Genomic DNA, 72,089 nt, shown 5'->3' with positions numbered 1-72,089 from the left:
ATACACCCCATGCTGCCTGCTTCTGATAAAATAAACATCTTTGACATCTACCTAGTCAATATGCCACTTAGCCATGTTGTTGAAATTTAAATTCTGATTGGTGCATTGACCCAAAAATGAACCTAATCTTTTATTTAGGTGACAATCCATTGTTACCATTATGATAACTACGGCACTCCCATCATACATTACTTTGCACTCAAGCAGCACAATTGAAATAGAAAAAGAGAATTTCAGATAATATCAAAACCTGGGGCAGAGCTTGAGTTTCATTTTCTCACTGAGAGGAAGGAACAGTGTCATTCAAAATCAATGACAAGGAGAGGTATTGTGTTCAGTGGAATCTAAACTCACACAATGGCTTTTTTTTTCGGAGTGTCGAGAGGTCATTTTGTAAAATTAGTCATTCAACTCTAATCTTTTCAAGGTTTATAACAAGCTTTCCCCTAGAGCCTATGCTCTGACCTTCATCTGAGGGCTCTCACGGATCACTATTCCAGAATTAAAAGCAGCCGGCTGCACCTATCAGATAAGTGCTTATACGGATATCACTGGCGATCTGCACACTCCCCCTTTTTTTCTAGGATTTGTGGATAATCTCTGGAATATCCTTCACTGCAAGTACCCTGAAAACCTCACCCTACTGTCTCCATTGCTGTGCAAATGAGGAGGTTATGTATTTGTTGGACTGTTGGCTAACAGTATGGAACTTTAATCAAGGAAACTAGTAAAAGTCATATGCGTTATCTCACCGCTGGGCCAGGCGCGGTTATCTAAGCCCACCTCGCTCCTCGGGCTGCAACCATAAAACCATCTCAGAATTTTAGAGATACATTCGCAAGTACATAGAAGCAAAGCAGAAAATCCGATTTTTTAAAGCGCAAATTTGTTTTATCAGGGTCATCATGGTGTGAAGGATCATAAAAACTTGGCCCATCAGATGATGGTGGTCCTTGGTTAGAGGGTAGCATCTGAGGCCTTTTTAAAAAGGAATATTTATGCCAAGCAGACTGGGCACACCTTTCTGTTGTATTCAGCTCAAGGTCACATTTTAACTACACTAACCACGCTAATGAGAATTTTATCTGTGCCCTGTCAATGGTTCTGACATGCCTTTTCAGAGCGGAGGTGAAGTAATCATTGCATGTCTGCAGTGTCTGTAGCTGGCCTTAAAGCGTCCTCCTCAATCCTGAGTGCAGAGACATTAATTAAAAACGCTGAAAGGTGCCATTTTGTAAAAGTCAGGGCAGTTCTGGCAGTATGAAAGCATGACAGCCCTCACAGCTACAGGTGCCCACTGCTCTCCCACCTGCCTGCTTTTATTTAATGTGTGACATTTGGCTTTTCAAATCAGCTCAACTGGAGGGCAACTGTATCGTTCCTCACAGACTGGCTGCTAAGTGTTGCTTTAGCCTCTTTTGTCATCAGTGGCTCTGCTGTACTGTTTTTTTTATTTTTTTTATTGATTTTCTTATGAAGGTGGCTCAGGCTGAGGCAGGAGAAATGTGATTTCTGGGCTGGACCATGTGGGGGAGCAGTAGATCCGTGAATGTGCATTGGTGTTGGGGGTTGTGTGTGTGTGTGTGTGGGGGGGTATTTTAATATGCAGCTCCCTGCTATATATAACCCAAAGAACCTTGAGCCACTCTGAAATAGACATGCTCTGCTTCCTTCAACTGATGTAATGCGATCAGTTACAAGACTGGAGCTGTAGATCTCTATCGCCCCGTGCACCGTGCACTCGCCAGTGAACGGAGACAACCTATAACCCTGACTTAGTCTTTAAGTCCTGTGCAGGCTTTGTGCATGACTATATTTATGGCGTGAAGCCAGTGGTTTGCTTTCTTCCGCCCTGTCCAAAGTTCTTTTCAACTCTTTCATAGCACAGGCTGTGAAAAATACAATAAAAAAACACAATAAAATCCAGTCTTAAAGCTCAGTTCACACTAATGAAAGGGAACTAGTTCACATTCATAGGTCTCATGTAAAACGGATTCTTATAAAACTGATTCAAGTGCTGAATGCATCAATGCATTAGCATGCTGTGTGTCAGTGCAAGGTGTGCAAGAATCAGCACATCTGCCTGAATGAGAATTGCAGATATATTTATTGAGTGCATGAGTGCATTCATTGCACTATGGATCACACCAGGTTCTGACAGCTCTACGGCGCGCAAACAGCACTCACGCTCATATTCATCATTTGTAAAATGATTAGTTCAGTTGGGTTGCATAACTGCATAACTGAGTGAGACTCATAATCGTTCAACAGTTCAGCTATTTATTTCATAATTAGATGCAAATGACTGAATTTTTATGTATATGAATATGAATATCCTTTCATTTTCTATGGCATCCCAGAGACTATCCAGCTTCCTCTTATAAATGAAAAACTCCAGCTTTCAATGGTTGCATGATAACAGTTAGGGACTGCCTTGGCGTGCACTCCAATTCTGTTGTGCTTATTTAGTGGGCACTGTGGTGTGAAACAAGCTTTCGCACCGGTCAGAAGTATACCTCTGATGCCCAGCTCTCTTCCAGGTACCCCGATCTCCAATGACTGCTTCGGTGGGCTCTCCTTCAAGAAAACATATGGAAATGTGTACTTGATCACTTTTAATTTCTCTGCTTTTACCCATGGGAGTGGTTCCAGCCAAACACATTTAGGAAAACCAAATGGCACAAGGTTTAGTGGCTTCATTGTAATGAAATGTGTCAAATGTGATGTCACAGAAAGGAATGCATCATATACACAAGATGCACTACCAACATTAGTCGTATGGGCAGTGTGCACCATGATACATTATGTCACATTATCAGAAGAACAAAAGAAAAATTGACCATAGCCAAATGTTTTGAGGTCAGTGGCCTAGTCAGTGATCTGGTCAACTTCTTCACAAAAATAATATTGTGCATAAAATAATAAGCTAGTCTATGGGTATTCAGAAAAAATGTCACATTTTGCATGCATAAATATCTCAAAGGAAGTTTACATTTTTTTTTCCTTTGGGCATCCTTCTAACCTCTGAAAATGTGACACTTTTGAATGCAATTGGAGGATGGCTCCTGGTTTTGTGATTGTCTGCCTCATTGTTTCACAAATTAAGTGTTTACAGGAGATGGCTCCAGCTGAACACAACGTGCACAGGTAAGTATAGTGAACAATGTGGTTAGCGGAGCAATTGTGTGACTGTGTGCATAAAAAGCATTTTTTGGGGGGGGGGGGGGGGGGGGGACAAATGTAAATCAATGGTCAGAGTCAGAGGTTGGATGACCTTCCGCAGGATGGAATTAGCTCTGAAAACAAGCTCTGGGATATAGCAGTCATCGCCTACCTGTTCCTTCTGCCACACCAAAAGAGAATCACGTGGTGGAAGGCGTATCCCCGCCCTTCTCTCTCATCAGTGTCAGCGACTGGTGAGAAACAAGGGTGGCGGAGTAATGAGAGACATTAACAGCCATTTCAGATAAAAGGAGAACCACTCAGTGAGCATTTAAGATCTCTATCTCATCGAGAGAGAAACGTCGGCAGGGGGGGGCACGCAACTTGGCAGAGCGTTCCGGCTGACCTGGAGAGATCAGCGATAAAGGAACTAGCTTTGATCTGAGCCGAGGCCTCCCTGGGTTTAATCCCCAGCCCAGTGGCAGAACAAGTCCCTCTGCCAGACATCTTAACCTGAAGGCTGCCACTGCTGGCAAACTCAAACCATCAGTCTAACCATCAGCCATGGTTAGACTGATTTTGAGTTTACACCACAAATGACATCCTGCTTTGCAAAAAAAAAAAGTGCAGTTCTGGCTGACCTTGAGGAGACCAAATGCCTGTCCGTTTTAACCGTGATATCAAATGATCTCATTAAAGGGAAATGCCTCCCCCGCACACCTCGCTGGTGCACGAGGATGCATTATTGAATGGGAGAGGGGGCGACAGTAGGAAGGTAATGAGGTATTTAAAGTGATGCTGATGTTCCAAAATTCATTTCTTTTGCTGAGCTTTGACTTCACTCCCCTCATCATAAAGAAAGAAAAATGCTGCAGAGGAAACCTTTACCTTCCTTTCATTTCCTCCCCTTCCTCTCCATGACCATGGAGAAACCTTTTGAGCATTTGTGGAAGTGCTAATTTATGCAAAAGGAGATAGCTCACTTTAATTACCCTGTGCTTGCATCCAGCCTTTGTTAATGTGAGTTGGGGACCGAAGCTTCCTGGTTCACGGCGCATCAGTGGAGCTCTATCAGGCCTTCAGTCCTGTCTTAAAATAAATACATAAGGGGTCCGTGGATAAATCCCATATCTGCTTTCTGTACCTGGAATCTACTGCTGCCTGGGTGTGCTTATATAACCTAGACCAATCTATGTAATGAACAAAAAAATCCAAATTTCAATATTTATATTGGTGGTTGATGTTTTGATATCTGATATTACAGTTGATACATAATAATAAACAAATTATATTAATTAGTCATAGTCACAATAGCACACCATAATTTATGTAATAGGGGATCTCAAATAATATAATATTGTATGAGGCTGTAATTAAACTTTACTTCTGAACAGCCACAACAAGTGAACAAGTCAATTGAGTAACTCTGGTTGTCATGTATCAGTGGAATCTGACTGTGGTATACATTATGGAGCAAGTGATGTTATTGATGTACATGAGGTTTATATGTCTAAAGCCGAAAAAAGCATAATGCCTAGCATTAACAATGCTAGCAGCTCTTCTGGAGTGAATGTTGGCGATAGATGTCTAATCTAGTAGAAGATGGCATCAGGATGCAATATGGAGGCAAGCCAGTGGAATTTTTTTGCTGGGAATCCTTGGGTCCTATATATGTGTGGAATATAGTTTTTTGGCACCATGTCTTAATCTTAGTTTTAGTCTAGTGTTTGTGTCAAGATGTAAATTGAGTTTATGCTAGTCTCTGGACTCAAGGGGGAAGGATGCACAGAAGCAAGGCATCTTCATAAAAAGGGGTTTATTATAAAGAAACATAAACAAGGTACGAGGGCCGAAAAAGGAATACAAACTCAAACAAACCAACAACAACAACATTTATTTCTTATATAGCCCAAAACCACATACAGTATTTCTCAATGGGCTGTGACAGACCCTACATTTGACACCAATCTTCACACAAAGAAAAACAAAGAAAAAAAGGAAGAAACCTTGGGAAGGAGTGATACAGAGAAGGAACCCCTTCCAGGGTAGAGTGAGCCTGCAAATGGTGTCAGTGCAGGCGTGTGGAAGCATGGAAGTGCAGGCACAGCAGAAGGCGTGTGGTATGAAATTCAGGAACTGAAAAGCAAACACAAATGAGAAGGATTCCAGTGTCCACATCAATGTAGCCCGGTCCTTCAGCGGCTTTCTCTCTACTTATGGAGCCCTGACTGATCAGGCCGGATTGTGCTCCGCTGTGATCTGTCAGGGTTCCCCAATCAGGTGGATGTTGTCCTACTTTGAGCACCTAGTGGTCCCCAGGCGTCACACTTTGGAATCAACTAAAAATCTGAGCATTTTAGGTTAGTTGTGAAAGTGAAGTGATTGTTATTGTGAAACACTGTAGCACAACACATGGTGATACAATGAAATGTGTCCTCTGCTTTTAACCATCACCCTTTGAATGCAATGGGCAGCTATGAAAGGCGCCCCGGGGAGCAGTGTGTGGGGACGGTGCTTTGCTCAGTGGCACCTTGGCGGTTCAGGGATTCAAACCGACCACCTTCTGATTACCTTCTGATTCCAGTGTGTAAGTGACCAGATTCACTTGATGAAAAATTCTCACGTTCCATGAGTCCCATAAAGTGGAATTTGAGCTTCCTACAGGTAAGGTGGAGGTTCATGGTCACAATCAGCCACAATCTGTCCCCTGGATGGTAGTTGGGATGGTCCCAGCGCAGTTGGTACGCCTGTTCGTTCTGCCAGCAAGTTCTCATACCACAGGAACAGAGGCAACTAGTGGCCCAGGATGCATCAAATGTCATAAGCCCTGTGTACATGTTATACATAGAATTTTGGGTATTTTCAGGTCATGGCAACATGCCCGGTCCACAGGGTTAGTCTGAAAGTGTGCCCTGCATAAATGTTCAAACTCCTGGTTTGTGTGATTTGCCTCTCTATTAGTCTGTGGGTGGTAACCAGAGGTTAGGCTTACCTGCACTCCTAGCTGCTGAAAGAATGGCTTCCACATTCGTGATGTGAACTGGAGGCCATGGTCTGACAGGATGTCCTTGTGCAGACCAAAGCATTAAACATCATTTCCATTAAGATCTTGGTGACCTAGAGAGAGCTAGGCAAGGCAGGCAAAAAAAGTACTTGGACCATCGGAATGGGGGTGGCACAGGAATCTGGCAAACCTGGGTACCACTTGGTCCAATAGACGGACCAGCCTCATTGGCATCTCTGCTCTTCCAAACAGAAAGGTGTGGCCCCTGGCTCTTGTCCCTTCAATCACTCCACCTCAAGGCCGGAACCGCTGATCACCGGCTTCACTGCGCTGATTGAGCTGTTGCTGGATGGCACGTGGAGTGAGCATTGCAGGGGTTCGTGTTAGGGCAGGTTTCACAGGTGACATGGTGAGTGTGTGAATGCTACAAGAGTGGCACGAGCAATGGGGCTGTTGGAGGGGGCAGTGGCAGCGTTGGGGCGTCTTCCGCTACCTCACACCACCATTCTTCTGCCTCACTGTTGTCATCCTCCATCTCCCTCTGGTCTACCTTGTTGCTGCCCTCTGGTTCTCGGTCTTCCATCCACCGGCGAAACCCTCATGGCTTGCTGGAGCTGTGAGGCTGTGTGATTTCGATGCCAAAGGGTGATCGCCTCACCCACACAAAAGTGAGGAGGTGCAAACAATCGACATCTTAATTTATTTTATTAACTGAAAGGAGGAGAGGCACGATGGCCATAAACATAGAGAGAACCATGCTTTAGATGGCGTCAGCATTTTTTATTAAGGTTAATATAATTATTTTTGCATACCCTTGCCAAACTGACGAATAAAAGCATGGAAAAAAAATTAAATGACAGTGTTCTTCTTCTTCATATCAGGCTATGGTGTACTGTCACGTGTACTGTCAGTTCTGCTTGGCAAATGAATATATTATATGCCACATCATATCTTACTTGGGTTCCAGTGACATAGTCCCTTCTTCCAAGGTGGGTATGGACGGCAAATTGGGTTTCCTCTTGGGTAAATCAACAGACCATATGCATGTCCATCTCTCCGCTGCATAAGCTCAGTGTTACTTTTATTCTTCTCGACACAAACAGAACTTTGAGGCGGGCTTTCATTTGACTCGCAGGATGCGGCTAAATATGCAGGAGGAGAACGGTCTGACATTTCTGATATTTGATGCTGTCACGGAACAATGGCAAAGTACTGCCTTTTAATATTTTATCCTGCCAAACGACAAACATTTTGTACTCTTGATGGCGTCTGTTTCCTCTCCCTGGCAGCTTGAATCAGCACTGCTCCGGGTTCTAAATAGGCGGAGAACAGTCGGGACTAAGCAGGGCTGACAGACACTTTATGTTGCTTGTGCTGCGAATGTGTGGAGATATGACAGGCCTATCTGGGCTAACAGCATGGGTCTGTTTTACCAGAAAATATCCACCGTTTTAAGACACCGGCATTCATGTTTGGCTTGTCAGTTGTCACACGCTGCTAATGCAGCGCATGTCAGCACTAACCAATGTCGCTACTGGGCAAACACACATGCCAGTGGTGAAAATGGATGCTTAATGTTATACACACGTGCACATACAGCTGCTGAAGTTGAGTCTGAACGGGGAGTGTGAATGTGGAAGAGAGTTTTATTTCTTTTCCATGCTTCAGGTGTTCGGCTGCCTCGGTCACTGCTCGTCCTTGTCACTGAGCTGTTTGCCTATTGTTTAGGAGGGTGATGTCCCACTAGACACTTAAAATGTGTATGCACGGTGAGTGTGCGGGTGCAGAGAGTGCAAGGCGGTTAATGGCTTCGTTAGTGTACTGGTGTGTGTTTTAGTGTCTGAGCTGTGAGCACAGAGGATTCCTCTAGACAAACAGATGGCAGGGCTGCGTCATTTGTGTCGTTTGAGCCGTGGAACTACGCTCGAGCAGAGAAGCGAGGAGGGAAGATGGCTAGATAAATTCCCTGGGGAGGCGCAGCGCCACGTCTCCTGAATCGGAATGGGAGTAATGTAACGTGCTGCAGAGTCAAATTCTCTAACATATGGCTGCTAAATCAAGCTTTCACGAGCTCCACACAACCAACAGGTCCCTCACACATGGCCCATTTCAACTAAACCACATTTCTTTGATAGGACAATTCAAACCTCCATCTTCTTTATTTATGGTGACATCCAAAAAAAGGTACTTAAAAATAAACAATGTTTTATGTGCAAATACAATTACACAGAAAAGACATGCATGTGGTATGTACCTTTAGCTGGCTGTAGATTTGAGCGAATAGTGTGTGAGTCCCCATCCTGTTCCCAATGACCTAGCATGTCTGGATTTAGCGATTATACATAGCATGCCAAGGTGCAACTGAGGTGCCACTGAACAAAGCACGGTCCCCACACACTGCTCCCCGGGCGTCTTTCAAAGCTGCCCACTGCTCACTAAGGGTGATGGTTAAAAGCAGAGGACACATTTCATTGTGTCACCATGTGATGTGCTGCAGTGTTTCACAATGACAATCACTTCACTTTCAAATTGTGCTGGTTGATAGACACCAACCAAATTCCTTGTACTTGGATGTACAGGAATATTACTCTGAACACAGAGTAATAAAAAGGACTGAAGTGGAGTGGCATTGTGATGCAATGCTACAAGAATAGAAGTACAGGCAGATTACTTTTACATGCCTTGTTGGATTGAGGGGGAATGGTATTCAAATGATGATCAAAGTGTCACAAATTCCCTGTGTTCCAGGTTCCACCCTCGACAGAGGAGTGAAAGGAAGATGCAGTGAGCGCTCAGCCGCTCCTTTTATTTAAGTCATTGTCTTGATTTGATGATAGTTTGGTATTAGTCGTGCAAAGAACATGCACCCACAGACAATTTCCAGGTCAGTTTCATTCCCAGGCAATGTTGGGGAGTAACGGAATACATGTACCGGCGTTATGTATTTAGAATACAAAATATGAGTAACTGTATTTTGTTACAGTTACTGTTTAAATGAGTGATAATCAGAATACAGTTACTTTTTTAAAATAAATCTTTTCCTGTTTCATATGTTAGGCTATCCCCGTTCTATCTCCTTTCTAATTTTGGTTATTCCATGCTGTGTGGACCACGCATAACACAGGTATTCTGTCAAAACATGCTGCCTATCAGGTTGTGCTACCTAGCGGATCTGCACATGCGCTCTGTTTAAGCGTCCATAAAGCCATGCTACCCGTGAAATTGTAAATAAATATGATTTAATTCACTATTACACCATGATCTTTATACTCTTACAGTCCACATGGGCTGAGTGTGTAAGGTGACACGCCATCACCCGGTTTAACCTTGCCGCTGGGAGGGTTTGAGGAGGGCCGCGCGGAACAGAGACGGCTGTAAGGAACGTGCATTACTAATCAAAATGAAGGTCATTTTTCTTGTGCAAGGCTACTTTTTATTTTAACACATTACTTAATGGAATACGTTACAAATACATTACATGTATTCTGTAATCTGTAATGGAATACATTTTAAAAGTAACCTTTCCAACACTGTTCCCAGGTGGCTGAAGGAAAACAGGCAGTGTCTGTCACGCTTCACTCTGGATTTAGCCCTTTACCACTGTTGACAGGTCAGCCTGTCAGCAATTTATGTGCTCTGGTGAGAAAAATCTGCCCTTTCTACTAAACGTCTCTCCCCAAACACCAATGTGGATCAGTATCAGAAATAGTAGCACCTTTTTACACATTTATCTTTGAAAAAAGTATTACTATTATTTATTATATAAGTAATTAGTCCCATTACTTGTTAAATTAATAGATTGATTTCAGCACTCACTATACTAATGACAGTACCTCTTATTTTGGATTATATTCTTGTACTCCATCATTGTTGAGCTTTTTAAATGAAATAAATTCAAGCACTCTATACCATAAAGGAGAGACACAAATAGATCATTTAAAATGATAAATTTACTTTATTGGAACAATAAACCTGCAGCCAGTATTGAAAAATTATACATCAATAAATGAAAGTACAGTCCATGTGGTGGTCTAGTGGTTAAGGAAGCGGCCACATCCGAGCCGCCAATGTGCCACTGAGCAAAGCACCGTGCCCACACACTGCTCCCCGGGCGCCTGTCATGGTTGCCCACTGCTCACCAAGGGTGATGGTTAAAAGCAGTGATGGTTAAAATGACAAATGTTTCAAAATGACAATCACTTCACTTTCATGTTTCTCACATTTCTGTTCTACCCTGCTAGATGCTTTAATGAAAGTGAAGTTGTATTTTTTTCTTACATTTGAAAGAGTTGTGCTGTTGTACAAAATTTTCTTGGAGGTTACCTTAAACTAATGACAGTACCTTTTATTTTGGATTGTATTCTTGTACTCCATCATTGTTGAGCTTTTTAAATGAAATAAAATCAGCATTTCTCGCCACCCCAGTTTGGCTCAGGAGTCCTGGCACTCATGGCCTCAGTGCAGCTCCAGCTTTGCTGGAGAGGCCAGTCAGTTAGTCCGGACTCCGGGAAAAAACGATTTTATCGATTGCCTCCCTGTGTCCGTCCACAAACCCAACTGAAGCTGAAAGTGTGTTTCAGTGTGTGTGTGTGTGTGTGTGTGTGAGCATAAAGGATAGAGAGAGTTGCCTCCTCAGCCAAAAGATGTTGTAAATATTGTGAGTGATTCTTGATGATAGCCGCCAAGACCACAGCTCAATGCCAGCGTGTTTGTGGAGCAGTAGCAGTCGTAAGGGTGGATACATTTCACTATGGGGTCAGCAGGATGCTGTCGTGGTCAGTTATTCTGAAATATCCCCAGGACACGAGATCCTTGGTAATAGCTCCGCTGTTGTTGTACAATATCCTAAATGAATCTACTAAGAACAACCAGCACTCTCATTAAAAAACCAAAACTGTGAAGGGGTCATGAGATTTAAAAAGGCATTACAGAGTAACAATGTAGCATGTGATGTAAAATTATTACTTTAGAAATAAAAAAGTAGTGTAATATATCCAAAACCAAAGCAATATTACAGTAACTAATCCAACATTATTTTTTTTTACAGTTATTCTGATAAGCACATCCAGTAGATCAGGACAGTGCCATTTAAATGGCAGACTCTTCCACCCATCCCACCTCACTGCAAATCTGTCTTCACTTATTTGACTTTTTGTCATTTCCTCTCAGATGTCATTTCTGAAGTTTGTTTTATTCATGGAGCAGTATTATCATGTGGGTTTTGTCTGAATGCATTTTCAAGTTGGTTTTCATATCTTGTTGCTAATTACAATTGATTACAATTGAATTCACATGAACAAAAGTTAATAGAACAACCATTTGTGCTTTTAACATTTATTTTTCAGTGATGATTAGTAATAGGTTGTTGTCCTGTTTTATATTGCCATCATCATTTAAAAACCCATACAATGATGATGGTGGTGAAACCTCAATTTAACTAAGAAACTAGGATATCTGCTCTGTGTTTGAGTCTCTTACCAGAGTTGCTTCAACATAACTTTTTAATTTAATTTCACCTATCATCATCGGAGACCATGTAAAGGTCTCCCATGAAGATAGAAAAGATGATGGATGATTTTATGAATGGATCACAGTGAATTGTGGAACATGGAATATTAATGATTATTGAGCGCAGGACTTTCACATCTTTAGGATGAAAGTTTTATGTTATTGGGCCAGATGAGACGTGTCTGAAGCAGAAATACTTTCTTCAGCCTGCAAGAAAAGACAGTAACCCCCACCTGGAAGTGCGAGAGAGGTAACGCCAAGTGCACATTACAGGATTGGGCCTTACCAGGGTGACCATAGCTACAAACCACATGACATGCAGCCACAGACACTGACCCTAATACTCAGGACAGGTATAATCATTTTAGAACATTTGAATTTTGTCATGCCTTGGGAAAAACACCATGATGTCTTTTTCTGCTTGCTCTTAATATCCATGTGCTGTACACCATAGTTTTGTTTTTGTACAAAACAAACAGGAGCAAGCTTGATGAAATTGGCAATTGTAGTCATGCAAATACAATTTTAATCCATGTTTTGATGTTAAAGTCAATGTCTTCTGAGATATACCCTCCAAAAAATGACTTAAAAAAGGGCTGATGCTGATGGTACAGAATTAAAAAAACACTCTGGGCTTGGAGCCATGTATGGCGTAGAAAGAAATAAATAACATCCCTGACTTGCTGTGAAGAGTACATATTTATTCTGTAGACAACTGCAGCTTCATGGATGTTTGCCAGTGTGAAAACATTGGAGGTCAGTTTGTGTTGGGTTGATGAATTTTTTTATGGTCTCCCAGTGGGAGGATAGTCTTTCTCAGGGGACAAAAATCACCTTGACTCTTCGTAGCTGCCCAAACAACATTAAAACCTTCAGACCTAACTTGATATATCACACTGCTACTATTAAACTAGAGACAAATTAACAAATAGCATGTTCCCATATTGAACATGCCATCTAACATTTTGGACAGGGGAAACATCACCAAACAATGACCAGACACAACAGGGCAGCTCTATACACTCATATAATTATACACAGGTGAACACGATCAGGGAACATTCCACAAGACTAACATGAAACTCCGGGCCAAACTCCGGACCCGGAGTAACCAATGCCGAACCGGATCATGACATGTACGTATTTTAGCCATTCCAGATATACCATATGGACTATCGCATTTTGACATTTAATGACATTGCATTCAATACACAGATTTTTCATATGCAGTTCAAGCTAACAGCTTTCCACAAAATTATGGATATTTTCTGTCGGATTTTGTGAATTTATGAGGCCAGGCACTGATGTTGGATGAGAAAACCTCGCTCACATTCCATTGTTGGGGATTGTGGATGGAGCAAGGTCTATGTGTGTGCTGGTCAATAGACTCATCCAATATGTCTTTATGGACCTGGTGTACAGTCATGCTGGAATAGAAGAGGACCGATCCACAAAGTTGTTAAAAATGTCTTTTAACCCTTTACTGGAAGAAAGGAATCTAGCCCAAACAATGAAGAACAGCCCCACACCAAACATTCCCCCTTCACCAAATTTCACAGTTGGCTCAATGCAGTCAGACAGGTAACCAGGAAGGAATCCGGCAAATCTGGCAGTCTTGCCCATCTGACTGCAAGAAAAGCATGAATTGTCACTCCAGAGAACTAATTTCTACTAACCCAGAGTCCAGTAGCAATATGCTTTACATTACACCATCTGAGGCTTAGCATCAGACCCATTCCATGAAGCTCCAAATTGTTTTGCTTGCCGTGGATGTTCTGTGTGACTTAACATTCATTGTTCTACTTGCCAACAAATGCACTTAAAGTAGATTGTGTAATATCTAGCAGGAATGAAATCTCACTAACCATCTTATTGCAAAGGTACCATGCTATCACCGTGCCTCAGTGTTAATAAATGGAGACTGCATGTCTAGGTCCTTGGTTTCATTAACCCGGGGCAATAGGTAAAACAATGGAATTAAATAATAAAGATGTGTCCATCAGTTTAAAGTAATGATTTAAAAAGCTGTCAAATATCAGCTCTACTTAGGGTATCATATAAATCAGACAAATTATTCTGTAATTCAAAGTTTTCTAGTAGGGCAAAGTTGGCCTTGTGGGTAAGAAAGTGGACTTCATTCAAAAGGTTGGGGGTTTAACTCCTGACCGTGTCCTCCTGGCCGTCCATCCAACCCCACAGTCATTCCTCCAGCGCTCCTCGCTGGCGCCCGCACTGTCCGCTCTTCTCCGTCCTCTTCCTCTTCTGCTTTTTAGTTCTGCGCTTCTTGTTAGGACTGCGACATTCTGTCATGTCCGTGGTCTGATGGGGGAAGGAAGCACAGAAATGGGACAATGCGACATAAACGGCACGAGGGCCAAAACAATGGAAACCAACAAAAACAACCCCGCACCTGCTGTGACAGCCCCATGGCCCAGGGGTGTCACAAGAGTCAACATTTCATTACAATATATTACGTGTGAAGTACTTATTACAGCTAGGTCTGACATATTGTACCCTGAGAGGCAAGCACTTGGTTTGCTAATGCAGGTTCCAGACTTCACACTCCGTGCTTTTCAGAAACCCAGACACCTCTGTCTCCTCAAGGGTCTGATCTCATAAGCAGCAGAGACCTTGCATTTTACCTCAGTTTGTGTAACCGTGCAGGTTAAATTAACACTCAGTCATCACCACAGATATTAAACTGCCCTATGTACTGATTATGTATATGATGTCCATTTGTGAAGCATTCTTATTTACTATATTACTGATCAAAGATCGCAGGATACACAGGATATCGTGGATATCACAGGATACACATTTCACACCACCTACACAGATTTCTTTGCATGTGTAAATGTGTCTCTATTAATAAATTAATCTGACATCAGATACAAAAGAATCCCAAAACAATCCCTTCAAATTCTTTTGATTAGGGCAAAACAGTAGAGTCAGTTCAGTACAACTTCAAAGAAGATAGTGACTGACTGGAGGCTGCTTTCATTGTGCATTTCAAATCACTTAACGTGACCTTCAGAACAGGATAGAGATCCACATTGGGACCCCCAAGTAGAATCTGCCCTGGTTAATTGGCCTCTGCATTATTTACTGCTGAGGTGACCAGCACACAGAATGAGAGAGCAACACCAAACAGACTTAATGATGAAGACTACACCGATGAAACACAGAGGCAAGAGAACCGCCTGACTGAATCTCACGTTTCTACTTCTCGCACTTCTCTCCTATTCTAGATAGTTCACTAAAGTAAAAGTTTTCATGCATGCCTTACTTTTTTTCAGACAACGCAGTGGATTGTATACTGATGCCTGCATTCCAGTCAGAAGTGGACTATCTGAGACTTAGATTATGTTTGTGTTTATAATCATGACATGCACAACATTTTTCTTTTTGTTCATGCAAAATGCTATTGCCACTATTTTCAAACTGGTGCATACGCACAGCATGATGCACTAAGCGTGGGGGTTTGTTTGCTAGTGTAAGGCAAAGACATCCTCAGGATTTACATAAATAAATATCACAAGAACAAAACATGATCTTTAATGACATTTACACATGTGACATATTAACAGGGGCTTGTTTAAATCATCAAGAATGAGGACATAGCATGTGTGAGAGCTGTCAATCATTGGGTCGCTTTCATCTTTTGCTTATAATGGTATCTACATTGTGTGAATTAAAACCGCAGCTTATCTACCACATGCTCTTAGTCACATTTTGGTTCACTTTCTCACAATTCAAACCAGGATTGCTTTACCAGACCAGACCAGTTTTACTTTGAAAATGCATGATAGATGCCCATATTTGTTTCTGTACATTGCTGCATATTCATAGAAGCAACTACAGTAATAGTCTTGGATTGTTTCAAGTCTTCTACCACTGTGCCCTTGGGTTTTTTGTAGATTCTACTTGCCGCTCTAAAAGTTCTATTGAAATAAATCTGAATTGAACCAACTGAAGTGAACAGACTTCAGCAAGACACAATGACTCAATAGTGAATCCTGTTTCATAACAGAGCTGTGCCTGACAATAAAGGTTCTCTTGTAGAGTCAGGCAGGAGAGCTTATCCCTTTTTTATATTCAGCCTCCAGTCCAGCCCACAGGGTCAGTGGTAGAGTCGGCCTACAGTAAGGGCAACCTGAAGCGCTCTCTGCGCTGCCGTCACAAATCACATCCAGCTGAGGCCCCTCTGAACTGAGCCGTGGCAGGCTTTCCGTCTGACTGTCACTTCGCACTCGTGGCACATTAGGACAAACATGGCACCCTGCACTCCACCGCTGAAGGACTGCAGCGCATTGCCCATACCAGCTGTGTGTGTCACTGCAGCGCCGCCTGCAACCAGACTGCTGCTTTTTGCTGTTCTCCCAGTGACGCACACAATGCTGATACAAACAAGAGCTGTAAAATGCATTCTGATTACTGCTATGAAGTGTCCCGTGTTTTGCAGTATGCTAGTTCTGATTTACTTTATACTTTACTATATACTCTACTGTGAAACTCAAAAATCAGTCAAATGTTAAAGGCAATGGCAGCTAACCTTACTGCTCAGTGGGCTGCAGTAGATGAGAGAAACTGATATGGATCATTCTACTAATCAATATGCAGTAGTACTACAAATAAAATTTCAAAAATAACAATTCAAAAAAAGAGGCACTATTTCTGGCACTTTAACCACACCGGTTCTAAGACGTATTAGGTTTTGTGATGGTCAATGTTGAGGTCAGCGATCTTCTCTCCGCTGACCCCTCAGGGCTTTAATATGCACCATTAAGGCTCCATTAAGAAGCACACCAGCCATGCTACCCTTGTTCACAGAGCGGTTTGAGTTGAGCACGTTCAGGACATCTGAGTGGGCACTCCAAACCCCTGATGCTACAATGAGAGGTAATCAGACTGCATCGTCTCCCGGACACATAAATCCCAGCCCCTCGGAGGATGGCCTGCTTTTATATTTAGCCCTGCTTATGGCAGCCACTGCAGGAATGGTGAGTGCTGGGGCATAAATAAGTGTGCCCGTCATGCCAGGTGATAGATGATGAATTGATAATTTGTCGTTGTCTTCATGTTTATTTTGCCTCATTTCTTTCATTCTCCTGCTCTCCCTCTCTCTGCAGTATTTCTGTTATGGCCATTATAATCAGTCTCTTCAGCCTTCCTCATTCCCTTCCCATGGCTCCATACAACCTGCCTTTGAAATCCTTTTAAAACAAAGTTTTGTTCTTGGTCAGCAGTCCCAGTCTTACATGAAAAGGCACAAGTGCTGAGTCCTGCAGCGCCGGTGCTGAACGCGTGGAGGAATGAATGGTGGCTGAGCTGTTAGCATTGTGGTTTGCGGTTACAGCGGCACCATGTACGTACATGTTAAGAGCTCATGAACATGACAGGCAGAGCTAGGAGATTGTGCACTGTTCCTTCTCAGGCCAAGCAGACACGCCTTATTCGAGCACAAGCTTGAGTTGGTGTCTGGACACTGTAAATAAAAATACTCCCCTTTAAATCCCAGCCAATCACACGTGCCTCATACAGTATCAGAATACACGCTCACCCCCACAATGCAACCCAGCATCACTGATGATTTCATGGCACATGCGATGGCTTTGTTGCTCATATGGCGCTTTCTGCTGTTGCTTAATGACTGATTTGTGTTCTTTATTATGTTCCACTTAATTATAATATAATCCAGCACATGTTCTCCTAACTCACCATGAAAGACATTTGTCAAGTCGTTAAATTCCTCTGTGTATTTAAAGTAATTAATTCCATCTAATGATAAAAAATACTTTGTAATAGTGCTGACTGTACCATAATTAATTTGTAATTTTTCCTCTTTTCTCCACCCTTCTATTTTTCAGTCTTCAGGCTCCCCCAGCCACAACAAAATTATCCACTTGAGACAAGTCAATTAATCTAGCTGATAAAAGATAAAGCAAGTGCAATGTGATTCTCCTAATTCCTGATTAAATATGTGAGATCCTACTCAGTGTCACATTATATGCAATTTATAAAGGCATAGGGTGTAAACACTATACTTCACACACACAAAAAAAGAAAAGACACGGGATACCGTATATGCAAATGAACAGACTCAAAGCATGTAAAATGGCTTTGATGTGTAAATGTGGATCCAATTGGGATGAACCGTTCCTATGTGGAAATTGTGCAACATGAAACTGAGAAAATATGTATGTATTTCTAATATAATAAATATGCTGCTAATGTTAGAACACAATAAGTGTTCTATGATGAGAGCAGCCCCTCCCACCAATAAGAGCATGATATTCTGTAAAAAAGCTGTGCTGTGAGTTTTTCCTCATTATAAAGCTCTGCTTATACTGAAATGTTGCAAATGTGTTTGTTCAATAGATTTTAAAAATGAATATTGTTGTTGTGTTGAAACTGTATTGAACCATTAAACCAATGTATTGCACTCAGTTGTATTTCTCACACACATACACTGATGCTTCTTGCATTAATTTTAAAAATAAAAAGTGAATATGGTACCCAATCCTCTCTCTACTGCTGAGGGAATGTAGTCTCATAAGCTTCTGCATTAGACACTAGCCATAGGCCTTTTAAAACGATACAATTAGGAACTGAATTTCATTGCTGACCTCCCACAGTCCATCATAATCACACTGTGAGGAGACCCTTGGGTTCCTCGCCAAGCATTGGTCACGGTGGGGATATTGCGGCTTTCCAAGCAAATCAAGAGCTATTATTTTTAACAGGACATAAAATATTTACCGTGGTGTGAACACAAGGCCGAGGGGTGTGGTGGATGCAAGGACGCCAGCGTGCCCCCAACAGGCATGAATATTTAATCATGGTGGTCCTGGGTCACTGGGTGGCATCTGTGATGGGTACGTAAATCAGCAAGAATATTAAGTAGAGGAATGAGGCGCTGGAACATGGGTCTAAAGAGAGTTTATTGTGGAACCAGAGGCAGAAGGACGTTTGGGTCCCTCACTAGTCACCTCACTGCTTACGCTGCTGCTACTGCCAGTGTCATTTACTGTACCAACAAAGAAAAAAAAAAACAAATGCACTTGGTACATGGGGAATCTTTATGTAGGCCTACATCGGGAATATTTTATAATGGCAGAAAAGGAGCAGAGAGCGACACAGAGGCTACAGTTAGAATAGCAGAAACACCACATAATTTATTAGAGTACATCAATGAAATGGAAGTCAAGGCCCCAATTAAATGTTAAATATTTTACATAGTTTAAACTCCCTAAGAAACATTAGAAAGATTAAAACAGCAACAAGAGTCATAGATATAATATAATATAATAGCAATTACATAATTAATTATAGATTAGATATTTAAAGCGTGTTTTTGCCTACGGCAATGTCTATGGGCACAGGTTATAGGAGCTAATTACCAACAAGCCCCCCCCCCAAAAAAAAGAATGATTCTTTTATCATCTCTTTTATAATCTAGATTATAATCGTTTTAATAATCTAATTTTTCTTTGTTGTAAAAGTTTGTAATGGGATGAACCAAAGGCATGTGGCACACATGCATCTGTAGCACAAGGTCCCGTCTCCTCGATTTCCTTTTCATGCAACAGGAACAGTATGTGGGGGTGAAACTGGACAACACAAATGCAACCTCTGCTATAGACATCTACAGTATAGCAGAGGCCACTGGAAAACCAAACATGCAAATCTATCAGTGATGTATTACAAGTATTCTGACATACATGTGACCTTTGTGAACCCTTTGTGAAATGTGCTACCTCTCAAGTAGTACTGCAAAAATATACTTCTTCATGTCTTGAGCAGTCAAAAAACAAAATTTTGTCTCTTCACTCACCGGAACTGAAACTGAATGATGAATTACTTGTGAAAGCATGTCTTTTCAGTTTGCAGAGTCCTATATTTTACAAGTGTTTTTTTTTTTAAACAAACAGCCTTTCCTGAGTCGGTTTGGCCCATTCTTATCCCCCAGAAGCAGACCTTTTGGAGTGCACCATTCCACCTCCCGGCAATTATAAACCGAGCATCTCCCCCATCGCTCAGAGAGATCTCAATCTCCTGAGCTCATTACTGTGAAATGGTACAAGGCACGGTACACACACAGCTGGGAAAGGTCTACTTTCTTCTATCTGGAAGAGAACAATGTTTTTCATTCCCCCTAAATCCCTGGGCCTCTGTCCTCTTAATGTATTGTTCTTCCATTTGTCCTGCAAAAGCAGCATAAGGTGGGTCAATCTCAGCCTGGTTTTAAGAAGTTCACAATGGTGATGTGCCTTGTGCTAGCTTTTAAGTAACCATTGCTTAATGATGAAACTGAGTCCCAAAGCAGCCAAGAGTGTGGCTTTTTCAGATGAGATGACTGACACTTTTGGAGTGTGTCATCAACCCTGGTCCTGCAGGGCACATTTAGCACACCTCGTTCAACCTCTGTACTCGTTATCACCAAGTTCTTGAGTTGACTGAGATGTGGTGGAACATGAAAGTGGGACTGGTGCCCTTTAAGACCAGGGTTGCGGACCCCTGGTGTATATGAACTAATACGTCTGTCAGATGTCCTGTCAATGTTGTCGGCATCAGAGCATCAGACAAGCAGCCCACTTTTAAGGCTTATCTCAGAAAGTAGTTTTACGGTAAGGATTTCAACAGAAAGGAAAAAAAAATATTGGATTTTCTCCAAATGCAAAACATGAGCTTGCCTCCCGAGACCATACCCTTGTGTCGAGTTCACAGACCTCATCCGTGATCCCTTGATGGTGCTGCATTGCCTTTTGTGTGTGTCCTATTATCAAACTGTGCAGAGTTTGTCCTGCAGCAACCACTCCAACTTTAATTTGATGAGACTCAGCGATCATTAATAGTCAATGAATGTGTAAGATTGAGGACTGTGTGGTTTGAAATAAAAACATTGTGGCAGGGGGTCCTGCAGGAGCAGATTTGAAAAAGAAAATTCAGAAGAGCTGACTGGGTAGTGAGATGTAGCTTAAAGATCCCAAAAGTTGTCTCTAGCTGGTTAGATTTCTTGAGTCCATTGCCTCGAAATCACAGTAAGCAAAGATGTCAGATGGTGTACAGACAGTAGCATGTCTGTGTTCTTCAGCTTCACTACAACTACAGTTTTAGTTTGCATACACTTTTAGCCCATAATCAAATAATACCTATAGTCATATTAAAAAGAAATATAATAAAACACTGTCATGTAACAGTTCTAATTTAGTAATAATTTCCCACGAGTCACAACATTTCGGTATCAGAAAAAACAGCTCTTGTTTTGTCCGTCACTCAGCAGGTAACAGTGCCTCGCACTCCCATGGACAGGCAACTCAAAGGTTTGGATGCATTTTACGGCTCCATTACTATAAACATCTCGCTACAGCACAGCATTGGAGCATGCAGGCAGGTCATGAGCCGGGTTAAACTGGATTCCGTCTGTTGGGGAAGAAGGCAAATGCTGGGCTCAGTGAAAGTATCCTGTTGGCACCAACATCAGCTTCCAGACAGGGATAGTCGACCGCTCCTTTCAGATCGATTGAGGAGTGAGTGAATGTGTTAACATCAAATGTATTAATGGCGTGAATGGCTCAGATGCATGCAAATCCACACTACGTTCCAGATGTATCTCCTTGTCCAATAGGAATAAGCTCTCAGCATGTTTCGCAGAGCCAAAACTGAATAGATTTCACTTACATTTCTGGGGAAAAAAAACCCCCTAAAAATAAGAATGGGAAAAGATGAGGACATTCTGACGTCCTTTTTTCTTTCCCCTTATCTTTTCTTTTTTTAAAAACGTGTGCAGATTGCATTAATATGGTAATGATTTAATCACCACATTCAATTACAAACCTGTTTACAAATGAGAGACACTGGCTGATTAAAGCATTTACCTATGGGAGTCTGAGCCAATGCCCGTAGAAACAGACACCTCAAGTGCCTCTCTTACAAGGAGACCATGTTCTTTCAGTCTTTGTTTTTAAAAATAGATTTTAAAAAAATGTGTTATTATGTTTACCTCCTTGAAAGGATGGTTTGGGGTTGATTATTCAAATAATAAACCTCAAACCCTTTCACTCATTTGACAGATGATAGAGCAGAAATATAACGAACATGCTATTTGTTATTTTAAAAATTAACCATTTGCAATTCAGTGCAAGATTAATATCATATCTGAGTATGTAATTAATTTAAATATTAAACAATTTTCCAAATTGAGAACAAGAAATCTGTTTTTTCTGTGGCTGAACAGAGATCCACAAGATCTCTGATGCATATTTACCTTTTACCTTTACCTTTACCTGTGTCTAAGGTCCGCTGAATATAACCATTTTACAATTAAGGCAATTGGCAGATGGCCTTATCCAGAGCGACTTACAACGTGCTTCCATGTTACAATCCTTGAAGTGATCAATTCTGGTTCACTAGGACCCCCAACTATGAATACAATCTTTTTATTCACTCTGTTGTAGTTTCTATACATAAGTCAGACAATAAGAAGGTTAATCTAAATATTCTCTAAAGAAAAAGGTCTTGAGCTGTCGTTTGAAAATACTCAGTGAGTGAGCTCTTATGACCTCCAGGGGAAGTTCATTCCACCACCGAGGGGTCAAGACAGAGAAGAGTCTAGATGAGTGTCTTCCTCATACCTTCAGAGATGGAAGGACCAGGTGAGCAGTACTGGAGGCTCGGAGTATATGAGGTTTAAGAGGGGTTTAATACAGAGACAAGGGAACATGAACACACACAATGACCTGATGGCGAACAGACACGAACAGGATAGTTTTATACAATTATATAAATATACACCAGGTGAACATGATCAGGGAACATTACACGAGACGAACATGAAACTCCGGTCCGAACTCCAGATCCGGAGTAACCCCTGCCGGTCCAGATCATGACTGTTGAGTATCTGATGTATCAGCAAATTTGGGTTATTATACATTTTTTGGTATATTTTTTCTAAATTAGTTATGTTTTCTATTCCTAGACCAATTTGTGTGCTTTGCAGAATGAAAGGGCATATCTAAATAACCATATTTTTTTAAATTATAACATTAATGCACTTTTTGAAAATTTTAAAAGACTGATGAGAGTCTCATATTTCTTTTTAGGTCACTGTGCTGTACAGTTTTCCTGATAAGGATGTGACACTGATCCAGCAGTGAGCCGGCTGCTTGCTGATGTGAATGGTTGCAGAGAAATCAGTTTGTCACTGATTAACAGGCCACTTCCTGGTGCCTACATCTCCAGCTTCTTCCTTCTGAGGTCTGAGGAAGGAAAGTGAAGACTTAATTGGGCCAGAGTGAAGGCAACAGAGACCAATTACCAGCCTTCCCCTGGTGGTTTTGAGACCTGTCAAACCTTTTGTCTTCACAGTAGTCTAAAAGTACCTAGACATCAGGACTAAGTCCTTTGTGCATTGTTACTACTGCAGCTGAATATGTTTGCATTTAAAATGAATCCACTTTACACCTTACCTTTCCAATGACACATTGGAAATTAGTCCATTTTGAGGTTAGGAGGAATGTTAATAAGAGGAGTGTTGACAATGTTCATCAGATCTGAAGTAGCTCAAATTCCTGGAAAATGTTAATGATGGAAAGGTTTCAGAACACACAGTGCATCACAGACTGTGGACTCTTTGTTGCAGACCAGTTAGACCTCTATAGATCGACTCTAGATGAAGCAAGTGTTCATAGAATTATGGCTTATTGGTGTAAATGAAATGTGTCCTCTGCTTTTAACCCATCACCCTTGTGAGCAGTGGGCACTCAACAAAGAGTGGTCTTATACATTAAGCCAATCATATAAAAAAATAAAATAAATAAATTTACACACTTACTCAAGACTTTACTGAGACGACAAGGCTCCGGTTGCATCAATTCATAAAACAAATAGATGTAATGGAATAAGAAAATAAACATACACCTATGACTAGGGGTGGAATAAAATATACACAAGAGACAGGGGTTATTTAGTTACAGAGAGAATTTAAACACAGATCAACAGTGTCTTTGTAACATAAAGTAATAATCTAGTATGTGCAAGATAAAGCACCTGCAATAAAGTAATAAATATGTGAAATATTGTAGAAATAAAATGTTTAGCAATTTAAACATGAAAAAAAGCAGTTTGTAAATATGAACAGCATTGTTGAGATTGAGAATAGTAATGTATTAATAAAATTTTGTTCAATACTCCTCACCTGATTTGTGCTGATTTATACAGGGATTCATTTACTGAACAAAACTTAAAATTTATGTTAACAGATCTCAGATGTTGACGTCATAAATGTGAAGATGCCATCTTAAAACATAATAAGTGCAGAACATGTGCATACGTTCTTCCCAACATAAAAACCACCTAAATTAAATGAATTCATCAAGCCATTCAAGAGCTTTGCACTGAACCATTCACAGTTGTCAAATGCTGTTAGCCTTCATTGGCTGAGGTCCACGATTTTTCTTTTACTACGAAAGCAAATTTGACATCGAGTCCTGTTTCTGAGCAAAATCTTGATGACTTCAGTCATCTTCACGTCTTTGGAGGGCTTTGTTATGCCACTCATGAAATGAATTTGAATGAGTATGAACGAACACTGTGCATCGAGCATGTGGCTTTGCTATGATGTTAGCCTCGCCCTCTCATTTTACATGAAAGTGTTACCCTTAACTCTAAAACTACCTGGGCTTCCCACTACAGCAGAGCACTAATCACTATTGCTGTAGCCGGCTAGTTTAAACACCAATGCAGTCAGTCTGTAATTAAAAATCAAACGAAGCCACCATAGAGTGTCGTAATCATCGTTATTATCATCAGTGTTTCGATGAGAGTACTCTTAAACTTGGAGTGGCTAAGGCGTCCGTATGGCTAATTAGACCACTGCCGAGAAAAAAAGGATGAGGCTGTGGGTTCTCTGGAGTTATTTTTGCATCCTGCCTTCTGCTTTGCTTCTCAGCATGGGGACGGTTCTTGCAGAGCAATTATGGTCTTTTAATGCGCTCCGGTCCCAGATTTGGGCATTAACACTGAGGTCCATTAGCAGAACGCAGCAATCCTAATTTCATCCTGCACATATGTGTATTGTGTCAGCAAAGATACTGAGCAAAACTCAGCATGAATCACTTCTCACAGATCGTGCATTTTTAATCCAATATTTGGCTGCAGTTTGGCAGCACTTTTAGGATTTGGAAAGAAATTTCTTTTGAACAGGTATCTGCATCACGTATCATGCAAAGAGCCTTTCTGGAATAAGGACATTATAATTCAGAGCATTACAACAACTTTTAGGTTTAGTCTGAATAGCAGTGCAACATTTTTGGAGGATAATGCATGCTTATTAAGAGAACACAATTTCTAAATCTGGACCATACAGGTTATATCAGAGGTAATATCTACAAATCAGCAGAATGAAGGTAAAAGTGCAATTTAAGCATTATCTTTCAAGAGGTTTCTTTCAACTGCAGGGGATTGCAAATTTGCAAAATTGCATGACTTTGGACTGCTTTCATTAAGGCTATAGTAATCTTGGGGAATGCAAGGGTGGGGAACCCAATGCATCAATGGTCAAGGTGGTTTTGAGACAATTATTAAGATGTATAGAGCCATGGGAGAGCCCACTAATACTGGCTTATTGAAATGTCAGCTCAAAATCCTGCACCCACACTGGCTGGCCCTCCATGAATTAAGTTCCCCATCACTACAAAGCAGAAACTTTTGTTTGGTCCTTCTGTTTTACATGTATTCCATAATTTTTTTGTACAGATAAAGTGTTTTCTGACATTACAGTTAAATTACATTTAATCATTGTCTCCCTGGCTAACGTGTTTTCAACTCTATTTTTCCTGGAAATGTCCTTTCCGCAAATGTTTAACCATCATTAAGGACTTAAGTTTGATGCTTGCAATCTTTCCCCTTGCTCTTTCCTCCCTGTGGCTAAACGTATTGATCTTGCTGAATTTGCATTTCATTTCACGTTTGCTCATTTAAAATGATTGCCAATAGCTTGGGACAGACTTAGAGCAATAAAATTACCCAGAAAGGGTAATACAAATCAGTTACTTACTGCAGATCTAGCAACATTATTAGGATGATGTAAAGGGTTCAGATGTTAATTGCATTACACCCTTTCACTTTATGAAGCCATTAAATTGGTAAGAGTAGAAAGTATTTACCTAATTAATTTTGTAACACTAAACAGAACCAACAGTCCACATTTTATAATTTACGTTTTTTGATTGGATGTAATGACCCAAGGTTGTTTTACAGGCTAACATGCTATTTTGCATTAAGCCAATTTGTTGTGCCACATCAGTATGGCTCTCTAGGAAATAGATACACATTTTTATTTCCCCTTATTCAAAGCATGTCCTGATGATTCTGCATTCCTTTCATTCATCAGAATATCTATTAAGCCCTTAAATGACTCTCTGCCACAAAGAGCAGCACCTCTGTGGATGTTTCAGGAATGTCTAAGTTAAATTTACCCCTGGAAGAACTTGATCCAGGAAGCAGTGCATTACATTTTTAATGCTAAGGACAACTATGACTCTTGAGAAGATGAAACGGCATCCCTCTCCCTGACCCCAAGTCTCGGGCAGCTGTCATGGAATGGGCATGTCACAACACCACGGCATTTTTGTCTGTTAATCTAAGTGCTATTACACCATACTGGCTATTTGTAGAATGCAATGCTACTTCAGTACCTGAAAGTACCAGGGCATGAAATAAATCAAATACTTCCCCCACCCCACCTCAGGCTCTGTACTGTTATCTGGCATTATATCCGGTAGGAAAAAATAAATCTGAGTTTAGTGTTTTGACAAGGTCACGTGTTGTGACATCAGTCTTGTACTGCAATCACACCTGGGTTTGCTTCTCAGCTCCCTCAGGCTTTTTGATGGCTTTTCTCTTCATGGACGTACATTAATTCCAGGGCTATATTTAGATCCCATTTTGCTATTTTCTCAGCTTTGCTATGCGACTTAACTCTTCACTCGCCTGGAGCACAACGTGTATTCTGTGGTTTACATGAAGTGCACCTTCATGTATGAGTCAGTGGTGTGTGCTGCATTCTGGCCTGTCAAATGTCACACACACACTTACCTCCAGCATTTGTGAGCATGCATTAGTGCATGTGTGAGTAAGCTTGGCAAATGGCACATTTGCTTTGCTGCTGAGTGAAAATGTTAAAAGAATTCCAATTCCCAGCACACTCTGGTTTGCTCTGACAAATGTAAGCGGATCCCTTAGAAAAATCGTGTATATTTCTAATTGTTTAAATGATAAGCAAACACCATAACAGAATAGATGAACTCCCACACAGTCCCTGTCATGTCATGATAACTGCATTGTCTAATCTGACTTGGCACATTAGACCTTTAAGGGAAGGAAATTAAACCCAATTGTTCAATGCTATTTTCAAGGTCATTTTAAATTGAAATCATCTTGCCCAACGGATCCCTCCTTGTATGCTTCAAGTCACTCCATCCCCACAGTAAATAAGTAACTTCATTATATATTTGTACAATTAAGTCACTTTACGCTGACTATTGATGCCTGGGAGTCTTTGGAAACTAATTAAGTATTAATGTATAGGGACAAAAATCCCCTCACAAGTGTTGCACAATCCCCAGTAGGGTAGCTACACCGAGGAAGGTAGACAATGCTAAGTAGAATGCGGGCCCTCCTTCATCCTGAGCCATTCAGACCCGAAATCCATAGCCTCATTAGCCGTTTCAAGCTATACGTTTTCCTCCACATTGCCTTGACATTCCTTTTTCCTAATGAGACAAATGCTGTTTACACTGAGGTCTCCAATTACCTCTGGAAATATGGTGGAGCTTCCTGGTCTAAGAGCTTTCACCACACCTTCCTGGCTCAGCCTCCGGGCTGCTGATTAGACTGGGGTGTGTGCTGATGGATCCAGAGTGTCAGAATACAGCAATTAAGCCATCATGATTTGCCCTCTGTGTTCTTTGAAAGCAAGTTGCATTAGTTTTTCATTCACTTATAAAAAGGTCCATTTATTTCAGGAAGATAAGTGAATTTTTGTCTGGAAATATCTGATACTTATTTACAGGAACTTCTATTTTCCACAATAAACAGAAAGGTATTTAAAATCAACATAATGTTTACTTTAAACATTATAGAAACATTATAGAATTTATAGAATGTTAAAATCTGAGTGGCGGTCGACTTAGCGCCTTGTAAACTACATTACCCACAAATCCTTGCATCAAAAAGATCTGGCCGACCATAAAAATGACTGTCTCTTTTTTTTATCACGCCAAATATTGGACTCATCGCTCACGCTACATTAAGATAGGCAAGGATACCTCATTTAAAATTCATCTTTTTGTATTTTTCTGACATTTTCTGAAGGTTTTATATTATCACAATGCTTAAGAAAATGTAGGAAGTACGCTTTCAGTCGGCCATATTATTTCTAGTTCACAGTAAAGCAAAAGGCAGCGTAAAATGTCAGCGGCGAAACAATTTAAGACCGTCACCCATGTGCTTTTTGACATGGATGGGCTGTTGTTGGGTGAGCATTAATATTTTGTCCTACCAGCCTATCCTTATCTTTGAGCTGAAAGCACTAGTTTTGTCAAATCGCGATTCACTTTACCTTCTGCACACAATGTCATACAGAGCTAATGAACCACCCAACATGAATTCGCTCCTGATAATCCATCTGAAAATGTGACGGTTCCTACCCTGTTTCTATATAACCATCATGTTTGAGGTTCATTATCCCAGTACTTTGTATGCTCTCTACATCACTTATTTGTTCCCTTTCCCCCCTGTGCAGACACAGAGCGGCTGTACACCGTGTCTTTCCAGGAGATATGCGATCGCTTCGGTAAAAAGTACACATGGGAGGTGAAGTCCTGTGTAATGGGCAAAAAAGCCTTGGATGCTTGTAAAATTATTGTTGATAGCCTTGAACTTCCAATGAGCCCAGAGGAACTGCTGGAAGAAAGCAGAAATATACAAAACAGAATATTCCCTACTGCATCCCTCATGCCAGGTACTGTTATCAGTCCAGTTATAATTGTGTGTCAATTTAATATGTTATTTTAATACTGATTGAACCTTAATAAAAAAAAAAACTCCATCCTTCCCTTTAACCAGGGGTGGAGAAGCTTGTCAGACACCTACACAAGCACAGTGTACCTATGGCTGTTGCCACCAGCTCAGCAGGGGTGACCTTCGAGATGAAAACCAGTCGCCACAAGGACTTCTTCAGCCTCTTCAGTCACATTGTCCTTGGCGATGACCCAGACGTGAAGAATGGCAAACCACAGCCAGACTCGTTCCTGGTGTGTGCTGGCAGGTTCGCTCCTGCTGCCAGTCCAGAAAAGGTGAGAAACGTGTGAGCTTGGAGAGGCGTAAGGACAGAGAGATTTTAAAGTGCAACAGTGTTGACAGATCCTAAATGTTGAAGTATCATAACAACAGCTTAAAACAACTGTATTTTGTGAAAAAGGATCAAATACATCTCATTTCCATTCAGAGGTTGCTCAGAAAATCTGCTTCATAAACACTTATCACTATAGACTGTGCATTATAGTGTATAATGTGTAGTGTAAATCCATGCTTAAACCACTCATCATTGTTTACATCAAGGGGGTCAAACTCAAATGCACAAGCAGCCAAAACTTATAGCATCTGGCAATGCAACTGAAGCACTGCATTATGGGATATGTAGTTTGTGCAGTTCAAAGCTCCGGGGCATAATAATATATCTATATTAAATAAGGTTTGACACCTATATGTCACATCATGCATTGATAGGCTGTAAAGGCACATGAGACGACTGTGCATTAACAAGCCAAGTATGTCTGTGCAGCCAGATGAAGGTGAAGTGATTGCCATTGTGATACACAGCACAGCACACAGTGACACAATGCAATGTGTCCTCTGCATTTAACCCATCACCCTTGGTGAGCAGTGGGCAGCCATGACAGGCACCCAGGGAGCAGTGTGCTTTCCTTACCCGGTAGGTGCTGATGAAATAATAAAATGAATCGTACATTATGTTTTCAAAATATTGATTGCACAGAGGGTCAAATTATGGTACAAATATGACAATTATCGTACTTCTGGCAACACTAAGGTGTAATGAAAGGAAGAGGTAGAGAAATGTCTTTTTAGGAAGCAAAGTAATTGTTCCAAACAACTGTTAGTACATTTTGTCTAAATATACAGTACAAACAGTTCCTCCATAAAGCTACTGTTAATTTACCTTCTGTGGTTGCCTAGCAATTAAAACACGTATTTAGTCATTAAAATATGAAAAGTGGATAAAGGGGTTATGGTAATTAAAATGTAATTAAGGATACAGAAAAGCAAAATAGTTGTTGTAGCATGTTATGGATATCAAATATGTATTGGCTTTTAGTAGTGCTATAGTTAAGATACATGAAAATCAATGACGATTGATGACATGAAGTGACATGAAACAATTTTTTCTGTTTTGACACTTTTTTTTTATAGCACTGACTAAATAAAATTTAGTCAGTGCTATAAATACGCAGTGCTATAAATACGCAGATTAGCACGATAAGTTATTTCTAGTGCATTATTCCAGAATGATTCAAAATGATGACCATTACTTTTAATGCATTTTACTAGCCAGACCATGATATAAAAAACACCCCCACACATGTCAAGTTTAATAACTCTTCTGAATCATTCAAAAGATTGCATTAACATTGTGAAGATCTTACAGTTTTTTTTTGACTGACTAAAGATGTTCATAAATGAGGAAAAAAAAACACTATCCTCTCAAGCAATATGTATGTACTGTGCATATGCACAGTGGGGCCAAAAAGTATTTGGCAGCCACCGATTGTGCAAGTTGTCTGACTTAAAAACAAGTAAAAATATATTGAAGAAATCGTGGTGGGAAATTTCCAGTCTGGGGAGCTGCAATAAAGGAAGTCAATTGAATTGATTATCCAAGTTTATTTTACCATGGCCATGGGGGGAACACGCAAGAGAACTCCCGCCTTTAGTAAGTTCACAAGCATATTTATACCACTGTGGGTAATGAAGGGTAGCTTCACCATTGGCGCCTGGACAAGGACGCTTGTTTGGAAAACGTCTTAGCCTTGTACATCACCAAGGTTTAAATTGAGAAACACTTGTTCTTTGGCTGTTCCATGACCAAAGGTGAAACACGTGGAGTGTCTGGGCCTACGGATTCTTTCTTCTACAGAAATCACATTGTATGAGTTTTAAAAGTGGCAAGAAATGGCAATATGTGTAAAGAGTGCTTTCAGAGATGGTCAGCTCAGACGGTCAGATCTGGAATTTAGTCTGTCATCATAAAGGCCTTTGTCTTTTTCTGGAAAAACGTTGACCAAGCATTGTGTCTGGCGAATGGTGTTGGTGACGTCATTTTCTTGAATGCCCCCTCAACTTCTATAGGCCGCTCTCTTCATCATCCCGCCTCTATCTTCCTCATTATAGCTACAGACGGTGTGTCCTGGGGAAATCTCATTGTGACAGACTCAGACTTTAGTTACAGTATTAGGGGACCACTAAGACCTATATAAAAGCAACAAAAAAAACATATCAGAGGAGCATTCAAATCATTTATTTGTATATAGTGTAGAAAGTAAGTATTTAGCACCTACAGACAAGCAATTCTATCCCTCACAGACCTGTTTCTTTAAGAAGTTCTTATTCTTCACTGGTTACCTGTATTAATGGCTTTTGTTTGAACTGGTTGTCCACATAAAAGACACCTATCTACACCTTCAGACAGTCAGACTCCAACCTCCACCAGAGAGCTGTCTAAGGACACCAGGGACAAGATTGGACACCTGCACAAGACTGGGATGAGCCATAATGCTTTGGTGCTGCTTTTCTGCAAAGGACAAGATGACTGATCTGAATCAAAGAATGAATGGGGCCATGTATCGTGAGAGCATTGAAGATGAAATGTGGCTTAATTATCCAGCATGACATTGATCCCAAACACAGCGCTTAAGCAACAAAGGAGTGGCCACGTAAAAAGCATTACAAGGTTCTGGAGTGGCCTATCCAGTCTCCAGACCTCAATCCAATATGTCATTGCCAAACAAGCTTACATTACAAAGTATTAAGGTGTATTTTTGCTATTGACCAAATACTGATTTTCTGGACCATTATACAAATGAATTCTTTAAAAACCATAGAGTGTGATTTCCTGGATTTCTTTTACTTTCATTCTGTCCCTCACAAGTGAAACTTCGATGAAAATTATAGACATCTCTTTTTAAGTCGGACAACTTGCACAATCTGTGGCTGCTAAATACTTTTTGCCGCACTGCATAACCATGTTAATCAGTTAGCTACACTGAACAATGTGTAATCAGTCCTTGAAGTTGATGTGTAGTACTAGCAGGTTGAAAAGGAGAGCGTTTGACCTGCACATTTGTGTTGGTGGGGCAAGACAGACCTGCACATGTTAATGTTGCATTTTATCAGCTAGAAAGAGGAATAACCTTTTGAGGAAAATTCCGATTTGGAAGTGCAATCCGATCACAGAAGATTCTCCTAAAATCAAATGAATTTTTCCATTCTTTTTTTCACCTGGAGTGTTTGGAAGGATGCTGAGAGGCACTTTCTAATGTTTCTGCTGCCTGGATACGAGGATGATGAGGATCTGCTAATCTTAGCGGAGGTGATTAAAGTGACGCGTGCGGCGAACGTGAGACAGTCTGTCAGGCTGAAGACTCTCATTCTGCTCTTTAAGTGCCACACTTGAGGTGTGCAGGAAGCTCACATAGAAATCAGCGAAGGAACAAAAAAAGAATGACTACAAGGACAGTGAGGAGAGGTCGAGAGACTGGCCAGCAGAATACATTTTCAGTTGTTAATTATCTCTCTTGCTTTAGTTCGTGAGTTCAGGTTTGCATCATTTGTTCCTTGTTCATCTTCAAAGCAACGGTTGCTTGCCTCATTTAAATTGAGTTCACAGATGTTTCCCTGAAAGATTATCCAAGGGGAAGAGGAGCTTTTCTCAGGTGTGTGATGTTGCCAGGCAGGTGCCCGCCTTCGTCCCGATGAGAGATGCAAAAAAGGCTGTTGAGGGTGGATCGATAGAGTCGCGGACGTCCAAACACCAATAAAAACGTGAGAAAAAAAAATCACAGAGGGAGAGGTGTGGGAATAAAATGTTTTCAATGCCAGATCACATGGGTGAAGAGACCATTTAAGCCTGATTAAAAGAGAACTAGTTTAAACTGTGCGTAATTGGCATGCCTTTAAAACGCATTAAACACCCCTGTAGAGTACATTTACATTGTATGCCTGAATTGTCTTTATTTCTGTAATGACTCTCCCTGTATGCCAAAGGCAGGAAATCAGTGCATCTGTTCTTTGGATGACAGCAGAACTCCGCGTCCTGCATCTCTGTGAATCTACAGTAAGGTTCATTGACCCAGTAATTGTCCTGAAGATGTCTCCTTGGAGAAGAGCTTTGTCTGCTGTGCAGCTTGTTTTGCGTGTTGCAAGTCTTCTCGCATTCAGACACTGACACCATTGTGACATTGTGTTTATATCTTCACATTGAAACCCGTCCATTGCGTTGAACCCCATTGTTCACAGCGTTGCTGCTGAAGGATGCCTTCAATTTTCAAAGAACGTCTGAAAAAAAAATACAGGGATCGTGAAATGAGAAACGAGAGAATGATGCTGCAGCATCTCCAGCAGCTGTGATAAGGTACCCTCGATTTCAATAATACATCTGAAGTGTGGAACTTCAAAGGGCACACTGGACCGGGCCTGGTCTCAGCATCATTGTAGGATCCTGAGATCAGTCAGATGCTTGAAGGCTCAGCTGAGCCTCCTATTTATTTTTTTGTTTTTTTTCTTCTTCTTCTTTTTCCCTCAATGAACTGCTGAAAGTGCAGTATTGATCAGGGCTTACCCGTTCTATGCCAGCTGCAGTGGTTTATTCGAGTGCCATTTGGTGAGAACTGTAGGGAGTTGCTTTTGAGCCTCACTTTGGATGCTTGAGATGACATGAGCAACGCAGGCAGAATACTAAGCAGCACCTCAGACGTTTGGTCCCTCCAAAAAAAACAAGACAAAAGGCCTTTCACAGGTGAGTTATGTGTATGGAGCTAGTAATCTGTCTCCATTGCGACCAGAGGCTGGGAAATGGCCTACCTCCTCCCAGAAAAGTCAGGCATTCTTTTGTCCCCCAAGTTCTTAAAAAATATAAGCGGGCAAGAAGAGATTTCATGCAGGATGCCGTGTTGAGTCTCACTCTTCAACACTAGTCCACTCCAGCTTCTTAGAAAACAGGAAAAAAGGGTATCATTCATCATAGTGACAGTGCATAGAAACATTTACATTGGTATATTTGAATTTAACAGTTTGGGAAAAAGGGAACAGCAACATGTATTTTCAGTTTGAGCATTTTATTGTGTTGCTGGAGGGATTGTAATTTTAAATCTGCGTTTTGGGTAGCTGTCTGCTGTAGATTTTTGGGGTTCACTCTGTACCCTGTTTTCTTCTCAGGCTGTGTTAGTTATGTTGTGATATGAAGATTAATTATGAATTATGCCATGACAGGCTGTCTTTCACTGTAAGAGAGATTCTGATATTACCATGATTAAATTCAACAAATATAAAAAATTATATTGGTGTATTTAATCATGGTAATATTAGAATCTCTCTTACAGCGAAAGACAGCATGACATGGCATATTTTCTCCATCAAAATATAAATATATAAAAACACCTTGACCTGTCTTGACATGGACCTGTGAAGAAGACAATAGCAGCAGATCCATCCAATTCCTGTAAACTGCTTTTTTTTAAAACTGCCAATTCCTGTAAATTTAGCTTTTCAGCATGTGCCTGAATGAACTGAGATCAACACCATGAGATCAACACTATGTCAATTCATCCATGAACAATTTTTGCAATGTGCCAGTGTACCTTCACTCCACTAGCTTGTCTTTTCCCCCTCAGGCCCACAATCAAGAATAAATCAGACCAGACCTTCTTGATCCTTTGCCCAGTTGTGCAGGTCTGGAACTGACATGACCGCAATAAGTGCTTTCTGTGATGGACAGGTGTCAGCATGGGCATTCCAACTCAGCCTGCAGGTACGCTGGCTGTGATGCACTGTGTGTTCTGACACCTTTCTATCATGACCAGCAGTATGTTTTTTTAGCAGAACTACAGCAGCCGTCCTGGGCTAACCTTCCCTTTCCATCACTGAGCCTAGGCACCAGTTCTCTTTTCTTACCCCTTCTGGTGGCATTTTCTGCATATTGGGAAGACACCTTGAGATTCTCTGAACCAATTGCCTTGCATCACAGTTCAGTGTATATTTTGCTTGCTTCTAACAGAACTGTCTGGCTGTGTTGCTCCCTACATATCAACTCCATGACAGCAGTCATTGAGATGACTGGTTTTATTCAATGTAATATGTACAATATATAACAAAAGTTATAGCTATAGTGTACATAGAAAGCCCATTTTTTCGACAAAGCTTCCGTTGAAGCAATAAACTAATTAATGTACTGTGTACTGTAGGCAATTTAATGTAATCATCTCTACTTTTGTATTCAAGGTCATTAAATAGATTGATGAGTCCATTTGTCTCATAAAACCCTCTCTTTTCAACCCTTTCCTTTTTAAAAGTAAAATATGTTCGTTTTAATGATAATGATCCTGAAAGTGTTTAGATAAATAAAGAGCAAACAAATGGGGTCTGAAGAAGCATTCAGAAAAGTAGCTCATTTTAGCTCGCAATGCGGTCATGTCTGGAACAAGGGTCACACTGTAAGTTGATCTCTCTCTCTCTCTCTCTCTCTCTCTCGGTCCCTCTCTCTCTTTTTCTCCCACTTGTGTAGAAAACTATGCTGTGATTATAGATGTTTTATTCAGTCTCAGCTGAGCTCTTTATCTACATATAACCATTGTCACAGAAAGTCCTCCCGGAGATGTTGGTGTTGCTGCGCTAAGCAAATCTGAGGGCCAGCTTTGTGGTTTCAGCAGAGGGGCGTTAGTGTTTATTGAGGGGAGTGAGAGTATTGATCACACACCTTCCTTCATCTGAGTAAAATGCCAGCAGGGCCTGGGGAAATGAGATATGAAATTAGAGATTAAGTCCAATTTATCATCAACACACATGGCCATCATCCTTTTTAATGCTCATGCAATAGGTTCCAGTGGGACGAAGATAGGTCCTCTAATGCAGAACCATTTAAACTCCTTAGAACAGAGTTTATCAGCTAATATAAAACTGACAGTGTCGCTTCCATCAATAAAAAAAAACAAAAATTTTGCTGACGAGACCCTTAGAAAAGTATCTAATAGAATCCTTGGGAGTTCAAAGTTTGTCTGCAACCTTAGTGCAGGCCGTGCCATAAAAAAAAAAAAAACCTTTGGTAAGCACTTTCATGTGACCACTGTACCAGTGCAGCAAAATGAATTTTGCATGAGCATCATTTAGTTTCAGCCACAAACTCAAGATAGGACTAAAGCACTAATATCTCCACAATAATTGGGGGGGGGGATTACAAGAAGATGTGGCTGTGATGTTTGATAAATTAGTAGTTAGATCAGGTGTGTCAGGTCTGTGCTGTCACAGAGTGGTAGAAGACTTGGACGCTGATATTGTTGATGTTGTTTTGATGTTTACTATGGTGCTGAGCTGAATTTGCTGCATGTTCTCAGAATTACAGATGTCCCTCCATTGATGCATCCAGCTCTTGTGTCTTTTTTTTTTTTTTTTGTAGATTAATGGTTGAGAAGTCCTGATTTAAGCTTTTATGAGATTCCACGATGCAAATTAGAACAATACAAAAACCCATAACTAATAATGCTAAAAGGTGTTGACAGGCAGGAGGACTCTAGCCTCATTGAAAACTGATATTATATGTAGGATGGTTCTATTTCAGGTTGGTCCACATATAATTTGGTTAAACATGGGATATGGACATGATTTTATCTGAACAAGTGTAATGGTAGTAATAGTATGTGTAATAATATGTAATAATTCAGCTACACTTGAATTATGATATTAGATGAGAAAATACCATAGCATACCTGTCATTTGGTCAAAAAGTGAAGTGATTGTCATTGTGCAGCACAACACACGGTGCACACAGTGAAATATGTCCTCTGATTTTAACCCATCACCCTGAGTGAGCAGGGTGCAGCCATGACAGGCGCCCGGGGAGCAGTGTGTGGGGACGGTGCTTTGCTCAGTGGCACCTCAGTGGCACCTTGGCGGATCGGGATTCAAACCGGCAACCTTCTGATTACGGGGCCACTTCGTTAACCACTAGGCCACCACTGCCCCAGTATGGAGCACTTCACGGATTTACGTGTCATCCTTTCGCAGGTGCCATGCTAATCTTCTCTGTATCGATCCAATTTTAGTATATGTGCAGCCGTTGCAAGCACCGTGCAGCCGTGGCCAGGTAATAATGACATATGAGTTGATATAACCTGGCCTGGTTTCTTTGTGGACTCATTTATCCAGACTGATTTAAGGAAAGAAAGGGACTGTGCGGGAGTCCAGCCTGACTTAAATTCTCTGTATTCAGTCATTAGGCACCAAGGGACTGAAATCAGATGGTTTTGACATGGCACCCACTGTTTTTGAGGATGCTTTCTTGTTCTAAGCCTTTTGTTTTGCTAGTTTTAATACCATGATGCCTGTTAAGTATTTCTCATTTCTAGGGGTGGGACAAAACAAATCAATACAGCAATACATTTTAAACATCCTTTGGTGATAAGTTAAAAAAAATAAATTGTTCTCAGTATCTGCTATTTCAAAATGAATCAAATCCAAGCAATGAATTGAACTGAAATATTATAATCTATAACAAAATGTTTCCTTTAAATTTTTTTGGCTTATCTTTGCAGAAATTATACTGATAATTAATATATCAATTATCCCAGTATTGTGATCTAATCATTGTCATGGGGAACACATCGTACCGCAGGATTCTTTGTGATCCACATCCCTGCTAATTACTGACAGCATACTTTACTACATGGATTTGTACCTGTGGGATAATATTTTCCTTAATTTAGCTCTCACTAGTTCAATAATTACATGTACTGTCCCCCAAGAGCAGCATTTGGGGTGGAGGTTAATGCTGCTGTAGGTCGGCTGGTTGGTATTTTGTAGTAAGGGGTGTTGACCACTAGGCTAAACACCTCTCGCCTCCGCCTCTCTCTCTCTCTCTCTCTCTCTCTCTCTCTGGACAATTTCCAGGATGTTGAGGATTCGGTTCTTAGACAAAGTGATGGAGATGTCAATAGCCACCCATTGCACTCCTCCCCCGCGGCCTGAAAGTTCACTAACAAAGTCTGGTGCTTCCACATGTGTCCGGCCTGGCTGGCTGCAGTGTGGGGGTAGTGTGTTTTGCTGGCCTGTAACAGAGATGATAAAACTGTGCGTGTCTGCCCCCGCAGCTCGCCGCAGGCACTCCCATCATTTACAAGATGCAGCGTGCAATCTATCACTGTCAGAGCACTCTTCCCTTTAACAACCATTCCTCCCTTACTCGCACGTCCTGCCTCCATTTCCCCAGCGCTCGCGGCCTGCATACGACTTCCCCCAAACATCTCTTCCGCCAGCTCTTCTGTTTCATATGCAGTAGTTGACATTAGGCTTCATTCTATGTTGCGATGCAGAGATTCCTTGTTTCAGGTTGGGTTTTGCTTCTGTAAGGCTGCATTTTGTACACACGACTCCAAAAAAATGTCAAGTATTTTATGTGCAATCCATCACCAGAAAATGATGCATATAAACAAGAGATGAAAGATGTAATTTGTCTCACTAGTGTTGTTTTTGTCATTCCGTGAGTCGGCAGGTACAAAACTGGAGTTTAAATATCAATACAATTTGCTGGTTTAGTTAAATAGAGTTGCATTTTCATTGACTAAAATGTGACTAAAATGTCATCAGTTCTCATTGACTAAAACTGAACTAAAATAGTTGATAATTCTGACCATGTGCTGTGCTGTGTATCACAATGACAAACACTTCACTTTCACTTTAAAATATGACCAAATTGCTGAGACTTTTAGATGCTCAGACACTGATATGAGTATGGACTTGATTAAGACTAATAAAGGCTGAAATGAGAGCTTGCACAGTGTTATCTGATGAAGAAATACATAAATCCATGAATAATTCTATAGTTGTATCTTCCAAGAGTGTGCGAGCGAATGAAAACGAAAGGTTTCTTACCAAAGTAGCTGTTTTATTTGGAAATGAGAACTAATGGGAAATCCTTGGCTGACCCTTGCATGTATGCTGAAGGGATTAGTGCTTGTATATGAGTGTGTTTCGGATAGTGTGTACTCGCAAGTGTGTTTGTGTGTGTGTGTGTGTGTGTGTGTGTGTGTGTGTGTGTGTGTGTGTGTGTGTGAGAGAGAGAGAGAATGAGAGATGTGCGGAGCTCATTGTAGAATTGGGAGCTCTTTCAGACAAGGCTGTGGCACACAGACACAAGCTCCACTACACCACTGACAGCAAGAGGTAATTTAATGAGATTTTTTTCCCAAGGCCTGTTGCAGTCTCTTTCCTCTTCATGGTATTTTCCTTTCATTGTGTGCCTGTGTGTGCGTGTGTGTGTGTGTGTGTGTGTGTGTGTGTGTGTGTGTGTTTGTGGTGCTCAAATGTAGAGGAAATGTTAGTCACACTGAGAGACTGCAATGGTCATCGGGTTCTTGACATTTTCCAGCAGCGGTTGCTCGCTGATGGAAAGCCGTGTGTCAGGTCAGGCCTGGTCCGTTATGGAGATGTCATTGCGGCGCAGAGAGCGAGCAGCTTGGAGCACACTCCACATTTATCTTCACATATGAAGTGGTAAATGTCATTCCATGTTACAGTGTGATCATGGAATGAAACCAATTTATTAATGGTAGTGGTGATATTAATATATAGTTTGAAAATTCATTTTGTTACTATTTTGTTTCTGTCGTTCTGTGACCAATATTCAAGATTATATCACAATTCTAGCTATGGATGCTTCACCTCATGTAACACAGATACATTCAATAATTTTTAGTTTTATTTCAACCATTTTACCATTAGTGATTTGACCAGTAATAATAGTCAGGGTTGAGTTCTCTACCCTGAGATATTGGCCTTTTTTAGACACTTTTTGATGTTTTGAGAATAAGAATGTGAACAGTACTGAAAAGCATTATAGATGCTTATACCAGTAATTCCATCAAGGTAGCATAGTATAAAAGAGATGTGATGAGATTTCACTTAAAATTTAAAATCAAGATTATAATGAACATACTATGCAAATATTTTGACACATAAAATTATGGATAAGATCGATATTTTATGTGGCTGTAACAAACCTATTTTCTAAATTGTAAAAATTACAATAAGCAATTTACAACATGCTCTGTTGGCTGTCCACACGTCCTCATGCCCAGATTTAGCGGTAGTTTTCTCCTCCATCTGTGTGCTGCAGTGCTAATTCCGATGCTCTGTGACTGTCGAGTAACCTGCTTCTGATGAATCTTGCATGTGTGTGTGTGTGTGTGTGTGTGTGTGTGCGTGTGTGTGCACGAGCAGGGTGACAGCTGGCAGTTTCCACAGCTGTTTCTACCTGGAAAGCCTCTGGAGCTTCTCTCCTCATGTTCTTTTTGATGTCACAGGCCTTGTTGCGGGCCTTATAACAACAGTATGATTTATGCATTAGATACAGTGCTCAGAATAGGCCGGTACTTACGAGTACACACTAGTGATACCTTTTACTTTTCTATTTTTATTTTTTTTTTTTTTGCCAAGTGGTACTTTGCACAAGTTGCTGACACTTTTTTCTGCTCCATCCTTATCAGGCTCTGGGTGACTCATAATGACCTTTTATAAACTGCATTACCCAGGAGACACTATGTGACTCTCTCAGAAAGAGACACACGAGAGAATAATAAAGTGAAGTGATTGTCACATGTGATACACAGCACACAATGCACACAGTGAAATTTGTCCTCTGCATTTAACCCATCACCCTGAGTGAGCAGTGGGCAGCCATGACAGGCGCCCGGGGAGCAGTGTGTGGGGACGGTGCTTTGCTCAGTGGCACCTCAGTGACACCTTGGCGGGTCGGGATTCGAACCGGCAACCTTCTGATTACGGGGCCGCTTCCTCAACCGCTAGGCCACCCCTGCCCCAGAAGGGCTGAGATGAAAAATGGGTCTACTTCAGCCACCTCAAATTACAAATTACATCTGTCCCTGTAACTACTGATTGTGAGTTGCTGTGGATAAGGAGTCTGATAAATGCTGTAAATGTAAATGTTAGCTGGCATCCGCCGCTGCAATAATGTCGGATACATTATTCTTTTAAAAAGCTGTACTTGTCGGGATCGGGTCGGAGTTTTAAGGCCTGATTAAAGCTCTAATCCATGGCTACATCCACTCGGACAGGCTACTCACCTCTCTTTGACTGACTGCAGCATGTGTACTTTCAAACGTACAGGAATACCTGGACCACAGCCAGTCAGAAGGGGCCCCACCCTTCATGATCTCTGATTCGTTTAAAATACTACATGGACCTAATATGTGTCTGTTGCTCGAACCACAGGGAGGTCACAGAGAGTTTGTTTTCCCCTGAACGCCTGGTCGCACCGGTGCCATTGAGAAATTGGGTCTGTTAAGAGGGTTTAGAGAATGGATGGAGAGATTTTCTATTTTACTGTATTATAGTTCTGCGTTGGCTGAGGTGTTTTGTGACAGATGTTTTGAGAAATCCTAGGGCAGTTCTGTATATGAAGCTCTTCCCTCAGCCTGCCTCCTCTGTGAGATGGAGACATCTCTTCTGGATAATTACAGGACCTCTGTGGCGTTTTGCTTGCTGAACGTCCCTAATCCTGATGAAAGTAACATTGTTAGCTAAAGCTGCTGTTCAGTTTTTTTTACCTGCTCTGCTCAAGACAAAGCAAGGGCTTCCAATTATTAGTGATTTGCTTGGCTTTTTGAATAATTTGGAGTTTTAATTGGAGACCATGCCCACTTACCAGTGATCGCAATTTCTGCTGCAATTGCAAGCCGTTTTACTAAATGGGGCTTATGCATGCCAGCGCTGTAGGTTGTTCCTTACAATGCACAGGGGTCACACCCATTGTTCCTGTTCAGACATGTTCAAACATAAAGTGCCTCCATTTGCACTTTTTTCTTCTTATTATGTAGGGTTGTCAGTTACATAGTAAATATAACAAATTAATTGCACATTTTGAAATTAATTTATCATGATTAATTCATAAGACTAAAGCTTGCTAAAAAGCAGATTTTAGACTAATACAGAGACAAATGATGAAAGCGGCTTAGATGGGGAGTGAGTGTGGTTATTTTAAATAAAACGCTGCAGACGTAATTAACCAATTAAGTCTAATAGTTAATTGGGGAACTTTATATGCTTTAAAATCCTGCCTAAAGGTTGCTCCAGATGACATGCCCAAAAATGTTGTGAGCCACGTGTCACACAGTACTGTCTGTGATATGATTATTTTCATCTGGTTGCACCCGATTTCCTGTCTCTGCACGCTAGAATAAAAGAAGTGTCTCCTCAACAGCAATGCATCAACTTCATTGTCTGTCTCCATCTGAATGTTGGGATTTCGCACCTTTGTCATAGGTCAGACACCACACAGGATTTAAACATTAATTGAATGTGTTTATTGTTAAATATTTCTAAAGGAATTGCAATGTTTAACATGTTAATTATAATATTATTGTTGCTGCTGTTGTTTTCCAAGATTAATTGAGGGTTCTAATGGACTATGGACTTTTCCTGCTTTTCCAGAAGGTCTAGGGTTTGGAGCAAAGTCAAATTATTGAACATCTGAACTTGTTATTGGTGTCTTTACAGTGCCTGGTCTTTGAGGACGCACCCAATGGTGTAAAAGCAGCCCTGGCGGCAGGAATGCAGGTGGTGATGATCCCTGATGCCAACCTGGACCGTGCTCTTACCCAAGAGGCTGCATTGCTGCTGGAGAGCATGGAGGACTTCAGGCCTGAGCTCTTTGGCCTCCCTGCCTATGACCAGCTGGACTGATGGTGGAGCTCCTTCACCATCTCACAGCTTAACAATGAGACTCAGTCGTTGACCTCAGTGAATATCGGTGCTTTTGATTTTGCACAGTGAATCGTGGTGAGGGGGAGTGATGCACGCCTTGTTTAAATTCTCTCACATCTGGCCACAGCACAGGCTGTTGGACTGCTGTTCACATTGATTTTTTTCTCTTTTACACAAACACAGCTTTGAAGAAAACCCCTAATGATTCTTTATTGAATTTTTTTTACTTATAATTATCATTTTTATGTTTAAAAATTCAGGTAGTAATAGGTTCAATGAACCCAATTCAAGTGACAGATGTTTACTAGTTATAATAATCCAGTAAAGGCAGTTTTTTTTTTAGCTTTGTCCACTTTCCTTTAAATGCTGTTTGACAACACAAGCCCTTCCCAGCCCCCACACACTGACCCACCACACTCTGCATAACCATGGCAGGAAACAGGATTTCACTGTAAATCCACTTCCATACCATCGTGGCCTTTCATGTCCGGTAAAGGCTAATCTAGGAGGCTTTTCCCCTCCTGGCTCTCCACTCAACCCTTTAACTACAGAAAGCATTCTGGTGTGTGCATGTGTCCTGTGTTTTAAGAACTTGCGTGTGTTGAGTGTGGGTGAGTGTCCTCATCATAATTTAAAATACCAGTGTAATCATAAATGTGTGTGTGTCCCCCCCCTTGTTTGTGGAATAAATGAATATATAAAATGATAATGTGTTTTTGTGATCTAAGAGTCTGTGTGTGGGGGCTGAATTAAGCGGAATGCAACGGAAATTGCTCCGACTTCATCTCAGTTCTCAGAAAGCTCTTGATTTCAAAGAACTGCATAAAAGTAACTTATTACCTTCAATCTAAGCTACGCAGCGAGCAGGCTGTAACTTTTTTTTGGAGGGTGGCAGGGTGCTTTATCTTGCACGTGCAGAGTTCTGCCACGTTTCATGGATACGACTGGAGATACAAAGCTTTGTGAAAGCATCCCATCATGCCTGGGTTCATTAAAAATGCATTCCATATTTATTTTCACACCATGCCCAAGCGAAGCCACCTGAGTGGCTTTGAGCGAGGGGTGATATTTCAGAGATGAAAAATTGCACAAATTGGCTTTAGATGCTTTCGAAAGGAATCCGTATGCTGAGGTGATGCTGGAATACAGATCTGGAGAAAGAGACGGCAGCTGAAGGCAGTGGTGGATGAAAGCGCCAGCTCCTCGACCACGTTGCCCCGCCGTCGGTTTGAAATGCAAATGCCAGTGTGAAGTGTGAGCTGTTTGGAGAGCCGTCCACATTTCAGAGAAGGGTGCTGCGGCCGGGTTGTGGCTCACACCTGCTGCAATACAACAGGGATTTTATTGCCTTCTTTGTCTGGATATAAAGTGGTCCAAAGATCAGGCTTTGGATCGGATTAGTCATTCACCATCCTGGCCTCACAGCATTCAGCCTGAATCATTTCATTTACAGGCCATGGGTGGTCTGATGAGTGTAAACGTAATGTCAGCAGAAAGGCTGCGTTTATGGTTCTTTATGTATTTATGTATCTTGTGTCTGTGTATCAGCATTTCTGCTTATTTATGTATAGCTGAAGGTAACACCCATGGATAAATAGATCCAAGAGGGTTATATAAAAAAAAAACAAGAGTAGGGCTTTAATTTCCCCAATGATGCAATTCTCAATGGAACATTTCTGTCAGATCACAAGTTACCTCTGACAGCTTTTGGATGCTGCATTGTTGCTGAATTTAGGAGAATCCCATTATTCCTGACGAGGCCTGAAATGCACTCTGGATCTGCTTCTGTATGGGTATGGGGTGCCTAGGGATGCCTGGGGGCTCCTCCTACAGGCACAACAACCATGACAAAAGTGGTGGGCCCAGAGGACCAGCTACTCAAGCCTTGGTTTGAAAACTGCCCCTGAGGGTCTGGGGAGGGGGTGGGTCATTAAGAGTTTCTCACTTTTTCTTTTACCACTGATCTTAACTATTAAAGTCACTTGCTAACCTCCTGGAATACTGGACACCAGCCCACTGTGGGGTGCGCATCTAACTCTCTCACACCTATTCTTTGGCCAGCAGGAGGAAACCAGTGAACCCAGATGATACCATTCCAATACTAGGACCTGGATTCAAACCAACAACCTTAAAGTGAAGTGATTGTCACATGTGATCCATTGCCGCACAGCACAGGGTGCACACAGTGAAATTTGTCCTCTGCATTTTTCCCATTACCCTGAGTGAGCAGTGGGCAGCCATGACAGGTGCCCGGGGAGCAGTGTGTGGGGACGGTGCTTTACTCAGTGGCACCTCAGTGGCACCTTTGCGGATCGGGATTCGAATTATGGGGCTGCTTCCTTAACCAGTAGGCCACCACTGCCCCAACCTGGAGGTGTCACCATAAGGGCCCAATTTAATCTGGATTAATTAGTAGTCATTAACGACACTTAAATTTGCGGTGTGCTTTAAGACATGCAAAAAAATATATATCCTATTCACAGTCTTATGATTGACCTCAGTGACCTCTGTCCCTACATTTACATGTTATTCTGGGCAACATCTCATTTTAGTGAAGATAAATGAGATGAGATAGTTCTCTACACAAGAAAACTTCATTTAGACATTTGCTGCTGTAGGTGTGCAGTCAAAAAGCAATGTCTGGCACGTGTGATAAAAAAAGTTGCTGTTTTTAAGCAAAATACTTTTTAAAAAATGCAACGTGAAAAATGAATCACAGTGCTGTTAAAACACTTTACAGCCTCCATAACAGGAAATGTGAGAGCACTGTGGATGCACTGAGCTAAACGGATGAACAAATACTCTTAAGAAAAGCCTCTTTATGTTGCTATGGTGAAAAAAATGCAAATAAATAAAAACAAAATCGACACACTATGTGATGACACAAAGGGAATGTTAAACCAAAAAACACTTTTTTTTTTTTTTTTTACACCAAAACAAAGAAATCCAGTTTAGAAGGCAGGCTGCCTATCTCTCCAGTGCACACTTTTGCTAAGAGGGCAGGGGAGCAAAAAGAGGATTTTTTTTAATACTTTTGTTGCTTGAACCTTCGGACTCTGCTCGTAGAATATCCTAAAGATTGACATACGAATTGATATTGATTTGCAAGGTGTTTTGCGCGGAACCCAGCCTCATAGATGCAAATATAAGTGGCCTCATATGCTATGTTTTATTCATATTTATATGATGAGAGAATAAATCCTATTACAGGAGCAGGTGCCTCACCGTCAATGACAATGTAGTGCATTTGCTTACAGATGCAACCGCACAAAAGCTTTGCGCATCCTCTGAGAAAATGAAACCATTTGCAATAACATGCTGCAAGATAAGTTATTTATACCCTGTCCTGTGTATGTCCTTTTCACTTTCTTTTCTCCCTGTGCAGCATTATTACATCTAATCAATATTTCATCTCTTCAATTATTACACGTATAATTAGAAATGATCAATGTAGTTGTAATAAAAGCATAAATAATTCAGTTTCAAATCATGAACATATAAGTTTGAAAAAATTCCATTCAGTTTAAACACACCTGTGGTGACCCCCCAATAATTGTGGAAATAATTGTGAGTCAGTGACCCAAACTGTCCCAAAAGCGAAAAGAAGTTAGATCCACGCTCTGCTTGTTCAACAAACTGCATTTTAATATATAAATTGGCCAGGCTATCAGGTAAGCTTTCATGCATGTAATGGTTAGGGTAAGCGTGAAGACGCGCACGCTTGCAGGAAGTATTGTAAAGGGAAATCTTTTATTGCCAATCTGAGACCTTAAGCAATTGGACAGATTGATCGGCAACAAGAGCTGTGCTGGTTTTTTTTCTGACCTTATATGGTCATGTCTCTAAATCAGGGAAAATTGCTCAATGAAATGACCATGAACAAATGCGGTCAGGTCACCTAAATTAAAAAAATGAGCAAGATGTAGCAGTTGAAGGTGTAACTGTCCCCACCATGACATGGTTTCAAACACCTGCACTTTGCACTCACTGCACTGACTACTGGTCAAAGAAGCCCACCATCATAGCAGATGAGGACGAATGAATTATGAATTGTTTAGCAAATGAATGCATCTGAGAGGGGTGAGTCATGCTCTGAGTAGTCCTCTGGGCTCGGTTGACTGTAGCGTCCCTCTACTAAAAAAACCCAAAAAACATGAAGTTACCATGAGTCTGGTCTTAATCATTGAAGGTGATGTGTTGGAAGCAAAGAAAAATGGCCAGGCATAAAGATCCGAGTGAATCTAACAGTGGCCACTCGGATTTGAGGATTAGATGGCTGGATTATGGCATCTGCAAAAAGAAGAAGAAGTAGAACTGTTTTTGCTGCATTTCCATAGGTCATAAAGCAGAGGAGCAGGTAACCTGCTTCTGATTTGCTGTATGTACAGTGTCTGGGCCAGTCCTGGTTGGCAGCACTACCTTTATCCACGCTGAACTCTTGCTCTCTGATCTGGATAGACTGCAGATAAGAGCTCATGCAGAGAATGGAAGCGTGTGGCCTGACGTCTAGAGATGCTGTTTAGCTGATGTTTCATGCATGCCAGCACTGTGCACATTTCAAATGCTGCCACATGTGTCACATCTATCCCTGACATCCTTGATCTGCTCTGCTTGTTGTAGCTCATCTATATCTGTATTCAGTCCCTAGAGAATTTTGAAGTCTTTTTGCAGGAACTGTTTAGGCCTAAAATGTCTGATTTTTACAGCAATTTTTTTTTAAATTTTGCAGTGAAATAGCAGGAGAAAGTCATTGCTCTTACACACGTGGCTGCCCAGTTTGCGCTCCGTCCAGTGGGCCATGCCCAGTAGGCAATAGCATGTGTGTTAATGTAATATAAAAGTACACGAATAGACCTATTCTTGATGTTGGTTTGTTGTTAAAGTTGTGAGTGGTTTTCTTCAGCCTTCATTAACAGTGGTAAAAAAAGTGGGCTCATAACCAGAAGGTTGAATGTTCAAATCCCGAACCCTCAAAGTGCCACTGAGGTCTCTCTGAGCAAGATACCATCCCCACACTCTGCTACCTGGGTACCTTTCATGGCTGCCAACTGCTCACAAAATGGTGATGGGTTAAATGCAGAGAAGACATTTCACCGTGTGCTGTGATGTGTTTCACAATGACAAAACACTTTCACTCAGATGCCAATATGAATGAATCTCTGCCTGTTTTTTTGGTGTTTTTTAGTTTCCTGTATCGCTCTTTCTCCATGTTTCAGTTTTCAGTGGCGCTCTGACCCGTTGCAAGTAAATTTAAATATTTAGATCGTGACCTCAGTGTGACTCTGCTATCATAATGTGACTGCACTCTTACAAGTCTACGAATTGTCAATGTCCCCAGGTTTGAAATTAGCAGTGAGACGAAACTGCTAACAGCTGCATGCTGTGTTCGGTGAGCATCTGCTCAAGGGGAAGCAAATGCTCTTCCTTCCTGACAAAGAATTTCTGTCTCCTCTCGCGGCCACAGCAAACCCTCTGAACCCCGGTGTGCAACGCCGTCCTCGGATAGCCATGCACTTGGGGGCCTTTGGTGGGTCGATGGCTCTGTTTGCGTTTGAGGTTGTCACCCACTGAGACGTCGATAGATTGTCGACCCGCAGGAGCACGGTGCGGAACAGTTGTGGCAGGCAGCAGGCTCAGAACAAACGTAACTTTGTCTCGTCAATGACGCTGACAGGCATATTGATGGTGTCACTCGCGAGGCTATTACCGATCTGTTTCATGACCACCGTGGACATTATTATTGTATGAGGGGGCTGATGTAGTGGCGAGTAAACTTGTTTCTTCGGAATCAAACCCTCGAAGGCTGCCGCGTGGTTCAGGAAGTAATAAAAGCTCCTGAATTCTGACAGCATTGTATATATCAGCACAACCCCTGACACAATGAGCTTAATGGTGTCACGCGATCGCGGTACAACCTCCAAATGAAGGTTAATCAGCACGTCTCTGTGCACGCAGGCTTTGTAGGTGTAAATACACGTGTTTTGTGTGCTTGACACCGCCGCACCACAAGGCAGTGGTTGCAAACAACTCACCAATCGGCGTCTTTAAGTGTGAGTGGGTGAAAAGGCAGGCATAGCATTATGTTCATTATGTCTCCCCCATTTCTCTCCCTCTCTATCTTGCTCACACACACACACACACACACACACAAAACTGTAAATAACAGTGTGCTTGTTGAGCTATTTCCAGAATTGCATAATTATTATAGAACAAAATTACACATACAATTAAGTGTCCTTGGGAGTAATCACACAGCACTTAAGTATTCTAATATTTACTGTATGAAAGTGCCAGTTTAGCATCTAAATGAAGCCTGTGGTGTGGGTGGTGTATGTGTGTAATGCTTGTATGGTGCGAGCTGCTAAGACAGCAGAACTGAGCTCAGGGTTCCGTCCAGCTTGCGTGTCACTCCACCTAATGGCCATACAGAGTCTTCCCCCTGTTTATGCAGGATTCGGTCCCATCAGAGAGAAAAAAAAAAAACTCAATTTTGCCCCACATGGTCTCTAGCGGGTCTGGCATTGCCACAGATGGTGTGGTGGTTTCAGGAGCATGTAGAAGAAGAAATGTTTCTATTGACATGATAAGAAAAAAAAAATCCTTGAGCCTCGATAGGTTTGTAGGTGGAATTGCCCGCGCCTTTCTGCTGAATATACAGAAAGCGGTGATGAGAGCGCCAGGAAGAGACCCATTTGATATTCACAGTTGTTATTGGGAGCAGCGGAATTTGCATAAGTGAGCCCTGAAAAAGGTTTTTTTTCCCCTTTTCCAGCTGCAGCTCCAAACCTGTATAATGGCAAATGCCACCCATCAGGCACCTCACAGGGAGAGCGAGACACAGAAGAAAGAGAGCTGAGATCATCAGTAAGCAGTGAGAGGGTTCTCATTGTTGCTTCTGTTATTGCTTTGTGAATAACATACAGGGCTGCTGAATGCATTTCCTGCTGCATCTATCTGGAGCGCAACATACTGGCAAAAAAAAAAAAAAAAAAAATCAATTATACCAAGAACAGACAAGGCAAACAAATCCATCTGTGTGAGCGTTTGATAAACATGCACTGCAAATGTGAAGAGGTTTCAAATATTAAGTGGCTCTTGTCTACGGAATACAAAGGCAGCAAGGTGTTTGGTGCCACAGTCTGGGTCTGTCTTTTCCCAGTTGGCAGAGCAATGCTCCAATGCTTCCACTCTCACGCTCCCTATAAAACTCTAGTGCGCCTTTCATTGCCTGTTATTGTGTCTCTGTAGGGAGAAGGTCACAGGCAGGCCTCCAAACTGTGCGCCGCTTTTGAAGTTGCAGATATCACCACTTTCATTTACAGAAATCCTGACCCCCCCCCCCCCCAACCACCCGCGGACGTCTGTTGCAACAATCCTCCTGCTGATCAGCGTCCCGATTAACATCTCAGCAAGAATGATTTCAATTTTTAGAAGAAGTGAGTCCTGTTGAATCAAAGTGAAGCATAATACCAACAAACTACATCATTTCATGTGCTCACGGTCATGATGAATGCCACTGTCACCGAGTTGAGAGTGTTTGATACATTTTCAGGGGGCAGGAAATCTAGAGAACAATGGAATTGTACAAAAGAAAAGGAGCCCAAACTACTTTCAGCATTTAAAACCATTTTGTCTCATGCTATAAATCATTTTAAGTGCAAACCTTTGTCTTCCAGTGAGCAGCCGAGCATTAAATGGGGATAAACTGGTAGAATCTGCAGGCATCACCCCAAAGGTCCCCAAACCATATTTAAACTATAAATATACACCTCAGCGCTTTCAATCACGAGCCTATTGTGCTGATGCCGAGAGGGAATTAATAAATAGTGCAAAACGTACACCCTTTGCTGTTATGCCATACCGAGACCTGCATTTTAAAAGGTGTGTTGTTTTATAGCTGGTTCCCCAGATATGGCCCTTTTTCTTTTACTGCTTCAGCTCAACCTGAAACCCACTACAATCATTTCGAAAACATTTTTTTTTTTTTCAACGTTAGGGTATTTAAGTTATTTGCCAGGCATTTATTAGAGGCACCAAATCATGGAAGTGCAGAGTTTAGGATTGACATGATCCTATAGGATTTTCAAACGAGACACCAATAATGTAGACATTAATTTAGGCTATGTGATGTAGTTTAAGACCACAAAATTCAGCACAAAACACACTGCTCCCCGTGCGCCTGTCATGGCTGCCCACTGCTGTCTAAGGGTGCTCACTTGGCACCAGGTCTTTATTACTGAGCTGATATCAAGTTGCTTGTTGGCTTAATTGTGGTTATAGAGAAACATGTAATTTTAAGATTTTATTATCCTGTTAAATTAACACATACTATTATTGTCTATTAATTTATTGATACCATAAAGGGATATTCATTTTTAATTGAATTATTTTGTCAGTTATTTTGTTATTTTAACTGCAGACTGGCTGGTGCCATTGTCTTACATTGTTCCCCAACAATCTCAATAACGGAAATGATCAAAATGTGTGTATACAATCCCATCAGTGCAAGCAAAACACAAACAGACCACTGCTTCACCAATGCATCTGATGAACACCTAAAATTATCAGTAGACCTTTGACAAATGAGTAGAGAATTTCTGGAGCGAGTTCTTAAAATGACCTAGAGGTGAATGTACACGGGAGTAACATTTAAAAAGCCAGCAGGTTAAATTAGCAACGACCCCTGTGGTGTGGGCAGGGAAAGAAAAAATATCCTCCTCTCACAGTAGAGCATGCAGCAGCCCGGATCCCCTCTTTCTCTTTCAACCTCCCTTTGCCTCTCGATCTTGTCAAACCCACGTCCACTTTATGAATGGGCTGAGGAGGAAGCTTATGGCCCACAACCCATCTCTCCATCCTCCACCCCCTCAATCCCATCCCAGCAGGGGCCGATATCACAGGCCCCATAAAGAATGGTTTTTAATGAGCCATCAGAAGAATTAGGGCCAATGATGAAGGGAAAAAGGGAGAGAGAAAAGCCATATCCTCTAATTTCCCCTCATTAATTAGACGGAAGCTGTGCTCATCAAAGCCGCACAGGGAGGCTCGTCTCCGTGGGAATTTACGTTGAGCTGGGGGAGGGAGGGTTTGGTTCCAGGGCCTTAAGCGATTGCCCCAAGACATTTCCCCTGCTGGGGGAGGAAAGCCTTAAGTCCTGCAGAGCACTCCGGATGGGATATTATGAGATGAAAAAGTCATTCTCTTGGAGCCATGCTTGATCCATTTTACGTAAAAAGGCCAAAACTCTGAACGTGATTCAGCGTTAGTAAGCATCAAGAGGACTGAGTCACACGTCATCCCATAAATACATGTCAGCGCTACAGGACATGCTATTGCCAGCTAAAGGGAGATTGCTTCTCTTTTCACACATTTTAGGGTTTTGAGAAGCTGTTACGAGTTTTAACTTCAGATGAATTATTAATATTTGGACAATCAATCAATTCCTAATCAAACATCACTGTACATTACATCATTCCAGATTTTAAGGCATCCTCCTGAAAAATGTCTATGTTTGTGGTCATTTACAGCCCATCCTGAAGTCACCCATGAGGGTTTTACAGAGGAAGAGTTTGGTTCCATATTGCTGCCATCTGAGAAAAGTTTCACAAATTGAACAGTTCTGCACCATTTCAGTCCTCAGCGAGGAGTCGGTTGTGCAGTGCTAGCTGAGAGGTTAACATCATACATGCTCGATATCGTCAGTGCAGAAAGAGAAGCTTTCTGATCCCACTGGGTTCCAATTAAAATTGTGGTGTTAAAAGAATAATAAAGATGATTACAAACAAAGAGGTCCACCTTGATGTTTTTAATATTAATCTAACTAACCTCAACTTCAACAATTGCATCAGATGAAGGGCATAATGAATGGAATAAACCAGGTATCACCACTGTACAAATTCTGACACCATACTTCATATATCATAGTTGTGAAGACCGTCTACTGAGTCCGGCAGTTGTCCTCCTGCCATTTGAAAATTTTGTCCATGCAGTACATTAAATTCTTAACTGCATCATCTGGAGCTTTAATCATTAATACACTGATACAGTCTTGTGTGCATTCCATCAGACTGTTTGAGTGTTTACACAGGAACCTGGCAACTCTGAGATGATATGTTGAATATTAAATATGACTGTCACTGTGGTGACTTTGGGGTACTCCGGATCCATGTGCCAGAATGGAATTTTCAGGTGTCGATGTTGCCTGCACTTTTCCACATTGTATTCACCTGTTGTTTCTTGTAATACTATTGTGTCTAATCTTTGACGGGTCATTGCTTGTCTGTCTTTCTTGATGCAAGTAGTCCTGTATGATGTGCTTTGTTTTATATCAAAATCCCCTTGTCTTCAGCAAGTCGTGCAGATGCGTCCTGCTTCCGGTTCATTCCATGCAGATCCCCATCGTCTCCTGGGAGGGACTTGTTCTTAATATATAAATTGTTCACAACAGAAGTCAGAAGTATTTTATTGGTGATTTGATGTTATAGGTTTGGGCTTGGAGCGATAATAGTTTCTATTTTAGTCCATACTCTTTCATCAAGATTCATTAAACCCTTTTATTACTTGGGGAACAAATTACTTCTTTGAACTAAATTAACCTCAAGTAGAACCAAAGTGATTCATTTTTGTGTCTTCTGAGTCTTTGGCCATGTTGATTTTAATGGCATGTTCAACTTGATTTGGTTGAACAGAGTTGAGGGAAGACTTTATATGTTAACCCACTATAGTGACTAACCCTAGAATTAGCAAATACATTTTCTTTCTTCAACACACTATCTTAACATTACAATCAAACAATTTGTTTAATGAATTTAATTGTAATGTGTGAAAAGTATTCTGTAAAGTATTATTTCTGCTTATTGGGGTAACATTTGTTCTCCTCTCTGGTATCTGGTCCACCACGGATTCCAATCCGCCAAGGTGCCACTCAGGTGCCACTGAGCAAAGCACCGTCCCCACAAACTGCTCCCCGGATGCCTGTCATGGCTGCCCACTGCTGGGTGATGGTCAAAATCAGAGACACCGTGTGCTGTGCTGCTGTGTATCACAATAACAATCACTTCACTTCACCCCAGCATCTACCTGGTTTGCCAGAGTTTTGTCCTTTCAGTCTCCTGGTCAGCCTTTTTGTTTACCACTAGCCTGTATGTTGAGTTTAGATGGGAGTCGCTATCCGTTGGGATTAATATTAAAAAGTGTGAGAATACCTCAATTAAGCCTAGGAGGAAAGGTTAAACAAAAGGACAGGGCAAATCTTACAGGAGAATGAGGTCTTCTCATAACCCTCCTTTCTAGTTATTGTTGAGAAACCCTCAGACACATACATAAAAAGGACCTCTGGGATCTCTCTTAAATAATACATTTCTATTGCATCTGCATTAAGCGGCCTCTCCATTTGTCAAGCAGGTAAAAACCTGGGGACAGAGAGATCAGGAAAAGGGAGCCCATGTTGACTGGGGAAATATGTTGCCAGCCATTCCTCATGAATTCTAAATCACTGCCAATTAATTAACGTCTGAGCCCTGCCACATATAGACAGTCTTTCTTGTAGGGAAGGGGTCTCGGTGTCGGCAGAGATGAAGGATTCTTCAACGTCAAATCGTGGTGGGGCATGCTGCTTCAGGGGTTGTGTGTGCAGAGGTCGCTGAGTACCTTTCAGGGTAAACTGAAGTGGTCCAAAAGCAGTGGAATACACATGTTATTGTGACAGAACTCAAGCCCTCTAAAACCTCATATAACCATGATCTGTGCACAGTGGTATGCAGGATATTAAAGTGTCCCAGCAAAGGGATGCTTCCCTGTTAGAGGTAGATATTCAACGTAATCTGCATGCTGGCTGTGACCACTGTAACATGCTTTGCTGCACTAAATGATCCAATAATGCCATTATGCACTATTGTAGTGACATGCTTGCCTGAAAGGCAAATTTTGCCATTCAGTGTATTACATGGTCTTGTCCTAAAACACTATATGATTGTTCTCTCTATGCAAGTGTGTATAGTAGATATTAATTCTAAAACAAAAAAAAATCACTCATGACATCCAAGTCTGTCTGCTCCTTGGGCATAATGCTCTCAGAGGAGGATGAGAGAAAATTAAGCAGCTAAATTCAAAGAAAATTATATGCAGGAACCGAGGGAGAGGAGAATGAGTGAGAAAAAAAGAATGAGAGAGAGAAAGAAACCCCACCACTGGGAGCTGTGGAAGGAATAGCAGCCCATAAAACAATTGTGAGACAGAGAGAAAAATCCAGAGGAGGATTATGTTCTATCAACATAAATTCTGTAAGCTGTAATAAAAGAGAAAGTGGGAGCCATTAAAACATTAAAACACAAACAGAGCCAAAGGCAAGTGGGGTGAATGGGGCCTTTATACGGAAAAGCTGTCAAATAAACATGCTGCACTTAGGCAAACCTCGAAAATGGACCACTTACAGAGAAACGGACATGTACTACATACAGATCCATAGGCAAAAAAATAAATAAAACTACTGATTCAATACTGGGAAAAACATCTGTTCTGCTGCTGTTTGATTGAAAAACAAGCTGCAAATTACAATGCACAAATGTGTGCTTTTTGCCACAATTGTTATTTCATACATAAAATTTTAAATGCTGAAGGCAATTATCAACACCACATACCACAAATATTCCTACATAGCCGGAGCCCTTACAGCTACTGAGCCCTTGCAGCTTAACATGACATAATTAAAATGGCCGGTTAATTTGAGCACTACAAACTAGTCAAAATTACATACAGGAAGTGAATGATATTGTCTGTTCGCTTTTCTCACTCATAGCATGTGAACGTGCATCAACACATGCTTTTCACATACATTAACTTAACTGATGTCATTTACTGAAATCAATCCATGTGTATGCTAAGCATGTCTGAAGCAATTCAATCATTTGTGAATGAACACTTCAGCAATGCCTTTAGAAATACATGGGAAGGGGGAAAGTTGCAGGCCAAGGACAGCCATAAAGGAGCAGAATAAGAGGGATGTTAAACCATTAGCACGCGTGGCTCTTGAAAAGTATGTTCTTTGCTTGCAGGAAGCAATCAGCAAACTTCCTGACATGAATGGATGGCTGATAATAAGTGGGGTTGGCACACAGGCTGCGGGGGTGAGGTTTGAGTGTATCTCTGTGCATGTGGGGGGATTGTGGAGCGCATAGTTTGAATTACATTGGGGCAGGGGAGGGCATTAATCCATTGTGGTCCATGATACATGGCAAAACATTCTACTATTAGTACTACAGATAGTCAACAATACTTCATTGAGGCACAAGAACAAGGTCATAGGAATCATGCAAGACGGGTGCAGCAGCAAGAACAGACAAGGAATTGTGTTCATTTGTCAAGACTGTGTAAATTCACACTGAAAAAACACAACACAACATTAAATTCCATTAACACATAACACATCTGATTTCTTTTTCTTCCTTCGCCCAACTACTTCTCCTCCATTTTAATTATCTCCCAGTGACATTGCTTTCCTGTAGCTGACGCTAAAAAGATGTTATCCATTTTTCTTCTCTGAGCTCTTGCTTGTTCATACTCTTAGTAATATTTAATTGAAAACCTGATTAAATTTTAAAACCTCCATGTAGGCACAATGTAAGGATTTAAAAAAAAAAAAACCCAGCAAAGATCAGAAAGTGGAGAGGAGAGCACCAGGGGTCCTGTGTACTGTAGAGTAATTGTTTATGCAGTAATTGTAGAGTAATTGTTATTGTAATATCTGTAATGTTGCACAGAGAACCTGTAGACATCTTGGTGCTAGTTGCCAGGTTCTGTTCGCACCTTGAGAAGCCTTTTTGACTTCATATATCACTTCACAAAATTAACTTTTCACAATTTAATCTGCTTCTGAATCTAAATCATTTCCCCCACCAATGAATAGAGAATGAAGAGCAGAGAACGGTGTGAAGAACTTTAAAATATTAATATATGTATATGTATGAAAATGATTTCAAATTCAAAGTGGAATTTACTGCATGCATATAAAAACTTGCACATATAAAAAAATATTCACATCGTAGTCTTTTTCTCTCTGCATCACCCTCCCACTCTCTCGTTCTCTCTCTCTCACACACACACACACACACACACACACACACACACACACACCCCAATGATCTATATTTCCCTGCTGTGTGATTGTGTCTGCCAATGCAAATCAATGGACCAAAGTCATTTGAGATGGATAAGAGTTTGTATGTGCATGTGTGTGTGTGTGTGTGTGTGTGTGTGTGTGTTTATATCCCTCACTCTGATCTCTACCTCCACGCTTCAAAGCTCAGCCTGCTCTCTAACAACAAACTCTCTCATTCTGACAAATCAATAAGTGAGGGCCTCCGCTAATAAATAAGAAGTGCTAATGAATTCAGATTTTGCATATTAGAAGGCGCGAGGCTGTCGAATAACTGGCTGCAGGCACGTGCTGACCCGTTTTACAGCAGCGCTGCATGTGTGGCCATGGGACTCTGGCGAAGGGGCATGTGAGGTACGGCTGCAGGCTCGCGAGTACGGCGCCTCCTCGGAGACATGACATTCTCCTGCAGGCTGGAGGAGCATCAAAGCAGCAGACAGAGGACCCCTGAGCCCCCTCCCCGACACGCCAGAGCATGAGATTAGAGAGACTGTGTAAGGAAGTCAGGAATCAAGAAGGTGTGGAGGAAAGGCTGGAAACGCTGCTTCTTCCGGCCTCGCCGGCTTTCCTTCCACCCTGAGTGTCACGTCCCCCAAAAGCTGCTCCCATGCCCTTTACAGATTACATAAGCACTCTCTTCCCTCTACCGACTGGTGGAGGCGACAGGGGATGGGGAGTTCTGGTCTGCGGTGATCTGACTGTAAATTCCAGCATAAACACCATGAGGGCTTTATGTCCTTTTTGTTGTTGCTGTAATGCAACATTACCCCAGAGACACAGACCCCGCAACGAGCGCCGGGCACTCCTTCTCCACCACAATTAAGCCTGACTCGTAGGGACAGATTGCCTTAAAGCCAAACATAAATATTCATGCCTCTCTTGGGACCAGTTTGTTTGGTTTCAGATGGTTTATTAGGTGCTTTTTGCTCTTCTTTAATTCTACTCATTGTAAACACATCCTGACTATTGTCTGCATGCCAGATGCCCCAAAAAAGCAGCATATGAGGCACCAGCAGAGATATAACAGCAGTCCATGCTGTATAAGAGTCTGTGTGTGCGTATGCGTGGTGCAGCCTTGCCAACTGATGCCTGTGCTGTGTCAGGAAAGAGGTACAGGGAACGCAATACCTGTTCTTCTGCATCTGGGTCGCTGCATTTATTTTAGACGCTGAAGGCAGCTGGAGCGGCGTAGCAGCTTTTGGGAGTCAAAATCAGATCAAGGTGTGGAGGATCCTTGATCAATTTCCTCAGATGAATAAATTCTCATAGGCAGTGGAAGGTGGTCCAGTCAAACCAGAATCAGAAAAAAAAAACACAATTTAGTGCTGTCAGAGTTAACATGATTGTAAATGAAAGTAATCATATATGTTGATTCCAGAATATGAATACGTGGCTTCTATAATTCCAAGGCAAAACATGCATATATGTAAAGTGTGTGTGTATGTGTATGAAGGTCCTAAATTAGTTGTAAGCTTTAACATGTAAACATGACAGCACTATTAGATATAATGCTCAGGTCCAGTCTAATTGGCCAAATAACAAGGACGCGGCAACGTGAGAGATCTTTGACCTTTGAACTACTAATTACTACTAAGTAGGATAGGCTGAGCCACTTAACACTTTGCTGTGAGTTGTTCAATTTACAATATAAAATATGGACCTGCTGTCTGTGGACCTGCTTTTTAATTATATTAATGGAAGGACATCTATGAAAAAAAACTTCTCATTTGCAAAGTTACAAACCATGCTGGGGATAAGAGCGGTAAACATTTAGATGTTTTTCTCAAAGCAAAAATGAAACTGAAATGGGTTCTGACCAAATTTGACAACAACAGCAACACAGTGCTCCAGCTTATAGCATTAACTCCATCAGACATTGATTCACTCATAAAAATAAACAACTAAAAGAATAATGCCTGTTGAGTTTGTAATGTGCTCCTCCTGAGGCCTCCGGACAGAAATTTTTCCCCGTCTGTGCTCTCCCAGACAGCCGATTTGGAGTTGAATATCATGTAGGCTCTGCAGATAACTGTCTCTTTAAAGGTCAGGGTATCCACAGACTGAGCCCTGACCCGTCCTTCTCGCTCTGCTCACGCGTCACTGTGTCCCCAAACTGACACATTCACTGTGTGACTGTTCACTCTCAAATCACCAGAAAATAATAGCAAGAGTAGATAGTTATTAACTCCTACCTACCTATGTTAAATTAGTTATTTTTGTGAGTTAAACTAAATGTAATAATATATACACACACACACACACATATATATATATTTATATATATATATATATATATATATATATAACTGCTTTTATATAACTAATTTTCTTTCCATTCTTGTTCAGGCAGTGGTGGCCTAGCAGGTAAGGAAACGGCCCTGTAATCAGAAGGTTGCCGGTTGGAATCCCGATCCACCAAGGTGCCAATGAGGTGCCACTGAAGCACCACGAACCACCGTCCCCACACACTGATCTCCGGGCGCCTGTCATGGCTACCCACTGCTGGTTAAAAGCAGAGGACACATTTTGTTGTGTCACCGCGTGCTGTGCTGCAGTGTTACACAATGACAATCACTTCACTTTCACTTTTTTTTTTTGATTAACATTAAAATATAAATATGAATATGATTATCACTATTCATTTTTCATCCAGGGAGTTAAACCCCTGGGTTCACTCCTGTCTCTGATAGAATTAGTGATCACAGGGAATCCATGGTATTAAAACCCATTGGTGTTCATTAAATCGCGAAACAGTCCCATTCTGTTTTTTTTTATTTTCCTCCTGCTGAATGGAATCTGCTTGTAGTCGACCCTGCCACTGGAATGGAAGAGCAGACAGCTCTGCTCCGGCTGTGATCACTTTGGGAAGTTTTAATTAATAATCGCGCCATGCCTGAAGGACCGTGCTCTGTGTCTGAGGGAACTCTCCTCGACGGGCCTCTCGGTTGCGGCTGCGGGATTAATAGGCGTAGCTGCGGGTATCACAATGTTCCATTAGAACAGCTCCCCCACTCGCAACATCAATTAACCCAACACGGTTTAAGCATTAGCCGTACATCTCCAGCTACGGCCGGAGCTCTGCTCAGACACTGCCGCCAGCCGCAGTGCTACTGAGACGAACATGCCTCCTTTCCACACCAGCGGCTGAGCATCGGAGATGCTGTATTCACAGCTCGTTGGTGGGTCCAGTTTTCATCTCCTGTATTTACTGCTTTCATTCTGAGCACTTACTGAATAATAGAGAGGTGCATTCTATGGTTCTCTTGAGTTTAGGGGGTAAAAAAAAAATGGGATATTTGGAAGTGTCTTCTGTAAGCCTCTAAAAGCTGTGAGGTCAATGAAGTGGGCATATACTGCATGCCATTCATATGGTAAGTAGACAGAGTTTGTTCAAATATATTAAAAAGATTACAGATCACAGTGTACGAGTTAAACCTTGATTTGGATTGAGCATTTATGGACAATGAGTGAGTCAGTTTCTTTTTTGTCTTTATTTCTGTGTTCCTGACAGCGTAATACCACTTATATGCTCTTGCATGAATGATGAGCCTCAGTGGATTCATTACTTCTCTGTCACGTCTTGTTAGTTGGTCGGAAATCCAAACAATCTAAATTATTCACCGCCCAAAAGTGTCAGCTGGGTTACGGGGAACTGTTTCACCGGCTCCGCCGCGCAGCTAATTATATCTACTGTGGCCTTGTTTTCACTGCTGCCCCCCACGGCTATTAGAAGAGGGTAGACAGGGGCTGCTTGACGTTTCAGTCTCTCTGACACGCCGCTGCTGCCCCAGGTGCACGTGTGTGAAACCGGCCACGAGGATGAGTGTAAATTTCGGCATGAGCGGAACAGGACGTGAGAGGCTGCTTAAAGATCCACTCATACCCACCATTCATGTGCCATTCTTCCCCTCCCTGTTACAGTAGTCCCATCTCAAATTATTATTATCAAGTAACAGTTGATCCTGTGCCGGGGGGGGTCAATTTGGCAACATGGTTTAAATGAGTTTATGCGAGCGGGCACGGAGCAGATCGTATTTTTAGAGCCTGCTGTTGTGCCGTACACGGTGCAGATTGCCACTCTAAGTGGGAATGAATTTGACAGGGTGAAGTTGAGAGACCTTCACATTTCAAGTTTTTCTCACTGGAAAGATGAGAAGGAGAAAGGGAGAGGCGAAAACTAAGAAGACATAAGGGTATGTGTGCGTGTGTGTGTGTGTGTGTGTGTGTGTGTGTGAGAGAGAGAGAGAGACAGAGAGAAAAACTAGAATCTGGAACAAGCAGACAACTGAAGCTTTATATTCAGATCAATAGCTGAAATACATTAAAAACACAAAAGTAAAAATATGCCAGGCAATCTGGGTGGAACTAAGCCAGTACTCACTCATTCTGAGAACACTCAAAAAAAATCTCACGTCCTCTGGCCGCACTTTGAACCACATTGCTAATAATATGATGCAGGTTAAAGCTACAGAATCCCAAATGTGCAACTCCAAAAGCAAAGAAAGGCCAATGGGTAGTCAGCTGAGGCTGACAGAGTGTGACCAATTATTAATATTCACATATAATGTTTTTTCATTCTTTTTTTTTTTTAGCTTAATGTGTATCATATGCATTCCAGGCACCCCAAGGACATTTCGCCCACATGCCTTGTATCTTCAGCGCATACGCTAGAGAGGATTTAGTCAAAATCATTTTAAGACATTTTTCACATAAATATGAGAAAAAAAGAAACTGATGCCAAAGAAAGTTGTATTGTTCCCTGTTTATTCTAGAAATAAACTATTTCATCAGCAAATAGATGTTGTGTAAAAAAGAGAAGTATAACAACTCTGTATTAAAACCACTTCAATCTGATGTTGCCTGGCAGAAATAGGCATGGCACAATAGAGGTTAAAAGAATGAGCAGTTTCTAATTTATTAACACCAGTAAATTACTATTGCATTTACATGTAATTATTGTATGTAAAAAAGGTACCAATGTTACTGAAAACCCCAAGATAAAAGAAAGGAGAAAAAGCCTTGAACCAAGCTTCAGAGACATCACCTGATCCAGGAGAAAAATAGGTAGAGGGAAAGGCTCAGAAACTAGAGGGAAAATCCATCAGTTTCTAATGGAAAGGGAAAAGAAGTGCCGTGTGTCCACAAGAGAAAATTCTTTTATACATTTGACTCCCAGGAGGTTGCCACAGACCAATCAAGATATGGAGAACGGAGGTGATGAACCCCCATGCAAGACAAAGCTGCAGAACGTCATGGACCTGCGACTTCCCATCTTACAGTTCTATAAACTAATAGAAGAAGAAGAAAAACTTTACATTGCTTGACTGGAGGGAGACTGGTGACGCACTCTGTGAAATTCACATGTAATTCTGCATTTCAAGGTAAACTTTGAAACCCCGAGCATATCCACTTCATTTGTCTCCTTCAAGATGTACAAATATCACATTGATTTATGGTTAAATAAACATCCATAAGATGAACACTTTAATTGCTATCATCAATATTTCCCTTTTCGCTTGCATCAGCGTTGGCAACCGCTGTGCATTACATGCAATGAAAGCCCTTAGAGGAGGATGGTAGACAAATTTGAAGGTAGACCGCTTGAGGTTAAAACAGATACTGAAATTAAAAGAATATGAGCGGCCAAAATGATTGCACATAACATCCATGACTGGCCTGTAATTGATTTTCATAACATTGGTGCGTCTCGTTGGAAACAAAGCCACTCTTGGCCCGGGTTTCATTTGATGAGCCGGAGGTGCTTGGTGCTGCAGCTGCTAAGAGAAATCAAGCATAGCGCATGAATTAATTCTAAATATGCAATCCGGTTGCAATCAAATACCAATTAGGCCTTATTACTATATTCTACACACACCTCATTTAAGCAACTGCGCTGCGAGACATGTGCATCAGTTGAACTGCTAATGCAAACACTATAATATGAGTCTAGATAGTGCACACGCATATGTTGAGATAATATTCATATTCGATGGACAGCAACAAAGGCGGGAACCAAACAGCGTGACGATATACATTGACAATTACAATGCTGCTGTAATGTATTACAGTGCATGTGTCCCAAACTGGCTTCAGTTTTCATTATTGTGTGCATGGTATCCAGTGGGGATTTGGTTTGTATGTTAAACAGGATTATGAAATATCCCAGGGGGCATGGGTAGCCAAACCTGAGGATGAATCTGTTCACCTACAACGCAAACTCTGAGTGCTGTTTGCACCTGTGGCAGCACCCTCACCCAAGAATACAGCAAGTCCTCAGGTCATTCACACTCAGTGGGTTTTGATTAAATCAATTTCCCCCATTCATCTTTATGACCAACACAATGTTAAATCAATTTTAGGGCTGCATTTATTCCACAGTAATGGGGCTGCACTAATTGGCCCATGGCTGTCATGGAATGCTGTCAGAGGCGTGGGAGGGAGACAGAGATGACACACTCTTTCCCTCTGCCTACTCACACAAAAACACACACAGACATGGTTTGACACAGTTATTTAGATGTCATAAATGCAATATATATATATATATGATCTGTGCAGCAATGTTGAATTAAATCATATTTTATATATATTCATATTCAGTGGACTTAGACGATCATACAGTTTTTAGATGTATATCAGCTGCGTTATAGCTACACTTTAAAGGCGTAGAGTTATAGGCTAGAGCCCGTCTGTTACCCTCACACACACTTATAGTCAGGGTGTGACCAAAATAGCACTGCTGACCAGGTATCTTGGAAGTGTGGAAAGACTCTGCACACAACTGTGACCCTCATACGGTAAATGCTTGGCAGAAGGCGTAGTTTTCTGATGAGATTGTAAAATTAAATGCACCACCGGAACAATATGACAATATTTTTCGAACTCTATATTATGTGCAGGCACTATTTGTACTTGTATCTGAGAAAGTGTTTTTCTATGGCCCATTTTTGCAGTGTGGTATGGCTGAATGAAATGGAATCAGGGAATACCATTTCCAAGAAGGGGTGACCCTTCAATGTTTAAGTTGGTGGTTAGTGTCAAAGTAATGTGCACACCCACAGGACCCAAGAACCAAGGATCATTTTAAGTATTGAGTTTTAATGCCTTCGTACACTCATTATACCCGCATGGTACAAATGGCCGCAGCAGAAACTGACCTATAACATGAATGCAAAATTCATCCTATCAAAGAAAATCCTTACATGATGGAGACGGGCAGTGAAGGTATGTATGTACATGATACACTTGTGGTGTCTGAATGCATATATTTCATGTGTGCAGAGAGTGGATGTATTTAAGAGTGCACAGTACCACATGAAATTAAGTACATGGTTGCCAGACTGAACTATTGACCAAATTACAATAGTTTGCATAAAATATTTTGTAGAAAAAAAAACCAAAAAGATTATCCCTGCTGACACTCCACATCTTAGCCTCTTATAACAGTCCTTAAAAAATGGCCTTTAAAAAGTTTAAAATGAGTAAACTTTAAATAAGTAAACTTTATAATCTTAAGAATGTAATCACAAATAAGTAATTGCAAAACGTGTGATTAATTAGTGAACATCTAATCAATTGACATCTAGTTATGTATTGAATTTACTTTTTTCTGTGCTCGGTGTAATACACATGTAGATAATTGATCTATCACAGTGTAATACATACACATACTTATGCATGCATCCATGCGTGCACGCACACCCACACACACACACACACACACACACACACACACACACGCACGCTGTAGCGACCAGCTGCATTTCTGGCACATCAGAAATTTTATTCATTAGGACATAATTACAAGACTAATGGAAGAAATCCCATATGATTATTTAAGATGTACATGAACTCAGTGACTTTCAAAAATATTTATTTTCTATATTATTAATATTATTATTTTGGGTCCAAATCAGAGTGTACTTTTGTCAATTGATTGTGACATCAGTAACATCTCGAGTACATTTTTGTGAGATTAATAATTTAAGTACCAGGACATTTTAGTGAATTTTAATTCACCAGAAAAGAGACAAACATGCATGAATAATGCTTCCACCAGCTGAGCACAAGACAGGGGTTCTCTGTGCAGTCAAACGTTTTCTGACATGGATACCACTGTAAGAGAGCCAATGGGAAGCTGTAGTAATCTATTAATTAATGTCCGACAATCATAAGCTATTGTTTTAAACAAGGACATTTCTCCAGCTCTACTCCAGCATCAAGCAAGATGTGAATCCCAAAATTCAATCCAGGACTTTTATGGATTGGTGCATGACACAAAAAAAAAAGGATGCATTCGCATGACTCACAAAACAGGGGGTTTACTGGACAACAAGAAGCACATAGACACTCATGGCAGGACACAGTAGATACATAATGATTGGGCGGGGACGGTGTGCAAACAGGATACTTTAATACGAAACACAACAGGTGAGCACAATCAGGAACGTGGAACTGGAGCAGCATTTTGACAAGGACTCGTATCATAGCAAAGAAACATAGCAATTCAAACATATCAGGACCTGAGAAAGGGAGACACAGAAGAAGTGCAAGAAGAACAGGAACATGAAGCGGTTATGTGAGTGTCCTGTACACCAGATGTTTCAACATCAAATATATTAAAAGACACTGTTGCTTATCCTGGCCTCTATGCACTTGATTTCACTTTCACAGTTTAATATAGTATTACCTGATTATTAAACACTTTGTGATGTAGCACCATCATGCTCCAGCTAGAGCAGAAAGTTTAATGGCAGCAGTGCTTGGTGTATTTACTTTTGTTTAATATATTTATATATACATTTTTTGGGTTTTATTCTATCTTACACTAAGTGTGGTATTATAATTTGCTGTGACATATACAATCTTTACGTCAAGGGTCAAAGCCAATTCAGTGTACATTTATATAGCAGAATTTAACAAGAATTAGCTGTATATCAAAATTTGTTCAGTTAATTCACAATTTCTTATTTATTCTTATAAATAAGAAATTATTTATTCTTATTTATTCACATGGTTATTTATTTCACTATGTCATTTATTTATTTAATTTTCAACATTGGAGTTCCACAGTTGATTGTTCCAAGTTGATTGAATAGGATGGGAATCAACTGGTTCCTTCTTCCTGTGATGCCCAGGGGTCATGGAGCAATCACAACACGAGTCACGATCCATTCCAGCTGACCAATTAGGCTTGATGGACCAGGACTCAATAAGAACTGTGAGGCAGCACCCAGATGGCGCTGCAACATTGATGTGGATGCATAGCTCCTGTAAACTTACACATGCATTTGGGTCATTTTTTATTCTCCTTTTTTTTCCCTTGTGCCATTTTGGTTATTGTAAATAAAGTCCTTACCTTTCCAAATATCCTGCTTCTGCACATTCTTCCCTCCTTAGCCCTGAGTCGTGACACGTCCCTTTCCAATCATGTGACACTGATGTTTTATATTTGCTGCATCTCACCACCCATTACTTAAAATACTAACTCAATGTTGACATTTAATAGTGTTAAGCCGGATATAAGCCAAAGTGGCCTAATTTACAATACCCACAGTACTGACATTAATAAGGCTAAGCACACATTTACAAAAATATCAGCTTTAAATGTCAGATTGAAATTTGTTTACAGAGGGCCATGCAAACAGCACACAATAACTAGTAGTCAGGATTCTAGTATTTATTGTGTATACGCACATAGTCTATATGAACAGAACAGGGACAAGTTTCACAACCAGGAAAGGGGCGAACAATCACAGCCATTGAAAACAATCACAGTCATTGAAGTAACTGTCCAACAATCTTTCTTAGATCTGTGACATGAAAACTCACTTTATATAGTTCTGTTGAGAATTGTGCGGAATTAACCAGTAAAGTTTCATATGTGAAAAATCCAAAACACTGGTCTTCAGCCATTGAGTTTGATTAAATCGATTTCACAATCTAAAAGCAACAAACAATTAGTTGTATTATATTAAGTCCACAAAGTGTTCTAGTGGAAAATTTGAAATTAGATATAGTGATAATAAAAACCATTTACTTGTAAATTCAGAAAGACACACCACATGTGTAAGGGCCCAATGTCAAGACACACTGAAAAGACAAAGGGAATCCAGGAATGGATGGGACAAAAATTATTTATTCAAACAAAATACCAAAACAGGAGCACAGGAACCAGGGCAACCAGCAACGCAAAACCTGCAGGATTTACAACATGCACGGTAAGTACTTTGTCAAAAGGGAATCTGGAAAACTGGGAGTGGGAAAGAGAGGCTCACAGAAACCACAATTGACAGACTCAGGAGGGAGTGCAGGGGATTTGAGCAGGACAGAGCATGGTAAACAAGCACAAGGAGATTGTGGTAAGTAAAACTCGACCTTGGGGCTAAAACTGAGAACACTAGAAAAAAGGATTGAGCAACATAAACAAGACAAGAATTCTGGCAAGATGCAAGACAAGGATAAACGTAACGCTCATGGGGAGAGATCAGCGGCAGCGTTATGTTGTCTGTGGTACAAGACCAGACAAGGAATGTGAGCACAAGGAGTCCATTCGGCACAGTTGTGGCGCAAGTGTAGATGACGACTAGGGCGTGTGGCAGAATCAGTAAATTGGAGATGCTGATCTGAAATCCAAGGTCTTTAATAATCTATCACTAATCAGGTGCCTTTTCTCTACAGCCATAATGTATTGTATGTGATAGTAGCAAGCTGAATCGTGAATGCAGGCTGAAAAGCATAACCAGATTTCTTTCACGTGCATCAATTTTTTTGCACATCAGACTGCAGATAGTCCCTGCACGGTCAAGGGGACATATATCACTGCAGCTCCGTCACTGGTGGGCGATTGTAACAGTCTGTTGGTTTACATTTTGGTAGTCAGTCAGAAACGTCCATTTTTCTACCTGTGTGCCAACCACCTTGAGTCATTCCTCCTTTCGGAATTCAGGTGTCGTTGCAGCGTTGTGTGCTCCCCCTCTGTAATCACGGCTGGCCTCTCCTCCAGAGTAAACACTGTCGCCTCCCATCCCTCTTCTGACTGAGCAAGGACTCTGTCTTTGAAAGACCAGGGCAGGAATAGATGTGAAGCGGTGATTTATGCAGTCACCGTTTCTGCCTTTTGCTCACATTAGCCCAAGGGCGCTCGATAACTAATTTAACCCCTGACGCTAATGCTGAAGATGATTTATCAATCAGAGTGTCTCAGATCTTTTGACATGGTTTTGCACAGTGACACCCCTCTTTAATAGTGTCTGTGCAGTCAATGGTCATATGGTGTTAATAGCCCTCGCAGCATAATTGAGTACCTGCAAGACATCATTATCAACTAATCAACCGGTTCTATCAAAGCACATGCCCACCTACCTCTTTTTCTTTGTCACAAGACAGTCCAGCAATACCCTTCTATGATGTCTTCAAGAGGGATGAAGTACACTGAAAATGTGAACACTGGCTGAACTAAAGTAATCTGTCACACGTAATATTTTAGCATTGACTTAATGTAAATAAACATATTCTGCTCTTTCTAAGCTGTCTAATGTATGCTTATGAGTAAATGTTTGTATTTTACTTTAATGCTACAGACAGGTTTGTTTGATTTATTCACATTACAGCAATGCTAACATATTATGTGTGACAGATGAATCTTTTTTTTAATGTTTACCCAGTGTTCACTTTTTTCAGTGCAAGATGTGACATGAGACTGAGCAAAAAAATAAATAAAAAATCAGGACACATGGGAAAAAATGCAGATCACACAGTGAAAAGGTTGAGGATAATATTGGTATATTATACAAATACACTACTACTGGACCACCAAAATAAGACATCCTAGATCTGAAAGAATGAAATATTCTTATGAAATACTTTGTTCTTTACATAGTTGAATGTGCTGACAACAGAATCACAAAAAAATTGGTCTGGATTTTGAGTCACACTCAAAAGTGGAAAAAGAAACTACAGGTTGATCCATTCTTGATGTAATGTCCTTAAAATGAGGCTCAGTAGTGTGTGGCCTCCAAATGCCTGTATGACCGGATCTGAGGGATCTCCTCCCAGACCTGGACTAAACCATCCGCCAACTCCTGGACAGTCTGTGGTGCAACGTGGCATTGGTGGATGGGGGAGACATGATGTGCTCAATTGGATTCAGGTTTGGGGAGCGGGCGGGTCACTCCATAGCATCAATGCCTTCGTCATGCAGGGACTGCTGAAACACTCCAGCCACATGAGGTCTAGTATTGACTTGCAATAGGAGGAACCCAGGACCAATCACATCAGCATATGGTCTCATGCAGTGTCTGAGGATCTCATCTCGGTACCTAATGGCAGTCAGGCTCCCACTATCAATCACATGGAGGGCTGTGCACCCCCCTGGAAATGCCACCCCACACCATTACTGACCCACATCCAAACCAGTCATGCTGGAAGATGTTGCAGGCAGCAGAACATTCTCCATAGCATTTCCAGACTCTGTGACATATGCTCAGTGTTAACCTGCTTTCATCTGTGAAGAGCACTGGGTAATTTGTGGTAATTTTGCCAATCTTGATGTTCTCTGGCAAATGCCAAATGTCCTGTACGGTGTTGGGCTGTAAGCACAACCCATACCTTTGGACGTTGGGCCCTCATACCACCCTCATGGAGTCTGTTACTGACCACTGCACATTTGTGGGCTGCTGGAGGTCATTTTGCAGGGCTCTTGCAGTGCTCCTCCTATACCTCTTTGCACAAAGGCAGAGGAAGCAGTCCTGTTGTTGGACTGTTGCTCTCCTACAGCCTCCTATACATCTCCTGATGTACTGGCCTGTCTCCTGGTAGCACCTCCATGCTCTGGACACTATGTTGACAGACACAGTAAACAATCTTGCCACAGCTCGCATTGATGTGCCATCCTGGATGAGCTGCACTAACTGAGCCACTTGTGTGCATTTTAGACTCCGTCTCATGCTACCACTAGAGTGAAAGCACCGCAAGCATTCAAAAGTGACCAAAACATCAGCCAGAAAGTATAGCAACTGAGAAGTGGACAGTTTGAGTTGCAAGAAGTGTGACTGACCGGGAGATACATTGTGTTGTTTAACTGTTCCCTTTAATTTTTTGAGCAGCGTATTTATACATAAAGGGGTTATTCTTGAAACTCTGTCTCTGTGTTTTGATCCTACCTATTGCATTTGTAACGGTCTTGCTGTCCCTATTTTTGCTGATAATGCCTGATGTTTTGCTGTGCCCTTACAGTTACATTTACAGCATTTATCAGACGCCCTTATCCAGAGCAATTTACAATCAGTAGTGACAGGGACAGTCCCCAGTTCACAGGAAAAGAGTCAATGTTGCACAAACCAATAACAAAAATAATGTACATTGTATAAGAGTGTTCAGTAGTCAAATCACAAGAAAAAAAAAAAAAGCTTTTGTGAAGCAAGGATAAAATGTGAAAAAGCAGTGAATAGCAGAGACTCAGAGCCAAATTATCCTCTCATTGGAAAGCCCACCAGTGATGAGGTGCAAATTTTATACCCTTGTCTATCTGCCTCATCACAAATGATGCGGTCTGCCCTGCTGCCATGGCTTTGCAGGAAAGAGAACGACTCTGTCCCACAATGAAGCAGTCTTCATTTCTTGCAGTTGTTCAGCTATAATTAAATGCCTGTGCCAAAATATCCTGGCATTTGCCAGGACACAGTGACCTCTCATTCTGAACTTGACAGGGTGATTGTCCTATTAATGCAGTTTGGTGGATGTTCATTCCAGTGGGGAAAAATTACAATAATGGCTTAATTCCTCAACGACATATAAAATAAAGGTAAACTTACAGCCATAAAAACCTATAAACATGTAGAGACAAATAACAATGCTTCTCTAATTACATTTACAGGGGGTTGGGAAAAGTAGGAAGCACATTGCTTGTCCTTGCTTATGGCTGTAGTGTAATTTTTCAAGTGCTAATACTGAATCGATTGTCTGACTTGGATAGCATTTTGATTAAGAATCCTTGGCATCAACTGAAGTACAGTAACCCCCCCCAAACCCATTTGACACCCTGTCTTTCCTAGGAGGGAGTTTCAATGATGGCTTAGTGCAAGATGGATTCTTTGGGGTTTGATATGAGGAATGATGGTGGTGATGTGTTATGGATGCGCTTGCCGCTTTATTGATCGGCAGCAGGTTGGATCAAGCCTCTCCCATGAAACGCCCCTTGGACCCACTGTCCCTTAACATCACTTGGCAATCTGTTCCACCTCACCCAACACTGATGAATATTTTCCTTCTCTTACATTGGGGCCAAGGTGACTATGTCGTCTGTCTCCTGTTCTCCCTAACGCGTTACTTGCTCCCTATTTACAAGTCTGATATCAAAGTAATTCAGCTGCATGTTTACTTGAGACCACAAGCTCTCCACAGTGTTTGGGGCTTTCTGTCTCTAAGTACTTTTACCCCCACATCCTCTGTAACCTCTGGGACTTGCTTCTATTTTCTGTGATTTCAGAGAGCTGGCATGTTCAGCAATACTCAATGCATTTTGAGTTGGCACAAGATGGGCAGCAAAATTCAGGAGGTCATGTCTAGCCTCACAGACTCTGTTTTGGCCTCTCCATAAAGCCTGAAATAGATTTTTTTTTAGTTTTCTTTTGTGTGACCCACACAGTATACTATAATATTGCAGTTCTAGTCAAAAGCACACTGGGTTTCTGTTCCTGATTATTTTTTAATTGAGTAAAACATAAAGTGCTGCCAGAGTCCATCCCACAACTTTGGACTCACCCAGGGCAAGGCACCAACCCAATGCAGGATGCACAGCATTCACGGACACACTCAAACCTATAGTAAATGTACCTGTACATGTTTTAGGCAGAAAGAGGGCACTTGGACAACATTGTGGCTTCACCCCTTCTATGTTCCAGCTTTTGGGCTCCAGCTTTGCATGTGCCCCGTATTGGCATGGATTTCCTCCCACTGCCCATTCACACTAGGTGAATTGGTAGCATGGGCTTCAGCAGCTGCAATGCTGAATAAAACTGACCGGTGATGGAAAGTGAGTATATTATATTATAGTACAAAATTGCCTGTATAAAATTGTAAGATTGGGAAATCATTGTACACCGACCTGTCATGAGAATTTATAAATAAGAAATTATACAGCTTTGGGTATATGGTGAGTTTGTGAGTAAGATCTAGACACCACCAATTTAAATATTT

The 72,089-nt window shown here is 41.2% G+C and overlaps 1 protein-coding gene and 1 non-coding gene across 3 annotated transcripts; one reads left to right on the top strand and one right to left on the bottom strand.

Moving 5' to 3' along the window:
• Positions 1-28,109: 28,109 nt before the first annotated feature.
• pudp (pseudouridine 5'-phosphatase) lies at positions 28,110-43,407 on the top strand. 2 transcript variants are annotated; one of them, XM_028980850.1, is made up of 4 exons: positions 28,110-28,211; positions 28,479-28,697; positions 28,802-29,031; positions 42,533-43,407. In XM_028980850.1, exons 1-4 carry the CDS (start codon positions 28,145-28,147, stop codon positions 42,716-42,718), a joined length of 702 nt encoding a protein of 233 aa, XP_028836683.1. In that variant the 5' UTR covers positions 28,110-28,144; the 3' UTR covers positions 42,719-43,407. The 2 variants fall into 2 exon arrangements, with proteins under 2 accessions (XP_028836683.1, XP_028836684.1); XM_028980851.1 differs by lacking the exon at positions 42,533-43,407 and adding an exon at positions 32,707-33,545.
• Positions 36,983-37,089, bottom strand: LOC114791381 (U6 spliceosomal RNA). The gene has a single exon (XR_003749991.1). It is a non-coding gene; the product is annotated as a U6 spliceosomal RNA (small nuclear RNA).
• Positions 43,408-72,089: the final 28,682 nt, after the last annotated feature.

This window comes from Denticeps clupeoides, chromosome 5 (assembly GCF_900700375.1).
Source record: "Denticeps clupeoides chromosome 5, fDenClu1.1, whole genome shotgun sequence".
NCBI lineage: Eukaryota > Metazoa > Chordata > Actinopteri > Clupeiformes > Denticipitidae > Denticeps > Denticeps clupeoides.
This window is presented reverse-complemented; position numbering and strand designations above follow the sequence as displayed.

Bases quoted from the DNA above. Each gene is read 5' to 3' on its own strand.
- pudp (XM_028980850.1), top strand. From the start codon at position 28,145: ATGTCAGCGGCGAAACAATTTAAGACCGTCACCCATGTGCTTTTTGAC. The intron at 28,212-28,478 runs GTGAGCATTAAT...CCCCCTGTGCAG, and splicing joins CATGGATGGGCTGTTGTTGG to ACACAGAGCGGCTGTACACC. The intron at 28,698-28,801 runs GTACTGTTATCA...CCCTTTAACCAG, and splicing joins TACTGCATCCCTCATGCCAG to GGGTGGAGAAGCTTGTCAGA.